The sequence below is a fragment of the Alosa pseudoharengus genome, unplaced genomic scaffold (genome assembly GCF_046254945.1).
Source record: "Alosa pseudoharengus isolate Yale_2024_CS ecotype anadromous, Long Island Sound unplaced genomic scaffold, YU_APseudo_1.1 YU_APseudo_1.1_scf_12, whole genome shotgun sequence".
Lineage (NCBI taxonomy): Eukaryota > Metazoa > Chordata > Actinopteri > Clupeiformes > Clupeidae > Alosa > Alosa pseudoharengus.
In genome coordinates, this window is record NW_027468587.1 from 5,676,349 (window position 1) to 5,748,437 (window position 72,089).

Here is a 72,089-nt window from a genome sequence, read left to right on the forward strand (position 1 = left end):
TGACATGGACCAACATTCGGAAAAAAGTTGGTCATCCTAGGCCCTACGGTTCTCAATATATTATATTATATTTATATTCACAGAACCAGCTAACCAGTATGCCACGGCTGCCCCTTAAATGCAGTTGGAATATCAAGACAAACTGGGACTGACAGTCAGTAACATTGGTGTGCATACACAAATCCTCCTCACCCCATTCACCTTCACTCCCTTCATTACATAGGGTACAGAGCTATCTCAGTTCCATAGCAAAAATATCTATGGAGCGTGTTTTTTTAGCTAGACCTATTTTTTTAGCAACGCAATGCAACTTCAAGAATTGCCAACCTGGAGATATCTTGCAAGAATCGTGAAACATTACCTTGTCAGTTACATGTAGATATAGCTCTTTGGGGATAGTTGTTGCCTTTTGTTAGTTTTTAGCCTCAACAAAATCATTTTCATTGTGTACAGGGGGAACAAGCCATGAGAATAGACTATTTACAAAGGCAAAGTATAATATATTGCGACTCAAGCTCTAGAGTTGCCAAAATACCTGAAACTGCATAGTAAACCTTTGAAATTAAGCAGAGATGGTAAAAGTACACACTTTCCATACTCAAGTAGAAGTACAGATACGTCTGTAAAAAAAAAAAAATTGAGTAGCGATTCAGCTTATTTACTCAAATAAAAGTAACAATGTGCAGACTCTATGTGCAGACTCTCAATATGCTAACTGTAGCCTTTAATAATATTCAAATCTTATTCAATGTTCCCTGCTGTCTACTACCAAGTCAAGGCTGAATTTGCAGAGAAACAAACATTCTGGGGTACCCTATTCAGTCAAATGGTGATAGTAAACTTCATAGCAAGAGTGTCTGAAATCAATCCGTTTGAATGCTACACACCTTCATCTGTACCAAAAGTTTGTGTTTAAGTTTGTGAGCTGGAATTTTTGAAATTGAGAACCTGCCATGGCTATGTGGAACTCAGCTGAGGTTGTTCACCACAGTGAGGTTGATTTAAGGTGATTTTAACTTGTCATGGTACTGTATACAAAGTCTGGTGATGCAACAATACTAAAGTTGTTCTATAGTACAGTTACAGGCAAAGTGACCTGCAAAGGCCTTTGGAGCATACAATAATTGCTCCAGTTTTTTCCATAAAGCTTTTGAAGAGCTTTTGTTTTCTATCCTCAGAAACCAGTTAAGCGAGCTATTCATTCTATTGCAAATGAATGCTTTATCAAATAGCCCCCGTCCTTTGTAGTTGATTTTAAGAATAAAAGGTCTCCTGTATACACCACACCCATGGCATACGGCTGTATGTTTCTCTGTGATGGTTAAACCGATACTCCCAACCTTTGGGTCACAATGTTGACAGACTGGGTTTCCACTTTATGCCAAGAGAACATAACACAGTGTGTCCAACCAGTTCACAGACTTTAGAGGTCACAGGCTAGAGACAGCACATGGTCAGCTCCTGTGTCCAATGACTGGCTGTTTTGTGGGCTAAAAATGACCCCTGTTGTAACAACAGTTGCTCCTTCACAGAATGAATGTAAAACATGTTGGGGATTGATTTCTTTGTTTAGAGTGGATTAACAAATGTTTGCAACAGTAGGGGTGCTTTCAGAGAACTGAATACAATACTGGTGGTGACTGGTCTATTTGCTTTGTGTGAATTACAGTTTTTCCCAGTCGCTTTGGTGCTTTTTGCAGATCAGAATGAAAATTCTCATAACTATTAGTTCAACCTCCACAACATTTAGTAATTTGTGCACATCATAGTAGCAAATTCTCCTTCCTCTGAACAAATTGCAAATGCTTTTGGACATGTATCAGTTGCTTTCATACAATTCTCTGCTGTTTTTTAACATTACCATTTGCTTATGTCATGTCAGTCAAAATGAACTATACTTATGGATACTGAATAGTCGTTCCCTATAAAACTAATAGTCTTCATTTCATTGCTTGAGTCATTACATACAAAATTGTTGAACTAGTTATCAAATTCTGTCACAATGCTGTAGAATTGCAAAGAGCATACAGTAAAAATTTACGTATTCAGTACTCACTTACTCCACTAACTATACAGCAATGTGTAACTTTACTGTAGTTTTCAAATGGCTGTATAGTGCTGTCTTGAGCATGTTCAGGTAGTGTCACCGAGTTCTGCCCTTTTTTTGCATTGGAAAACACTGAGAGAATTGTCATAATGAAAACATGACAAAGCCATTTGACTATCTTGTTCATAAACGATGGTGTCAAGACTTCTCATTTTGATGACACTGACAGTTTCATTGACATGAATATGTGCTTTTGAGGAATGGACTATCCATTTTGAGCAAGTGACGTGCTTTTGCAGGTCATCCACTAGGTTTTGCAGTTTGCACTGATTGTTTTGAGAAATGCACTAACTGCTGTGCAAATGTTAATAGTGATGTGAGAATAGCACCAAAGCGACTGAGAAAAACTGTAGTAAACAACGTGTGATTGAATCAAGAGCAAGTGTTGGGAAATATACCATGTAACAGGAGGAAGTCTGCATCACTTCTCAATGTAGAATGAAGCTGACGGGAGTGGAAAATGTGAATATTTTTTTGAAGTAGTGATAAATAAATAAAAAAACATTGTTCAAAGTAAGTATGGGGATAGGGAGGCACAAGTAAGGTAAGTGAAACATATTTGTCATAGTGGAAGTTCATTTTCAATAAAAGGTTTCTTTATCATTATTATAAAAGAGTTTAGGGGTTTAAGAGTCCACCAAGGTTATATGCCCTGTCTGGCAATGTTAACAAAATAATTTAGCTTTTTATCTGATCTGCTCTCAAATGCAATGGGTTCTTGGACCAACTCCAAAGCCACTCGACACACTTTCATGACAATGCAGCCCTTTTTTGCATATTATGCAGTACATTTTTGCATATTAAAAACAGCGCAGTCCTGTAGCTCTCTATTTCAGCCCTGTTCCGCTGAACTCAAAATTGAAAGAAACTCTTTGTTATGCCCTAAACACATATATTGTAATTGTATAAGGGCCTGCGGTTAACCCTTTATGTAAAGAACAGAACTCCAGTTTGTTTATGGTTTCAAAGGCCAGGTTTATCCTGTATGGTTTCCATGGATAACCTGAACAACAATGCCTGGAAGAGGTGACAGACCTCATGCAGAGAGGCTGTAATGTGTTTCGGACAAACACCCCCCTAATGGGTCATTTGTCTTGGTGTGGACACACTGAGGTGTGCTCAAGTCGATACTGTGGCTTTGTGGAATCCCAGTGGTGATTATCGAGGAGTGGTGTAACCGAATTGCACTCACCCCTTCACTGAACTCACACACTCAAATGCCATGGGGCAATTCCATGGAAAATTTACTTTTTGTCACATCCATAATGCCAGTGAAATGCCTATGTACATTTTTCAGCCAAAAATAGCAAATGTTCAAATTTCATGTAATCATTCACATCATACCATACCATCACATTTTATTGGCGTTATGGATGTTACAAAAAACATAATTTTCCATGGAATTGCCCCATGACTTTGCACTCACCCCTTCACTGAACTCACACACTCAAATCCCATGACTTTTCAGAACTACATACACAGCCATGCCATTACAGTACTTTATTTTTTCAGGTGCAACATAGTAGCTCCTCATCAACTCTTACTGCACCTTTTTCCAGCATGTAATTCACGTCAGGAGCCTGATTGATTGATTGATTGAAAATCTTTATTGACATGATGTAATGTATTTTGTACAAAGGATGATTCTTATATAAATAAATAAATAAATAAATAAATAAATAAATAAATAAAATGACTTTGTACACTTATCAGTCAAAAGGATAAACACAATAAAGCCACAGCCACAGGCCTGATCACTAGATCAGTCATCCAAACACTTCTTCCAACACTTGCCTACCAAAACAGCTTTGGTCAGAGATAGTTTTTTCCATACATACACCAAAATCTGAAATGAGATCCTCGGCCTATCACATCAGAATCCTACCATCTTTCACACATTTCAAAAAGGTGTACAAACACCATCTCTTTGGCCGCTACACCTGTGGCTACTGGCTTATTTTCATCACTGGTCTGATGCCCTCAGATCCTGTCTATTTATTGTAGTTGTATGTACTGTTTATGCCTATCGTGTTGTCTTTTTTCCTGTTTGACATCCTCAAACTATGTCTTGTCCTGTTTGTTTTGTTGATATGTTCTGTAACCATAGACTGTATAAAATCAGTTTGTAATGTGTATGTAGTGTGATGTTATATTTGTCCTTTATGTGCTGCAGAACAGGAACCTGCTATAAACAATTTTTGTTTTGTTTAACTATAACTACATTGTTACTTTTAATCATTCCTTGTATAATAAATTAAATTAAATCATTAAAAATATAATATAAATAAATACATTAATGAGCTATTAGCCTAACAAATAGCACAGCTATGCACAATATTTAGAAACTGGAGCCAAATGTGATGGGTTCAGAGGAAACTGCACATATAAAATAGTGAGATGCTGCCATACTGGAATAAATGAATTCAATGTAAACAACAAAAAGGAAAGCTTCTTATCACAGATTGAGTGTCTCTATCACACTACACCTGAGCAAGAAACCATCCCAAAATTCTGCTGCAAGCACTTACTTTACATATTAGTTATCCTTACCCTATACTGTATGTAGCCAAGAATATTTTATTTTTGTAAATAAAGGGGGGGGGGGCATCTCAGTGGCTGTGGATATCTATTTCCAGTGTAATAAAGCCAGTATTAAAACTTAGGTGTTCAGTCTTGAGAAAGCTTCAGTTCCCAAATGTCTGACCCAAAAGGAGATATGCTTGTTATGTGTCCATCTCAGTGGTTAAAGTAACACTAAGGGTCACTTGTCTGTTAATCTCTTGGTCCTTTTAAGTCATGAAGTGTCAACTCTTTCCTTTGACCTCTCTACCACCTCCTCACATCCTCAGCATTCCAGGTGTCACTATGGGTCAACGATAGGTCACTAATTGGTTATTTGACTCGTGACAACCCCCTCACTTTAGGTTGCCAAAGAGAGGAGAAATCCATAACATGCCTGTCTGATAATTAGAGTTCTAACATGTTCTAGAGATCAGTTCAGCAGTGCTAATACTGTTGCACAGAAGGGACCCAAAGAGGGAAAAATGACAATTATTGACATGGGAAACCCATTGCAATTAGCACAGTATATACTCAGAAAAAGAAGAGGAAGCTTTCTTTTTCTTCTGCTATTGACTCTGTTAAAGGGTAGGTGTGGATTTTACAGTAAGGATGGATTTTAATCTCTTTTTTAGCAGAAATTCAGCCAAGCTGCTCTTTATTTCACAGAGGATGCATGAATAGAGAAAAGGTCCATTTGAGATTAGAACGTAAAGGATGTACTGAGGCTCCTTTGATGTAGGCTGTGACACAGCAACAGTGACTGTGAGAAATGCATTTCAGTCAGTGATTTGCTTTCTCATCAAATGTCACGTTTGTTTGCAAATCATCCTCTGCACTTCACTGATGTATCACCATTTTTTGTAAATATCATATAATAAGTGCCATTCCTATAATCTATATACCTTTCATTTCATGGGTGTAGGCTACCTGTTATCATTGGATTTCAGATCAGGACCTCCATTGATGATAAAAACCCATTGCTGCTTGTTTGCATCAGTTAAGACTTTACTAAAAGCACTAAAGAGATCTGGCCCACCCGCCCAGACAAATGTGTTGAGTGAACTTTGTGTGTGTTCGGTGCATGTGGTGCTTGTGAAATTACATTTTCACCAAATTAAATACATTCCACTGGAGGGTCAACAATGTCAAGGTACTGCATACATTTATGAAGACTTCAATGCCGCAGTGCTGGTCATTTTTTTCAGGACTGAGCGGCATTGAGGTGATAGCCTCAGCGAACCCGGCACATGTCGGAGAGAACGTGACCTTCCAGGTGATTCCTCCGACGGCCCTGCTGAGTGGCAGCTGGGCGCTGGGTGACCGCGTGCTGGTGGTAACGTGGCTCGGGGAGCAGCAGGCAGTGTTTCCGGGTCACGAGGGCAGAGCCAGGGTCAACATCAGCTCTGGCGACCTGCACCTGAGCTCCATTAGAGTGGAGGACTCTGGTGTCTATGTTCTCCAGAGCAACGACCAGCCACTCCGCGCCAACACCAGCCTGACTGTGCTCGGTATGATGTTATGATTATGCTCATAAAATGGTCTACGGGGAACCTGTGAGAATCTTTAATAGAGCAGTGATTGGCAGTTCTTTAGAACTTTCTTGTAATGTACCAGGTTTTGTGGACTTGAGGGTTTAGCTAGACCAGATTTTCAAGATTGAGAGAGTGGTTTATCTCAGCTGCAAACGTGTCACAGTTTTTACTTACATTAAGTTGACAGTTTTCATGCAATAAGGAAGAATCAGTATTGATGAAGAGCATTGCATATTATACATACATGTCAGTTGAACTGCAAAACCTTTTTTATACCATACCAATGTACAAAATGAAGTCTGCCATTGCATTATAATATTGTTCAGTATTGGTCAGTTACTAGTTAAAGTATGTGTTTAAATCTTTTAGCATTAACAATCACACAACGATGGACTAAATTAACCCATGTTCACCGACAGTTTCTGTGGATGGAAACAAAATGCGCATATCTGGCATCTTTCATCTTTATTTGTATATTTCTCTGTCTGTTTTGTAAATATGTGTCATTCATCTTTGATCATACTGTATTTGTATAGTCTTCTTAATTTGTATATTGTTTGGAATTTGTTTATGGATGCTGGCCTAGTCTATTCCTGTCTCTTATCACCAGAGCCCATCGCCAACGTAACCCTCACTGTCAGTAACACAGAGCTGGTGGAGTTCACCAGTGCGGTCCGTCTCGCCTGCCTCGCTTCCGGCTCCTCTGTGTCCTTCCAGTGGCTCAACGGAAGTTCAGAGGTCATGCGGAGGGTGGGGGTTCTCCTGGAGGATGGCAACCGCACACTCACCATTCAAAATGTCACTCGGTACGATGTTGGCCCATTCAGTTGCCAAGTGGACAATGCACTTGGTAGTGCCGAAAGCCACCATATCCCCCTCGTGATCAGTTGAGTACACAAATATGTAAGCCATCAGCTGTTTCTTTAAAAAGAAAAATAGGGGGGCAGCCGTGTCCTACTGGTTAGAGCTTCCGGCTTGTAACCGAAGGGTTGCCGGTTAGATCCCCGACCAGTAGGAAAAATGTGGGTGGGGGAAGTGGTTGAGCACTGCTCTCCCATGCCCACATCCACGGCTGAAGTGCCCTTGAGCAAGACACCTAACCCCTCACTACTCCCCGAGCGCCGCTGTAGCAGGCAGCTCACTGCTCTGGGTTAGTGTGTGCTTCACCTCACTGTGTGTTGTGTTTGTGTTACTAATTCACGGATTGGGATAAATGCCAAGACCAAATGTCCCTCATGGGATCAAACGAGTATATATACTATACTTGAATATATATTTGTATTTTTTTAAACTACTAAAAGTAGTTTTTTTAAACTACTAAAAGATAAAAAATTATACAGTATTTGTAGTATTTCCTACCAAGAATAATAAGCTGAGATACAGATTGCATAACTGTATGTGTTACCTGATAGGCATAGTATCATTTTAAAAAGCAAGAATGCATGCCCTCAGTGACCGTTGTTTAAATATGGATGATCTATGAAGATATAAATAAGTTATCTGACTTCAGCCACAACAGGCCTCCTTTTTCAAAAGACCCTGAACCATGTGCTCCTCTGCAGATGGACCAGAGGACATGAGGCTGGCAGTGAGGGGCTCCTTGCTGGTTGGCTCCATCCTGACCCTGTTCTGCCAAGTCAGCTCCCAGCCACCAGCCCTCCTGGAGTGGCTGGTGGATGGGGAGTCACTGAAGGCGACAGGCCAGGAGACGCTGGAGCTGGGCAGGGTTGAGGAGAGACACAGCGGGCTCTACTCCTGCAGGGCCTTTAACAACATGACCCTGAGGTGGACAAGTGTCACCAAACACCTCGTCATCAGCAGTAGGTGTTTCGGTTTACATACGAATACAGATATTTTAATATTTTGCATGATCTTATCAAGAGATTCGTTGTTTCTCATTGGGATGTACCTGTTTATTCATGTTGAATGTTTTTAGCAATGCATATACAGCAGACATTTGCATTACAGAGTTAGGGATCATAGCCTTAGCATTAGCTTTGTGGTTGCACCAACAGACCTGGGTACATGTTTCTCAAAAGTATGATTGAAAAACTACTATTGTTAGGGGATAGAGAGACTATCATTTTAAACACTGTTGTTCTCTCCATGGTTACCAAGGTGGTTCCTCAATGATGTTACACAGTCCTGTTTATGTAAAGTGTGGCGTTTTGTCATATACAGTACAAGGAATACGATTGTGAGAGGAATCCTCCAATTGAATCCTTCAGTCTAGTAATCCCTCCATCAGTGAAACAATCCCTCTACCTGATATCTAGCACAGAGATCTAGTAAGTGTTGTATGTCTGTCTTTGCCATGCAAACTTAGAAGCTGTTTTTCTTCATCTCCATTTTGTTTTTACTGTACCTGCAGTGCCAGCTCCTCCTCTGTCGAAAGCTCAGCCGTTGAAGATCTTAACCCGGTCTTGGTTATTTGTTTTGGCTGTGGCCCTGTGGTCCCATGTGTCTTGCTGAGTATTCACAGTGGCACAGGTAACGTGAGCTTTGATATTGACATTTGTAAGCCACCCTGGTTTGCACATGCATGTCTAAATCAACTTTTTGTTGTGGTTTCGGTACTTCACTGAGTACTGATACTTACAATTGCGCAAGTTTATAAAAAAAAATACTGTTGCTATCAGAATTTAAATATTGTTTTTTGACTAATCATCTATGGCCTGTCTAGGTCATTCTTGCTGTGCTTGTCCCACCCTAGAGTGATGTCTCAGACTTCAAGATTATGAGGCCACATTTCTAAATTCCTTGAAAAAAATGGAGCAATCGCCGATTATTTCACCTGTCATCCATACCCATTGTATTGTTACAGTATTTTATGATACATGTTGGTAAAACCTCAATGGTTTCAGGTTTTCAAGATTATATTCCATGTTTGGTCCAAAACCATGTGTGTAAACTATATAAAATATGATACACTTCAGTGAAAGACACTGTAATATAATGATATACTTTCAATTTGATGTACTGTAACTTTTGTGCAGTTTTATTTCCAGTTACTTTTTGTCTCCCTCACTTGGTGAGTTGTCTCAGTGTATTTCATGAATAATAAATCATTTATGGAGTGCTTTTTGATTGATTGCATCAAAGTAGCTAAGACGAACCCTACGGTACTGTGATTTACTAATTACAAAAGTTCAAAACAAATGAAGAACAAATCAGATCATAAACAGTCTGTACAACAAGTCTATCAAAATCTTACGATTCGATGTTGTCCTTGCACTGTCTGAATGAGTTTATTAATTTGTGATGTGCTGAGTCATTTCAGCAATGAAGGAGTTATTTCCAGGGAGACATGTCTGTGTATAAGTGAGCACTAAATATTTCTCAGTAGGATTTAAAATTAAATCCACATATTCATTAACTTATTTTGGGTCCCCCAGCTACGTGTTTGTCCAGCACTTACTCACACCTCTGATTTCACCATAGTTCAGAACTGTGATACAGCCATATGTCAACAAGTGGCCTGAAATACAATGAAGGACAGCCTTAGCACACAAGACAACAAAGAGCATAGATAGATAGATAGATAGATACTTTATTGATCCCCAAGGGGAAATTCAAGGTCTCAGTAGCATACAGACATCACTAACAGCAGAAAAAAGTAATTAAAAGTATATAATATAAAAAACACAGCTAAGCAATAAGGACAGTAGAAGATAAAGAATATACTAAAATACTAATTATACTAAATAACACAAAATCTAAATCAAGTCTAAAAACAGTATCCACATAGTGGGTGATTAATCAGGAAGCGCTTGCAATGACTGAGGCAGGGACTGCGCCTGTGATTCTCTGTGCATAGTAAGGTAAGGTAACTTGAGTCTCGCCAGATGTATTTAGTTCCGCCTAGCTCCACTCACATCCACCTGGGATCGGTTCCGTTGAGAGTGATTTCGGCACCAGATTGTATGGTAGAGCCAATCAGGATGCAGGGCGGGAGTTTCATAGATGTGACGTAGCGTAGAAGCGACTGTGAGACTGTTCTCAGCGTCACGGGTTGGCTTTGATGTGAGTGGTTGAAGTAGCACGTCAATAGATGACGGACAAGTGGCTTATCCAATCATATGCAAGCATTTTTTGATTAGCCCCAGCCTTCTGAAGCACCACTCCAATGGATTGATCCCAGATGGATGAGTGGAGCTAGGCGGAACGAAATATTATATTGTAATATATAAGACAGCTAGTAATTACACGTTGACGTTACATCTAGTTATTAATTCACAGGACATTCAATCATTTTACTAACACGGCAGTTATGAAGAATTATGTTTATGTAACTTACTCATGTCGAAACTATGTACATTTCCAACCTAATTCGTTTGCAATACCCCATGTGTTGTACACATTTAGCATGTATCTACACTTACCATATTATCCCATGCAAAACAGTTAGCTTGCTAGCTAGCTAACTGTGGAACTGTATAACATAGCCAATTATCTCACCTAGTTGTAGGAAATAGGCTACGTTCACATTACAAGTGATAGAATGAATGTGTGACTTATGTTTAGTTGATGTTATGACATGTATGCTTGCTGAACTTAATTATAGTCAGCCACGGGCAGTTTGACTGTGCCTATCGATACATTTGTGACACTCCTGTTAGTAAACTGGAAAGAGCAAAACATAGGAACATGGTCACTTTAATCCCATAAACACACAGATAACTCTTACACCAACTGCTTTGTAATAGTGCTGTGGAGTGGATGACACTCATTGTCCAAAATGTTGATCAGTTTGTTCAGGGTCCTTTTATCAGATATTGAAGTTATGCACTGCAGTCTGAAGTGTTGAGTTGAGGGTGATTGAGTTTGCACCATTGCACGAAGTCCTCCACCAGGCTCCTGTACTCCTCCTCTTGCTCGTCCCTGATACACCAAACAATAATATGCAGTATCGTCAGAAAACTTGTATGCATGCATGTGGCATGACTCGGTGTTGTAGCAGAAGTCAGATGAACAGGGTGTACAGGGTGAACAGGACTGGAGAGAGCACGGTTCCCTGTGGAGCTCCGGTGCTGCTGATCACAGTGTCAGAGAGACAGTTCTTCAGTCTGACGAAATTGTGGTCGCTCGGTCAGGTAATCTGTAATCCAGGTTACCAGGTGAGTGTCCACACCCATCTGCAAGAGCTTGTCTCCCAGTCTGAGGGGTTGTATGGTGTTAAAATCACTTGAGAAATCAAAGAACATGATTCTCACAGCACTTTTCCCCTTGTCTAGGTGAGAATGTGTCCTGTGTAGAAGATAAGTGATGGCATCGTCCACGCCCACTTTCTCCTGGTATGAAAACTGTAACGGGTCTAGTGCATGGCGTACTTGGGGTCTGAGCATACCTAAGACCAGTCGCTCCATTGTCTTCATCACATGTGATGTTAGAGTGACAGTCCTGTAGTCATTAAGCTCACTTGGGTGTGGCTTCTTAGGGACGGGGGTGAGACATTATGTCTTCCACAGTGTTGGAACTTGTCCGAGACGGAGACTCAAGTTGAAGATGTGCTTCAGTGGTTCCCCCAGTTCAGCAGCAGAGGCCTTGAGCAGCCTTGGACACAGTCTGTCAGGCCCGGCTGCCTTCCTAGGACGCCTTGCGCAACGCAGTTCGACCCAAAGACTGTGCCCGATGAGTGCCCATAAAACGTTGGTATATGGCCGCCGAGTGGAGGGACTTGCCTAAAAGGACTTTGACTGAAGTCATTGTCACCTCATTGTTCGTGGTCACCATGTGGGGGAGGGGTGCAATATCCAGTGATGGTGGGGGTGCGATAGCCTGTGATGGTGGGGGCGAGTGTTGCACTGGTAGTGAGGGGGTATGGGGGTGGGGGCTGGGGGATGACCACCTCCTTGATGTTCCCGTCAAGGCTGCCATGGTCGTGGACACCTCAACAGGCAAAGGCAAGGAGGCATCAGGCGGGGGCAGGGTGTGGGGTGATGGGGGCTCAGGTCGTTGGATGTCACCGGGATGCAGAGCTGGAGAGACTGGGAGACTGGGAGGTGGGGGTAGGGCAGGCACGCAAACAAGAGCATGGGATCTTCAGCTGACTCACAGCCGACATTCAAATGAGAGAGCTATTATCGCAATAAGCAAATGTGAGGTCAGTTCAATTGAAAAACATTTATGCTCTCTGATTGGCTGGCGCACACGCGTGGAAACTAAGCCCATTGGTCAGCCTTCAGCATTCCCAGCGTGATTGAGGTTTACTGTAAACCTCTGATGATGAACACCCAGGCAAGGCCACCATTTGGAGAGGTTGAGCTTATTGAATAATTAGAGGCAGAGGCCAGGTGTGCAGGTGTGCTCATGAGTGGACATAGGCGGGGAGGGCGGGGTTTTCTTTTCTCGCTTTTTAAGCATTAAGTAACACGGTGTGTCTGTCCCACAGTTAGTCCAGCATAAATGTTTGTTCAGAGAGAGAGAGAGAATATTCCCATGATTGAAGCCTTTATTTTAATATTCTGCAAGAAAGAAAGGCATCCATTTTCAGCATAGGACAAGCACTGGACACTTTTTCCGATCAGTCACATGAAGATGGAATATATGGTGCCCTTTGTACTATTCTTACATCTCTGCCTTGGGCAAGGTAATATGAGTTACATATTTTTATTAGGGCTGTCAATCAATTAATCGAATGAATTACATACTCTGTAATTAATTTATCTAAATTAATCACATATATAATTTTTTGCTGTGAAAGTATTTTAAATATTTAAATTCAAATGAATCATTGAATAATCAGCATTAGTGACATTAAAGTTCAAAAGCTCTTTTATTATTATTTTCAATATACTGTTCAAATAATGGCCATAGTAATCTATGATATGACCTAATATGCTGAGGAAATAAATTCAAAAGTGCTTCGGGAAGAAGTTTTTTTTTTCACATACAAGCCATTTCAGGCCACAGATATAACCTGAGGAAATTAACACTCTCCTCAATGCCAACACAATTTCATTGCATTGATGTGCAACTTTAAAGTTGACGAACTCCGGTGATATGCAAATTCCTTGCTGCAGACATTGCAGAGGACTTTATTTTAATCAACACTTTATTTTTTATCAACGCCATCAGGCCGTTTTTTAAAAGTAAATGTTCCAATCAATGATCTAGGCAGCACATTTTCTTCTCTCTCCTTCATTTTACAGTCTAATGGTTACTGACTAGAACGGCTCGGGGTCAAAGGTTATACGGAATTGATTAATCTGCGCTATTCTTTTTAATCAGTTATTTTTTCAATTAATCAAATTAATTAATTGAAATTAATCAGTTATTTTGACAGCTCTAATTTTTATATTTTGTCCAATATTAAATCTCCATAACAATTACAGTTAAGTGTGTCAGGCCATATTAAGGTGTTAGCAAAAATATTTCTGTTTCCATGGACTTTGGGCATACACACCGATGGTCAGATGCATTTTTAAATATAGATTTAACTTGCACCTCTTAGTAAGTCAAGTCAAATAGATAGGGCTCCTGAAATGTAAACATCTAGGATAAGACTTCAAGACCTTTTATAATGTATATTTTACATATAAGTATAAGTATAAATACTCTTTTGATCCTGTGAGGGAAATTTGGTGTCTGCATTTATCCCAATCCGTGAATTAGTGAAACACACTCAGCACACAGTGAGATGAAGCACACACTAATCCCGGCGCAGTGAGCTGCCTGCAACAACAGCGGCGCTCGGGGAGCAGTGAGGGGTTAGGTGCCTTGCTCAAGGGCACTTCAGCCGTGCCTACTGGTCGGGGTTTGAACCTGCAACCCTCCAGTCACAAGTCCGAAGCACTATCCAGTAGGCCACGGCTGCCCCACATTAGCCCTATACTGTAGCCTGAATGGATCCCTTCTGTCTGAAGGGATTTGTTAAAAACATATTTGATTAGTGAGTATCATACCAAAGAAAAAATGTATTAGTTTTTTGAGATTTTATATTTGAGATTTTATATTTATATATGCAAATTATCATTTATTCAGAAAAATGTACCATAATTTGCATATATTACAAAAAAACAATCTGAAAATTGGATGAAGTCCGATTAACATTTTTCATTTTCATTTCATTTTCATTTTTCATTATGTTGAGACAATACAGAAAGACAAAATTAGAGACTGTGGCTATGTTTCTCTATCATTAGAAAATGCTATTTAGTCAGATGTTTCTGGTATAAAATATAGAAAATATCAGGCTATTGAAAATATATCAATATATTTTCCTATAATTCCCTAATCAAACACAAAATATGGATAGGAAGAAATCTGTAATGAATAGTCTATGTAGGTGTTGAAGTGGACGGAAACCTAATTTTGAGAAAACACCCTTTAAAGATTATAGTGAAAGGGAATACATTTTTCAGCGGAAACCACTATTAACAGACACGTCATTGATATTGAAATCAAGTCATTGATATTGATATTGAAATCAACTTATTTAAAGAAATAAAGAGCAGGAAATTAGACCATTATCAAAAGAGAAAATAACCATTGTTATCAACTGTGGCACGGCCGTAAAATCCACTTATAGATTTGATTCTGTGGTAACAAAAAAAAAAGTTCAATCCATGTTCTCATCCAAGTTTGCCGACATATTTGCACATATGCCTCTGCATTCTGGGCAAGCTACAGTAGGTAGCAGTCGAGGCCTTGACTATGGCTTGCAGAGCATTGTGCAACCAGACTTGCACTTGCAGCGCACAAGCTCGAACAAAGATTGAGGTGCAGGGGTCAGTATGCACAGGAACGAGACATGAGTGTTGGATCCTACGAAAAACATGACAAACATAGATTTTTTGATGACTCTAAATAGTATTTTTAGTGTTGGAATGATATAGCATCACTTCACTATCTGACAAAAGGACCCTGAACAAACAGATCAACATCTTGGACAATGAGTGTCACCCACTCCACAGCACTATTGTTAAGCAGAAGAGCCTGATCAGCTGGAGACTTCGCTCACTGCCCAACAGACAGACTGAGAAAGTAATTTGTCCCCAGGGCCATTGAACTGTTCAATGCTTCACTTAAGGGAAGAGGAGAGATAGACTTCTCTGCATAGTCTGTCTGCCTCTTCACCCCCTCCATGTTTGGATACTGTCTGTCCACTAGCCACTTTTACCACTGTCTTTCTGCCTCACTGTTTGCGTGCTATATTAGCACATATGCATAACCCCTCCCTCCATGCCACAGCCGAACTGTGGCCACACTATACCTTTTCTTAAAATAGTTAAATATATAGATATATAGATTTATTTCTGCATTGTTGCACTGTTGGACTTACTCATTTGCACTATCACCATGACCACTATCACCATTGCACTATCACCATGACACTCATTCACACCTTACCTTACCGCACAGAGAATCACAGGCTCAGTCCCTGCCTCAGTCATTGCAAGCGCCTCTGATTGATTTTTCTGCTGTTAAATAATGTGTATGTGTTGTCTGTATGCTGCTGAGACCTTGAATTTCCCCTGGGGATCAATAAAGTATCTATCTATCTAGAGTCCCTTCTTTAAAGCAACACCAAATAACTTTTCCTCTGTTGCACACACTATTTGTTTATCCAGCACCAGCTTTGCATATAACAATGTCCACAGACAAGGTAGAATATGTTGCATGATTTTATGAAAGTACGATGTAATGTTTTGGAAACATTATTTTAAGGTACAAAAAACTCTTTGGTGTTGCTTTAATTTTGTTGTTACATTTTGTTACATTTTTGCTGATGTGTCAAGAATGAAACAATACATTTTTAATCTGGCTTCATCCAATTTTCAGATTGTGTGTTTTGTAATAGGGCACCTAACTCCTCACTGCTCCCCGAGCGCCACCGTTGTAGCAGGCAGCTCACTGCGCCGGGATTAGTGTGTGCTTCACCTCACTGTGTGTACACTGTGTGCTGTTTGTGTTTCACTAATTCACCGATTGGGTTAAATGCAGAGACCAAATTTCCCTCACGGGATCAAAAAAGTATATATACTTATATACAATTTTTTGTCTTTTTGGGCTAGATTGACTGGCCTACTTTGGTCATTTGGGATTACTAAATTTTAGAAGAACACAGTCAACCCAGGAACCCTTATTTTCACTTCAATCATTAAAGCTTAACATTTTATCAAACACAGCTGGGGGTTTTAATGTTCTTGGAAAACCAAGGGGACACCCCTGTCAAGTTCATAATGGAAGCTACAGGGAATGCTACACTAATAGCAGCAGAATGCAAGGCCAATACTGTAATCGCAACTCAGCAAACATTGCTATCATTGTGTACATAACTGCAATGGCATTACAATCAAAAATATTTTTGACCTGTCATGGAAACTTTCCACCGTTAAGTCTCTCTTTTATGTCTTTAAGCTCTCACAGTGGTGGTGCCTCCAGACTCTCCAGCCGCCATAGAAGTTGGGCAAAATGTGACCCTGAAGGCCAATCCTAATGGTACTATAGAGGATGGAACATGGGTTTTTGAGACCACAACAATATTATTATGGTACCCTGGGAGAGAAAGACCTGATCCACAATATAAAAATAGGATATTTTTTAATGCAAGTGATGCTTCCCTGACTCTAACATCTCTCCAAGTTGACGATTCAGGACAGTATGCCTTAAATGGATTTAAAGCCGACGGGAATCAATTTCGACGGGAGTTTGTTTTATTCGTTCAAGGTGAGTCAACAAATGTTTCTCCCTTGTCTTCCCTGGGCTTGTCTCTGACTAACCTACAATCATTTAGCCCAACAATACAGCTATTGACACCATACCGGAGTTGAGACTTATTTCACTGTGTTTTCCGTTGAAGGTTGCACACATAGGCAGAAATGATGAAGCAGGTGTAGATATGTTTATGAACATGGTGACCTTATCAGTAAGCGTCAGTAAAGAAGGGAAAAATAATTACTATTGTTAACCAAGTAAAACCAATACATTTGGTCCATTTCAATATTAACTCTACAAAGTAAATGCCAAATAGTTTGACAGAACACAACTGACATAGTTTTTGTTTACATTCAGGAGCAACACATTTTTGTTCTATATTTTCCATTCTGCTCAGATTAATGTCTAATGAAGAAGTTTACAATGTAACAACATATAGTGACATAATCCCATGTGTTCATGTTCCCCCTATTGCCAGTGCCAATCTCACATGTGACCATGACGGTGTCTGACACCAATTTAATCGAGTTCAACGACACTGTCACTCTCAACTGTTCTGCCTCTGGAACCCCTCTCTGGTTCCAGTGGATCAACGGAACGTCTGTTGTGACAGCCAGCGACCGGGTCCAATTTAATAATGAGAGAAATGTTCTCACTATCAAACCTGTGACTAGATTTGATACAGGGCCATTCTCCTGTAATGGGTTCAACAACGTAAGCCAGGAGCATAGCTGGTCGGTCCACCTCAACATCAGCTGTGAGTATTGACTGACTATTGTGAATATTGTGTGGTTGATGTGATATTGCTTTGAGGTTTAATATCTCTCCCTAATGCCCCCTGTGGAGCCTTTCAGCCATTTGGCACAATCTCAGAGGCTTGTAGGAAAACAAATTACATCACAAATAAACTTCACACTGAGTCTTATTTCTTAAGTTTTTGATGTAGTGATGTAGACAGGCTAAAGTAAGTGCACAGCCTCCCCAAGAGAGATCAATGGCCTCATTCAAATATTATTTTGATTCAATGCAAATGTGAGGAAAGGTATTCAATGTCATGTGCAGTATGCAGTATTTGCTGCATGTGTGACAATGTGTGTCTCATAATACATTTTTTGCAAAGCATTAGGTCAGGACAGTAACAAAGTTATTTCTTAATGTTTAAACAAACTGTGTCATTGTTTTTCACGCTTAAAACGTATGTATGTCTTCATTGTTCTCAGATGGACCGAGTAACCTCATGTTGGAAGTGGCCCCAGACAAGATGGCATATGTCTCTGGGTCCAGTGTTACGCTCACTTGCACTGCTGAGTCCAAACCGGCAGCTTCATATATGTGGCTGTTTAATGATACACTGTTGAACAAAGTTGGTCGGCTTCTCGAACTCACCGATTTACAGATAAATAAAACTGGCCAGTACACATGTCTGGTCCACAACAGCTTAACTTCTAGATATGAAAAAATATCCAGATCTCTCACCATTGTTGGTAACGATCATCACGTCCACACTTGACCTAAATATATTTAATTATATTATCAAAACATGTAACATTATATTATGTAAAGTTGTATTATTTGTATTATTTAGTATATAATAATATTCATCACAGATTCTAAAATTATATTTTCAGGTTGTTTGGCACAGTGAATAATATGATGCACTAAAGATATGGAGATTTATGGACTAAATCAGTAACCAACCGATAATCTTATATTTATGGTGAATATCTCTTATAACATTTTTATTCTAGATCCAATATCAGCTGTGGTGGTAAATAAAGCTGGACCCCCCATACTGAACATGACATTTACACTGAGCTGTGATGTGACGGGGCCTGTGGACTCCATTCACTGGATGAAGAGCAATATTTACCTCCCTGCAGACAACAGGATCTCCACCTCTAACAATAATGCGACGTTAACTCTCACACCAGTGGAAATGTCAGATAACGGAACATACTCGTGCATGGCCTTCAATGTTGCGAGCAACAAAACAAGCAATGATTACACGCTGACGGTTAACTGTAAGTCTCAACCTGTCCCAAGCCGTGGGATGGTTTACTTATGTTTCACTATATTCTGTGCAGGGCCGGCGGAAGACAATCCTGCGCCCTGGACGAAGTAGGAATATGTTGCCCCCATGTTCATAGACTGTGTGCCACTTTCGACTGCTACCTTCGGAGAAGCCCCTGGCTGCAGCGTGCAGATCGGCGCTGGTTTCAATGTGGGGGAGCTCAACGTTGCTATACGTTCCAGCGCTATAGCCTATGGACCGCAAGGGGAAAAAAAATGTTGCGTGACAATTGCGATCAGGCCTCACGGGAAAAATGGTAGCCTACAATTAAGCAATTATGCTTTTCACGTAACATAAACATATTATTATTACAGGCTATTATGCAGAAATCGGACTACATATTTAATATGATGCCGTCTAGTTGTGCATTTAAACGTGACATTAGAACGCACTTCTAGAGCCGCTGTCTCATATCACCATACACTGTAAACCCCAACAGGTTCAATGAACTCAAAATATTTGATGAAACTGATTACCTCAAAATATTTAGCTATGTTAAAAAATATTTTAAGTAATTTCTACTTAAAATGAGACTTTTTTTAATGCTCAAAATCTTTAAGGACAAGGATAAAATTAAAAAGAATAATGTGAGAAATAGATATTTTAAGTTATTGTTACATTAGTCAGACAAGCTCTTAAGACTCCAAATCTTTGAGAAAATGAACAACATTAAAACAAATAATTTCAACAAACAAACATTTTAAGTAATTACTACTCTAAACTAGAAGTTATTCACACTCATTTTTTTAGGAAGTTGATGAACTGAAACATAATAATTTGACAAACAAACATTTTAAGTAATCGCTACTTAAATTGTTGATAAGTTCAATGAACCTGATAATTTTGAAACCATTGTTAAAACTAACAAAATTGACACTGGAAATGGAGTTGATTTTTTTAAGTTATCACTCCTAATAATATATTCATGTTATCACCATGACTCATTCAGTTTCTCAAACCTAAACATTGTCACTTCAGTCTCTTATATTTTTAAGTCGACTTCACTCTATTGAAACACATTTTTTGACTGTTTAGGTTTACTATTTACCTCAAAATCAAAAATATTTTATTTGTATGATTCAAATAAAAAACTACTCAAAAGACAATTTCAATGCAGATTCCATTTATTTAAGAATTCCATTAGAATTCTAACAGAACAACATCCCCAGCAATGCGGTTAATACAGAACATCAAAGAAATAACAAACTTTTACCACTTCAACAAAGGTAATAATACTCAAATAACAAAATAATAGGCCAACATAAATAAAAGCGAAAAAGCTCCATTGCTTGCTTGAGTATTAACATGCTGGCAATATCAACCATGACATTTGGAAAACAGAATGCTTACTCATCCATCATCAGCAATTTATTTTTAAGGCTAAGCAGCAGTCTAGGAGGTAACCGCTTCAGGTCTTCCAAACCCATTATATTTTTTTGAATGAAATTAAATGTGTAGGACAATTGCTTTGGATAATCGAGATGAAGTGCATAAATTAAGCCAAATAGCCAAATTATGTCTCTGTCAACTCTGCTATATCACACACAACAATATCTCCGTCAAGAACTATAGAATGGATAGCAGGACCAAACTTCACAAGGGAGTCTGTATCACCCGAGACAGTGAGAATAGCTGAGAAGTCTGGCAGGTCAATTTCTTCTGCCTGAAGAACATGACAGTAATTAGTTAATGAGTAGAGTAGTCAATGAAAAACACTACGTGTGTATTTAATATAATATGAAATACCAGTGAATGAAAAGTTAATGTAAAATTCCCAAATATGACATTCTTGGTGAATTACTGTAGTATGATTTAATTGCTATTCTGGTGGCTAGGAAGATGGTTGTGGTTGTTGTCTTTTGGCTGCAAGGTAGTATCAGAGAGGGCTGAATAGAAATAGAGATATATAGAGAAGACAAAGTAAAAAAAGAAGAGAGTGAAAAAGGACACACTATTTAATCAAAAACTTACATTCCAGGTCTTAAAAAATCCATCTTCCCACAGGAAGATGGGAAGGGCCTGCAGAGTAATTTTCCTTCTGCTGTTGACATTGACGTCTTCCTAGAAAGACAGAGGGATTTTGGCCAAAGTGGAAGACACAAATCAGCAGAATATTAATCCTATGCATATATTAAATAAGACTATAGTACAGGTGACATGTAAATACAAGATTAACTCCTTCACGCTCCTGATATGCAACCTCCTGGTCTGTCTTTCTATGAAATCGTGAGAGATGAATGTTCAGTGCATTAATAGACTGGAATGAGCAAATGCATGAGTGGTGTATGCATGGTAATGGGCTGACCCTTGAAAACTGACTGTGATTTAACTAAGTAACTGAGCCTGTGTCTCGGAAGAGGCGTCACATGACCTGCATAGCCAACACATTTTGAAAATGCCACATAAAATAAGTCTAAGGTGTCATCCCTTCTTTGATACAAAAACATCACTCAACCCTAGCCTTTGTGTATCCCTGTGGAGAGATGCAAAGGGATAACATTAGGCTAGGCTATTCTCATTCTCATAAATAAATGCTTACAAAATATCCCTATAACTTATAATAATATAGGCTACACGTTGGCTACATTGTGACACTAGTAAATGGAGGACAAATAAGTTATCACTTACCATGGTGTGATGGTGGTTCCTTGCACAGAACTGAAAACATGTCACACAGCCATCTGGTCCTGAGGGGAAAAATATTATGAACAGTATTATTTCACTTTTATGAACAAAAGTCAGTCAGACAGTCTCTTCTTCTTCTGTATAGGCAGGCCTATCAGAGTCGGATGTTGCCATTGATCATGCTTAGGCTATTGTCATTAAGTTCGGAGCTACAACTTGGCTTCCTATCCGTGTTAACAAAACTGGAATTGACGTTAATATAAGACATATGCTATTGCAGGGTTATTCTTCAACTATGGCGCTCTTTGACCTGGTAATTTTCAGAAAATGTAACATCTTTCAGTAAAAATCTTTTTGCATGGTTTAATTATCTACTCTTTCTAGAAACTTGCCCTAATAGTGGCTGTAAAGATTTCACTTGAATAATATATATTTTTGACATTTTATTCCAAAAGTCTAACTGTCATTTCCAGTATAAGTAAGTATATATACTCTTTTGATCCCGTGAGGGAAATTTGGTCTTTGCATTTATCCCAATCCGTGAATTAGTGAAACACACTCAGTACACAGTGAACACACACTGAGGTGAAGCACACACTAATCCCAATGCAGTGAGCTGCCTGCTACAGCCACGCTCGGGGAGCAGTGAGGGGTTAGGTGCCTTGCTCAAGGGCACTTCAGCCGTTCCTACCGGTCGGGGTTCGAACCAGCAACCCTCCGGTTACAAGTCCGAAGCCCTAACCAGTAGGCCACAACTGCCCAATCACATGTTTCCAAAACACAACAAAACGTGTGTTTTCAAGCAAAAATAACATCTACTGTTCCAAATGTATTTTATTAAATATTACACATATCAGCCAAAATATTCAATTTATTAATTTTCCAGAAATGTTGTATGTTGTATTATTTTTACATGTTTAACTTAAAATATGTGTTGTGCTTGGAAATGACAAAGTGTGGTGGAGATGACATGACATACATAGACAAATTTAAGATTTAAAAGCATTAAGATTTTTAAAAAAAAATGCGTCCCTGCCAAATGTTATGTTATTATGATGTTTTTTTCTACTAGATTCTTTAGTAGGCCTACTATGAAGCAAATAAACTGTGTTTTTAGGGCAATGCCATTTCCACCACCAAAAACCAAAGTAGCCTAAATATGTTTTAGTTTTTCTTATTTCTTCCAAGGACAAGAAAAGTATCATAGTTGAAGAATTACCCTGCAGTGTTACTTTGCATTACATCTAGCAGCTAATGCAAACCATATAGCTTATGGCACCTTATGCTACTAATAAAATGTTTAAAAGTGCGCTGCCTGTTTGTGCGTGTCATGTGTTTTATTTCCAACTTATGAAACGTTGCTTTGGTGTCTAACCTGCGCGGCCAAAGTAGGCCACACCAGAAACGGTTGATAAAAGGATCTTTGGTAATGCTAAACCATACTGTTTGTCTGTCCAGTTTCCACTAAAGTAGTGCAACAACAGGCTGGCTGGCTGGCTGACAGCTCAGACAACAAACTTTAGTTAACTCGCTATAAAACATGCAGCTAGCCCGCAAAAGGTCTCTCTTACATAGCCTACACTTTAGCTGAGGTCTGCCCGCTGGAAGACGGTAGGCTACACAAATAAATAAACAAAGTAGGCTACACCTCCATTTAGGCGCGTTCTTACCTTTGTGTAGTAGCAGTCTGATGATGATTGATGGATCATCTCATTGATTGCTTGCAGCTTGCCTGCCTACATCCGGGTGCGCAGCAGTCCTTGCAAACAATTAGTCTTAGGCCTACGATGTCAAAGTGTATCAATTTACTAACTGCTAGGGATGGGCAAAGCGAGCCTTTATGAAACACTGAAACGTTCCAAGCAATTGTGCCGAATTGTTCCGAAGCTTTGAAACAATTCCGACACCTTAGAGCTGTTTAGGGTGAAACAAATCTGTCAAATACTTCGTATTGGAAATGTAGTCTTTAAAGTTCGTGGCTCGCTGTGTTACCTGTGTTCAGTCTTTGTGAAAAGCTAAGCAGCATACCCTTGGTCAATTACTGGATGGGAGACCACATGAAGTCACAATAAAGAGAATCTTATTGCTGCAACTATGTGTTCTCTAAATCACTTTCTTCTTATAAAAACTCTCGATTTTTGAGAGTTTAGTTGAAACTGTGTGGTTAATGGTGAAGTAAGAAAACATAAACAGATAGGCCTACGATCTGAAACAATACCTTACAAATCAAACGGGGATCGAACCACATTTGAGCAGCCTGGTCTACCGTGCAAAAACACCCTCACTAACCACTACACCATCATGGTTATTGCTTAATAGAAAGCTACACTGTTAATTGAACGCGCTGGCACGCCTGCCGACACCGGTGAAACGTACCGAAGGTTCACTTAACTTTGGTCACATGATATGGGGATTTTGAACGATGTTTCGAAGCAGTGGTCACATGATATGGCTGTTTTGAACCACGTTTCGAAACACTTGTGCTTCGAAGCCTCGACACTGATTCGAGACGTCAGTTTCGAAAGTCACACCCCTACTAACTGCCACAATCGATCGTAGACTAGTTAATTCACCATTCATTGGGATTTCTGATTTTTTTTATTGGTTTATGTTGGTTTGTGTAGGTTATTAGGTTATTTGCCATGTTGATATGAACCTAACCAATGAAGTTGCACGTCTTTATTACGTCAGACGTAATTTCAATCCACTCTTGAAAAAAATGAGTTTGGGGGTCAGTTCTACTCATATACTAAGAGTTAATCTTGTCAAAATAATCAATAACTGGGAAACTAGTCGAGTGAACTTAAAACTTTTGTGGTGCCTGAACAATATGGCAGCTTTGAGTACAGCTCAGCAATTTTATTGAGTTTACAACACTGTTGGGGAATACAGTGTAGGACCATCTTATTTCGGGGAAATGAGCTCATTGTTCCCCTGATTCAGTGACATGGTGAGGTTCAGATTTTACCATATTACATTGTCGTCCCCCTGCTACATCCCACTGCTAGCAACCTGACGATTCAGGCTGAATATCAGCACCCATACACGGGAGAAAAGTTTTTCAACCTGTGCACATTTCTGTACTCTGCATGCTTTGAACGTCTCGTTCATGACTGTTGTTTAAACGATATCATCGATACCGATATACAAATCGTCTGTCATTATTTGTGTTTTCAATGTTGTAGCCTATAAGTCGCCACGCTTCCGCCAGCCCTGATTCTGTGATGATCTGATTATTTAGCTTTAAATGTCGTTACAAAAGGGGCCTATGTCATTGGTAAATCAGATTACACTAAATACAAACAAATGTTATAGATTTTATGAACTCAATGCATGTCAGTTATTTGCTATTTGTCTCCTGTATGCCACAGATGGACCTAGGATGCCCGTCATTTTGGGACCCTCCATTATAGCAACAGCATCCAACTTGATGCTTAGTTGCTCTGCTGCATCTTGGCCACCCAGTAATTTCACCTGGTACTTTAATGGCCTGCTGGTGAAAGAAGGCCCAGACTACAAAGTGGACAACCTTAGCTTGAGCAACAGTGGAAACTACACCTGTTCAGCTCATAATGACATCACAAATATCACTAAGATAGTCACTAAAGAAGTCAAAGTCATCGGTAAGATCTCTTTTTTCTCTCTAATGTCAGACAGCCTTCTAGTGGTTATCATGACACCCTCATATTAGTCATGGTTTATGACAAACAAAGACTACTGTACATGTCCTGCTGATGAAAATAAAAATGCTTCCAGTAAACGGTCACAGTTTTGTTATATGAAAACTCTTTGACACCTTTGCTCGGGAATCATGTGTTTAGTATGGCAAGCGATTTTAACATTTCCCGCTAGACTGGATATGTATTGCAGATATCTGTAATTCAGTTTTGCCTAGTCAAAACGAACATTTTAGATATCCGCAATTGAATTCTTCCTATCCATAATTGTCATTTCAGATATCCACAAAGACATTCTTCCTAGGACAAATGACTATGGCAAGCGATTTTATCATTTACCCGCTAAGTTTGACTATCTGAAATTAACTTTGTAGATATCAACAACGTCTTTCTGACTAGTCGCAATTACATTTTGGATAGGCAAAACTGAATTACAGATATCTGTCATCACGTCATTGAAAAAAACATTCAACTCGTCACACATCTTAAATGGCAATTGCAGATATCTTTAATTCCGTTTTGACTAGGCAGAATGAAAGGTGAAGATATCTCAAACGTCATTGACTAGTGCAAATTATTGTGCAAGACGTTGCTCTAGTTCCATAGCAGAGCCCATCTACTTATTAGACATTCTCTGTCAGCTAATTTCCCCTCCCCAACATAATCGAAGAAAAAGTGGGCTTATTTCCTTATTTCTATGAATGGAAGAAGAATAAGCAGGCTGTAATGTCTTGTTGACATCTAAAATAACTAAAACTAAGGGACACCGTGCAGGTTTATTAGACTCTCACGTTATCAACTGGCTTGATCTCTGTTTCGTAGCCTACATAAATTAGTAGGCCTAGGCTACTAAATGCACCAGCACCATCTACAGTGTTGGCTGTAATCGAAAAAATCAAAGCAACATTGAATCATCAATTCTTGCTGCCAGCTCCTGTCTTGCATAGGCTGCAGCATTAAAAAGACGATTAAAAACTCCTTCGCCCTCTGGCTGCTCTGACATGGTGCTAATTAGTGCTAATTACAAAGTTAACAGTTAACAGGTGCTATGTGATTTGATAATTTGAACAACAACACGCTCTTCTCCCGCCTAAAGTGGGATGCGGACCTAATTTGCATAGCAATACAGATATCTCTAACGTCATTTCGCCTAGTCAAAACTCTAATTCAAGATATCTATAATTACATTTTGACTAGGCAGAATGAAAGTTATAGATATCTCCAATTTCAGATATCTCTAATCAAAACTCATTCAAGATATCTATAACTTGATAATAGATATCTACAATCAAATTATGACTATCCCTAACTCCAGTTTGAGATATCTACAACGTCATTTTGACTAGTCAAAATTCCATTTACAGATATCTACAATGTCATTTCGCCTAGTCAAAACTTAATTCAAGATATCTGAAAAGGAACATGTAGATATCTTGAATTTAAGTGAATTAAAGATATCTTTAACTGGAGTTATGACTAGTCAGAATGAAATTGTAGATATCTCTAACAGGAATTACAGATATCTACAATTCAATTGCAGATATCCGTAATTCACATAGTGCATATCTGCAAATGAATTGTAGATATCCGTAATGATAAACCATATAGAAATGAATGGCAAATGTGGCGTCATTTGTCCTAGGAAGAATGTCTTTGTGGATATCTGAAATGACAATTATGGATAGGAAGAATTCAATTGTGGATATCTAAAATGTTCGTTTTGACTAGGCAAAACTGAATTACAGATATCTGCAATACATATCCAGTCTAGCGGGAAAATGTTAAAATGACGCCACATTTGCCATTCATTTCTATGGGGTTTATCATTACGGATATCTACAATTCAGTTGCAGATATCCACTATGTGAATTACGGATATCTGCAATTGAATTGTAGATATCTGCAATTCCAGTTAGAGATATCTACAATTTGATTCTGACTATAGTCATAACTCCAGTTGAAGATATCTTTAATTGACTTCAATTCAAGATATCTACATGTTCCTTTTCAGATATCTTGAATTAAGTTTTGACTAGGCGAAATGACATTGTAGATATCTGTAAATGGAATTTTGACTAGTCAAAATGACGTTGTAGATATCTCAAACTGGAGTAAGGGATAGTCATAATTTGATTGTAGATACACTCTAAAAAATGCTGGGTTATTTTTTCAACCCAAACGCTGGGTTGAGGCTGTTGGGTCGTTTTGTTTGGTTGTTTTTACTCATATTGGGTCATTTCTGTAACCCAGCTAGCTGGGTTGATAGTTTATCACTGCTGGGTTGATAGTTTAGGGCTGTGCTCCCCCCTGTCCCCCACCTGACGTGGAGTACACTACCCAGCACCAGGGTGACTTCAACTGCATAGTTATTTGAAGGTTGAGAGAAAAAAATCGGCAGGCAGGCATATTCTTTCAACCGTCCAGTCCAGCAGCTGTCAACATGCAATGGAAATCAGGTGATTTCGGAAGGTATGTATCTGCTTTTATTTATTTATTTTTATCCAGACGGATTTTAAAAGTCCACCCAGAGACATACCCTTCGTGATATCAAGGAATATTCTGCCTGCCATTTCGTTCAGCTTCAAGCAGGTTAGCAGGTGTCATTCATTCCAGCTAATATTAGCTACTGTTAATGTTAAATCTACACAAAGACAGACTCATAAAACATATTTCTGTATTCACTGGGTAGGAACTGCTGAACAGAAACAAAACAAACTTTTACAACAAACTACAATTAGCATACCAGCAGCTGGTAGGTAACGTTAGCAGACTTGGAAACTTTATGCTAATTAAATATGCTTCGTGGCTAACGTTTGTCAACTAACGTTAGCTAACACAGTCGAAGTAGTCTCTTCACAACACACGTAACTTACGATAATAATCATGCCAAACAACATCTTATTAAATCATTCAGGGTAGCCTCATATTATAGCCATGTAACTTACTGGGTGGTTCTTGGTGGTAACATTAACTTGGATTCACTAAGAATGTGTTAACATAGCGTTAGCACTGCTGACTGTCAGCCTAATGTTAGGCTAACGTTAATGGTAATGTTACCTGCTAGTGTTATCAAGCTCGTCTGACATAAACGCACGTTTTGTATTACCGGTATTATGTTTAAAACAACTCCATAATATAAGGTGGTCATGGTTTCCGAGTGTGTTGCACTAATAATTTGTCTCCTGGTGGATTTTTATGTCTGTCAACATCATTCACTGGTAATGGTTCATGCACGTCTTGATATAAAGTTTTGTAGGCTAACCATGATTAAAATGCAATCTTTTTTTCTTTGATTGACAGGACTGACCCCCAAAACGGACTTTGGAATCTGCCTGCCTTCATGGAAGTATCACATGCATTTTATACTAGGCTATCTATTCAAAAATAAAGAAAACTATCAAATAAATAATTATGTTTAACTGTTTTATTTCATTGCATGGCTTTTGATGGACATTTAATATAGACTGTCTATATCAGGCCTAAAGCTGTTAACAGAAGGTGTGACTTTCAAGTAAGTAAATACAAACTTTTAGTTATTACAAGTTTGTACAAGCAGAGTATTTGAAAAATCAACCAGTAGTTTTGGGGGGATTTGGTTACATAACCCAAACGTTACGTAACTTTAACTAAACAGTTGTGTCAACATAACCCAACATATTAGTTAAATGTCAACCCAGTTGTTGGGTTAAATTTAGTAACCCAATTTGCTTGGTTAAGATAACCCAATGCTGTGTTGGACCACATTTTACTCAGCGGCTGGGTTGAAAACAACCCAGTTTGGGTTGTTTTCAACCCAGCATTTTTTAGAGTGTATCTATTATCAAGTTATAGATATCTTGAATGAGTTTTGATTAGAGATATCTGAAATTGGAGATATCTAGGCCTATAACTTTCATTCTGCCTAGTCAAAATGTAATTATAGATATCTTGAATTAGAGTTTTGACTAGGCAAAATGACGTTAGAGATATGTAGGCTATTGCTATGCAAATTAGGCCCGCATCCCACTTTAGGCGGGAAAAGAGCGTGTTGTTGTTCAAATCATCAAATCACATAGCACCTGTTAACTGTTAACTTTGTAATTAGCACTAATTAGCACCATGTCAGAGCAGCCAGAGGGCGAAGGAGTTTTTAATCGTCTTTTTAATGCTGCAGCCTATACAAGACAGGAGCTGGCAGCAAGAATTGATGATTCAATGTTGCTTTGATTTTTTCGATTACAGCCAACACCATTATGAATGGAATTTCCTGTAGATGGTGCTGGTGCATTTAGTAGCCTACTAATTTATGTAGGCTACGACATTACAGCATGCTTATTCTTCTTCCATTCATAGAAATAAGGAAATAAGCCCACTTTTTCTTCGATTATGTTGGGGAGGGGAAATTAGCTGACAGAATGTCTAAGTAGATGGGCTCTAGAAATCTAGACGGGCTCTGCTACGGAACTAAAGAGCAACGTCTTGCACAATCATTTGCACTAGTCATAATGACGTTTGAGATATCTTCACCTTTCATTCTGCCTAGTCAAAACTGAATTAAAGATATCTGCAATTGCCATTTAAGATGTGTGACGAGTTGAATGTTGTTTTCAATGACGTGATGACAGATATCTATGGCAAGCGATTTTAACATTTTCCCGCTAGACTGGATATGTATTGCAGATATCTGTAATTCAGTTTTGCCTAGTCAAAACGAAAATTTTAGATATCCGCAACTGAATTCTTCCTATCCATAATCGTCATTTCAGATATCCACAAAGACATTCTTCCTAGGACAAATGACGCCACATGTGCCATTCATTTCTATGGGGTTTATCATTACGGATATCTACAATTCAGTTGCAGATATCCACTATGTGAATTACGGATATCTGCAATTGAATTGTAGATATCTGTAATTCCAGTTAGAGATATCTACAATTTGATTCTGACTAGTCATAACTCCAGTTGAAGATATCTTTAATTCACTTCAATTCAAGATATCTACATGTTCCTTTTCAGATATCTTGAATTAAGTTTTGACTAGGCGAAATGACATTGTAGATATCTGTAAATGGAATTTTGACTAGTCAAAATGACGTTGTAGATATCTCAAACTGGAGTTAGGGATAGTCATAATTTGATTGTAGATATCTATTATCAAGTTATAGATATCTTGAATGAGTTTTGATTAGAGATATCTGAAATTGGAGATATCTATAACTTTCATTCTGCCTAGTCAAAATGTAATTATAGATATCTTGAATTAGAGTTTTGACTAGGCGAAATGACGTTAGAGATATCTGTATTGCTATGCAAATTAGGCCCGCATCCCACTTTAGGCGGGAGAAGAGCGTGTTGTTGTTCAAATCATCAAATCACATAGCACCTGTTAACTGTTAACTTTGTAATTAGCACCATGTCAGAGCAGCCAGAGGGCGAAGGAGTTTTTAATTGTCTTTTTAATGCTGCAGCCTATGCAAGACAGGAGCTGGCAGCAAGAATTGATGATTCAATGTTGCTTTGATTTTTTCGATTACAGCCAACACCATTATGAATGGAATTTCCTGTAGCTGGTGCTGGTGAATTTAGTAGCCTATGCCTACTAATTAATGTAGGCTACGACATTACAGCCTGCTTATTCTTCTTCCATTCATAGAAATAAGGAAATAAGCCCACTTTTTCTTCGATTATGTTGGGGAGGGGAAATTAGCTGACAATGTCTAAGTAGATGGACTAGCCTAGAAATCTAGACGGGCTCTGCTACGGAACTAAAGAGCAACGTCTTGCACAATAATTTGCACTAGTCATAATGACGTTTGAGATATCTTCACCTTTCATTCTGCCTAGTCAAAACAGAATTAAAGATATCTGCAATTGCCATTTAAGATGTGTGACGAGTTGAATGTTGTTTTCAATGACGTGAGGACAGATATCTGTAATTCAGTTTTGCCTAGTCAAAACTAAATTACAGATATCTCTATCTGACGTTTCGACTAGTCACAATTACGTTACAGATATCTTGAATGACAATTCCAACTATCCAAAATGTAATTGCGACTAGTCAGAAAGACGTTGTTGATATCTACAATGTTAATTCCAGATAGTCAAATTTAGCGGGTAAATGATAAAATCGCTTGCCATAGATATCTGTATTCAGTTTTGCCTAGTCAAAACTAAATTACAGATATCTCTATCTGACGTTTCGACTAGTCACTATTACGTTACAGATATCTTGAATGACAATTCCAACTATCCAAAATGTAATTGCGACTAGTCAGAAAGACGTTGTTGATATCTACAATGTTAATTCCAGATAGTCAAACTTAGTGGGTAAATGATAAAATCGCTTGCCATAGTTTAGTAATAGCGCCTCTCGGCACAGACCATGAGGACGAAACTGTGTGGTTTCGCTATCAACTATTCCCTCGCTGTATTTGCAGACCTCATAAGCAGTGCCACCATCAAAATCACCGGAAACCCCCCTGTCGACCACAAGCGTTTCATGCTGACCTGCGAGGCCATTGGCGCTGTCTATGACCGCTACTGGATGACGGACGGCATGGCCCTCAACCTGAACATGAGCCGCATGTCCCTCTCTGAGGACAACAGCACACTGACCTTCAACCCTGTGCTGACGTCAGATAATGGAAGCTACACGTGTATGGCCTCCAACCCTCTGAGCAGAGCTACTAGCCCCATGTTTTCCCTCAAAGTCAACTGTGAGTTTACAGATAAACCCTATTTTCTTTTTCAGTTAAGAAGCTTACAATATCCATAATGTGATGTTATATTGCATCCACATCCTAAAACTCTTTTTTTTTTATCCTTATTCCAATCGTTTAATTTGTTTAGCTGATTTAACTGATTTAATTCAGTGTAATATACATGCTCCTCAGCTGCTCTATCAGTGACTGCACTGATAGTGAATCAAAAGTGCAGCTAATGTGTTCAGAACAAGGAGAATATGGAATATAAGTATGCAAAGTAGGGGTGACTAATTTCTAGTCAAAGACAGGTATGAGCTTAGTGTGATGGTGGTGATGACATTAATGCGTTGTTGTGTTTCGCAGATGGACCTAAGACGCCTGTAATCACTGGCCCAATGCAGCCTGTGAAGGCTGGCTCCAATGTTACCCTCAACTGTAACGCAGCCTCCGAGCCACCCAGCAACTATACCTGGCACTTCAAGAACAGGATGGAAAGTGGCTCGATGTATGTGATAAATGAAGCCACATCGTCCGACAGTGGAAATTACACATGTGTTGCCAAGAATGACGTCACCAAACAGAATAGCAGCTCTTTCAAAGAGCTAGTGGTTATTGGTGAGTGATGATATGCCTGTATTTCCTCTTTTCTTTTGATTGAAGAAGGGGTATAATTTGGGTCATCCGTGGCCCACTGGTTAGTACTCTGGACTTTGAGCCCCGACCAGTGGGCCGCGGCTGAAGTGCCCTTGAGCAAGGCACCTAACCCCTCACTGCTCCCCGAGCGCCGCCGTTGTAGCAGGCAGCTCACTGCGCCGGGATTAGTGTGTGCTTCACCTCACTGTGTGTACACTGTGTGCTGTTTGTGTTTCACTAATTCACCGATTGGGTTAAATGCAGAGACCAAATTTCCCTCACGGGATCAAAAAAGTATATATACTTATACTATATACTGAATTACACTGACATGACACAAATTCTTTAATGCAAATGTAATTCTTCATTGCAATTGCAATTGATACTTCATTAAATTGGTCCCCTGTAAGCAGATGCTTAGACAAACAAAAAAACAAATATGTGAACCAAAAGCATGTTTTTGTTTGTTTCTTTGCTTCCTCAGATCCAATCTCAGCAGTCATGATAATGGAAGGCGAGCCCCCCATACTCAACATGACATTTACCCTGAGCTGTAATGTGACTGGGCCCGTGGACTTCATTCACTGGATGATTAACAGCAGCTCTTACCTGCAATCAAACGACAGGATCTACTTCTCTAATGGCAACAGGACATTAACTTTCAAACCTGTTGATCACTCTGATAACGGGGGTTACCAGTGTGTTGCCATGAATGCTGTGAGCAAACAAAACAGCTCTGAGTACATGCTGATGGTTAACTGTAAGTTTACCCCCACTGACTTGTTTTGTGCCTGTTTGTGCAGCTCAACTGTAACTGTACTTTATGAGTAAAGAATTTAGTGTTACTTTTTGACTATTGCAGTATGCATTTTGAACATGACACTAAAGAGCACACACATCACAAGCAATGTACAATAAGTGCAGACACTGCATGAAGTATAATACATTTAGACAAACATTAGACAGAACAACAGACAGACATAAACAGCGGAAAGTCAGAGAGGAACAGACTTGTCACAACGTATAACAAACTTGTTTATGGACATGCAGTTATAAGAATGCTTTTGTATAAAAAATTAGATGTGGTTCCTTTTGATTTTGCTCTGATTTTGCTTTTGATTGTCTCCCATATTCGTTTAAATGTTAGAATAAGCAAATCCATACCTCATTTGGTAACCAATAGATAATCAACAAACCAAGAGACTGATGTTATTATTACAGGGTACCGGTACCTTTATTAGCACTAACATTTTATTCTTGTTTGGGTAGTTGTTGGGTTACACACACAGAAATTCTCATTCATGTGTAACACCTCAGAAGATCCTGAAATAGTTTCAAATATGTGTGTAGACATGGAACCCAGACGTCCAGACACTGTTTTGAGATTAAATCATTGAAATTCATGTGCACAGTTCACCCATGCATATTTCATACATAATTTAATTGCATCTTTGTTTCTTCAGATGGGCCTGATAACGTGAGTATATCTGGGCCATCCATCCTAGCCACAGGATCCAATGCAACCTTCACCTGCGATGCCTCCTCTTGGCCTCCCAGTAGCATCAGTTGGTTCTACAATGGGTCTCAGGTGGGAATGAGCTCCGTGTCTAAAAAATACTCACTCAGCCCTGCTGATAGTGGGGAGTACATCTGCACTGCACACAACAACAAGACTGACCTCTCCAGCTCTGCCGCTAAGCTGCTGACAGTCATTGGTGAGTCTCTCGTCTCATATAACACATCACCGGGGAAACGCAGAGAACTCAAATAGGCTACTCAAATAAAGTATGTCATACATTGATATTTTAGTTAAGTAAGATACCCATATAAAGATTGTGTGTGTGTGTGTGTGTGTGTGTGTGTGTGTGTGTGTGTGTGTGTGACAGACCATGAGGGTGAAACTGTGTGTTTTCGCTATCAACTATTCCCTCGCTGTATTTGCAGACCTCATAAGCAGTGCCACCATCAAAATCACCGGAAACCCCCCTGTCGACCACAAGCGTTTCATGCTGACCTGCGAGGCCATTGGCGCTGTCTATGACCGCTACTGGATGACGGACGGCATGGCCCTCAACCTGAACATGAGCCGCATGTCCCTCTCTGAGGACAACAGCACACTGACCTTCAACCCTGTGCTGACGTCAGATAATGGAAACTACATGTGCATGGCCTCCAACCCTCTGAACAGCGCTACTAGCCCCATGTTTTCCCTCAAAGTCAACTGTGAGTTTACAGATAAACCCTATTTTCTTTTTCAGTTAAGAAGCTTAGAATATCCATGATGTGATGTTATATTGGATCCACATGCTAAAACTTTTTTTTTATCCTTAGTCCAATCGTTTAATTTGTTTAGCTGATTTAACTGATTTAATTCAGTGTAATATACATGCTGCTCAACAGTTCTATCAGTGACTGCACTGACAGTGAGTCAAAAGTGCAACTAATGTGTTCAGAACAAGGAGAATATGGAATATAAGTATGCAAAGTAGGGGTGACTAATTTCTGGTCAAAGACAGGTATGAGCTTACTGTGATAGTGGTGATGACATTAATGCGTTGTTGTGTTTCACAGATGGACCTAAGATGCCTGTAATCACTGGCCCAATGCAGCCTGTCAAGGCTGGATACAATGTGACCCTCAACTGTAACGCAGCCTCCGAGCCACCCAGCAACTATACCTGGCACTTCAAGAACAGGATGGAAAGTGGCTCGATGTATGTGATAAATGAAGCCACATCATCCGACAGTGGAAATTACACCTGTGTTGCCAAGAATGACGTCACCAAACAGAATAGCAGCACTTTCAAAGAGCTAGTGGTTATTGGTGAGTGATGATATGCCTGTATCTCCTCTTTTCTTTTGACTGAAGAAGAGGTAGAATTACACTGACATGACACAAATTCTTTAATGGAAATGAAATTCTTCATTGCAATTGCAATCAATTGCAATGGATTCTTCATTAAATTGGTCCCCTCTAAGCAGATGCTTAAACTCAGATCGACAGCTGACTAGTTTCTCAGCTGAAATATCACAAGTGTTAAGCAAAAGAAAGTCAAACAGCAACCCCAACCAGTGTCTTGTTTCTAACGGAATAACATGGGATGCTTCAAAACAGAGCACTTTCAGCAGCCCCCAAAACAGTTGTCCAAAAAAACAAATATGTGAACCAAAAGCATGTTTTTGTTTGTTTCTTTGCTTCCTCAGATCCAATCTCAGCAGTCATGATGATGGAAGGCGAGCCCCCCATACTCAACATGACATTCACCCTGAGCTGTAATGTGACTGGGCCCGTGGACTTCATTCACTGGATGATTAACAGCAGCTCCTACCTGCAATCAAACGACAGGATCTACTTCTCTAATGAGAGAAAGACATTAACTTTCAAACATGTTGATCACTCTGATAACGGGGATTACCAGTGTGTTGCCATGAATGCTGTGAGCAAACTAAACAGCTCTGAGTACATGCTGATGGTTAATTGTAAGTTTACCCCCACTGAATTGTTTTGTGCCTGTTTGTGCAAAATGATTCAAGCACTTTGTATGTTGACCTCAACAACACTCATCTGGTTTCTGCATGGGAATCAAATACATGGCTCACTTAATGTAAGAGGTAAAATACACTTGTGGTGTGTATATGTTTAAAAAAGTGTGTAAAAAGACCATTAACCTTATTTCAAACTTCCCACACAGATGGACCATGGGATACTGTTATCACTGGGCCACAGGTAGCAGAGCCTGGATCAGACGTGACATTTCACTGTTCTGCTACCTCCTCGCCCCCTAGTGCCTACAGCTGGTACTACAATGGATCAATGATTGGAGAGGGTGCTCAGCTGGAGCTGCCTAACCTTACCTTCAATGAGAGTGGAGAGTACACCTGCAAGGCTCATAACAATAAAACAAGCATGGACAGCTCTGCCTCCATAAACCTACGGGTGATCCGTGAGTATCAAATTACAATTTATTCACTTCGTTGGAATATTCCAGTATCTATATCCTCCCAAAGTGATGATGTAAAAAAAAATGTACTCAATTTAAAAAAGTTATATACCAGACTTTCATGAGAAGATTATATTTCCTAACTATTCCTGCTCACCATACACATGTGACCTCTGGTGACTACAGGTTGTAACCTTTTGCCAAGATCGCTAGCATGATCTAGATAGACTGAGGTATTCATGCTTCCACTCATTTCATTTGCCATTGTTTTCAGAAGTCACGGCAGCACACAGAACACTCAAATCCCAAAACAAAAATGCTGTTTTTTTAAAATTATTTTAGTTTCTCCAGTCTGTCCCAGGAGGAACCTGATGTGTGCACCGTTCTTTATTTAAAATGTCTCTAATATATCTAATACCTCATTTCTGTGCAGCCCCTCTGACAGTAGTTACAATTGAGACTGATGGTCAGCTACCGATACTTGGCAGTTCATTCAAGTGTAACTGCAGTGCTAACGGTGAGACCACCTCCATTTACTGGATGAAGAATGGGATGTACCTGAGCTGGAATGGCACAGTGTCCTTCTCTGAAGACAATGTCACCATGACCATAGCCTCTGTGATGCATGATGACAATGGAGATTATCAGTGCACAGCCATCAATGATGTCAGTGAGAAAACCAGCCAAATGTACAACCTCAGATTGAACTGTGAGTGGAGTATAAGGCTCATTTGACTTTTCTCAAATTGTAAATACTCTATAGATCCTCTATTGTGTTCAGTAACATTACCCTTGTCCTTTTTTTCTTATTGAAACACTTTACCAGGCCTATTCCCTTTGATGTACAATACTCTTATCTTAATAAAATCAATACCGTAAGCCTACACACATATTCGGATCTGACGTCTCCAACATTCCCTATGAACTGGGGAAATCCTGTGTGAAACAGTGTACAATTACACAATGTCCTGTTCTGCTTATTTGACAGTTGGGCCGAATAATGTCAGCATCTCTGGACCTAAGCTTGCAGAGACAGGAGAGAACGTGACGTTCAACTGCTCTGCCACCTCATGGCCCCCAAGTGGCTTCAGCTGGTACTTCAGTGGCTCTTGGGTGGCTGACGGCTCCAGCTACACAACTGAGCCACTGGCCTTAAAAGGCAGGTGGAACTATACCTGCATGGCACACAACAACGTCACAGGACTTTACAGCTCTGCCTCAATGGAGTTAATGGTCTTAGGTGAGTATGTGTTATGGTATTTGGAAGACTGTGTTCCGTTTCAGTGCAATGTGTCTCAATTCAGATGTGTTGTGGTGGGAGTGCTTCTGTGCTGTGATCGATCAGGTCCTCAATCATTTTCAAGTTCTCGTATCTAAAAATGTTGTGTATCAAATTGATGACACGTGGGGAATTTGATGACAAATCAGCAGGTTAATATCAAACTACACAGAGCATTCTGTCTGCCTTGTACTTATTTATACACTATAACCAGACTAATAATTTGACTAGACTGGACAAAGAAATCGATTTCACATATGTCATTGCTTTAAATGTTGTCACAGATGCCATAAACTCTATTGTGGTGAAGCCAAAGCCAGTCATTCCCATGGATTCTGAAAACTTCTTGCTCTACTGTGACATTGCTGGGCCACACGACAGTATCAAGTGGATTAGGGACAGTCAACCCTTGATATACAACAACACCGTTACCATCTCCAAAAACAGCACCACTGTATCTTTCAAACCCCTCAGGACAGCTAACGATGGGCTGTACCAGTGTGTGGCAGAAAACATTGTGAAACAGCATTTCAGTGAACCCTACAACCTCCGTGCCAGTTGTGAGTGATTCTGCTGATCACTTCCGATTCCCCTCTATATTATGAGTGATTTTGCTGATCACTTCCGATTCTCCTCTATATTATGAGTGATTCTGCTGATCACTTCTGATTCCCCTCTATTATCCACTCATTCCTTCCACTGCATACCTAAATCCAGATGAAGACTGGCCTTAGCAAGTCAATTCAGATCAGTCCTATACTCTCTCATTTCTACTGGGCTCAGTTGACGTATTTACTGTTTCTTGTTTCAGATGGCCCAAGTGACGTCCTCATCACCTCCACTCAGAACCCCTTCACTCTCACCTGTCAGGCTGATTCTCAGCCGCCCAGTGAATACGAGTGGATCATTAATAATGAGCTAAAAGGAAACACCAGTTCAATAGAGATGACGCTCTTCACCGCACTTGCACTTGACACAATTATGTGCAAGGCCAAGAACCCACGGACCAATGAGACTGTTACAGCCACCTTTATAATTCCAGGTAAGCATTACCAGGGTTGAAAATAAGATTTTTTTGGAGGGGCTATGGTTGGCTCTACCATGGAGATTAAGACTAGATTAAGATAACAAACTAACCAATGCACCATGTTGCCCCCCCCCCCCCCCCCCCCCCCCCGACCCCCTTCTCTCTCAGATGTGAGTGCTGCTGCTCCTCCTTCTCAGTCTCGGGTTGACCTGATCCTCACAGTCCTGCTGGCTCTTTCCCTCTGCCTGCTTGGGAACAGGTTTTATTAAACCCTTCCATTTAAAACTCTCATCTGCTCTTCCCACTGTCTAGCTACATTGTATTCTTCTTATGTCAGATTGGACATTGATGAGGCAACCCAGCTGTGCCTGGTCATCTAGTGTATTTATTAGCACATACTGCCTCACAGTTCAGTCCGTAAGATATAGCCTAGTTGTGTTGCTAATGTGTGCTTATAACATGTAACAGAAACAATTGTGTAAAATTGAAATATTAGGCATTTGAATGCTGTAAAAATCAAGAATATATGTCATTCAATATATATATATATTTTAATGCAGTTTCAAAAGTGACATTTTGCATGTGACATTATTTATACTTATTTATGAAGGGTTACCTGTTCTCATATCATGATGCACTTTTTGTTGAAAGAACTATGCCTTAGACCTTTCAATACCTTTCGTTCTTTATAAATGCATATATATTTTAATCTGAGCTGCTTCTGTCCATTTTGTTTGTGAAATAACACATGGTCACTTAGCAACAGAATCCCAGTCACATTAAATGGGAATACCAAAGACAGGGCCATCAGGTTTCAGTTTAGGGCATTTAGCCACATGTCGAATCCCTTTCCTCAGGCACTCCTTGATCTCTGACTTTTTGAGAGGTCCTGTTAGAGTAAGAAAATATTGTATGAAAGATCACTGATGTATCACCATTTTGTGTAAATATCATATAATAAGTGCCATTCATATAATCTATATACCTTTCATTTCATGGGTGTAGGCTACCTCTGTTATCATTTGATTTCAGATCAGGACCTCCGTTGATGATAAAAAACCCATTGCTGCTTGTTTGCATGAGTTAAGACTTTACTAAAAGCACTGAAGAGATCTGGCCCACCCGCCCAGACAAATGTGTTGAGAGAACTTTGTGTGTGTTTGGTGCATGTGGTGCTTGAGAAATTACATTGCATAGCCAGGGTCAACATCAGCTCTGGCGACCTGCACCTGAGCTCCATTACAGTGGAGGACTCTGGTGTCTATGTTCTCCAGAGCAACAACCCGCCACTCCGCACCAACACAGCCTGACTGTGCTCGGTATGATTTTATGATTATGCTCATAAAATGGTCTACGGGGAACCTGTGAGAACCTTTAATAGAGCAGTGATTGGCAGTTCTTTAGAACTTTCTTGTAATGTACCAGGTTTTGTGGACTTCAAGATTGAGAGAGTGGTTTATCTCAGCTGCAAACGTGTCACAGTTTTCACTTACATTAAGTTGACAGTTTTTATGCAATAAGGAAGAATCATTATTGATGAAGAGCATTGAATATTATACATACATGTCAGTTGAACTGTAAAACCTTTTTTATACCATACCAATGTACAAAATGAAGTCTGCCATTGCATTATAATATTGTTCAGTATTGGTCAGGTACTAGTTTAAGTATGTGTTTAAATCTTTTAGCATTAACATCACACAACGATGGACTACATTAACCCATGTTCACTGTAGTAATGTGTCCAAGCGGATGGTGAGACTCAGGCAATGAAATTCAAGTTGACGTAATTTCCTTTTTTTTTATTATTAATATTACACTACCGGCATGTTTAGGCAACAGACAAAACAAACACTGATACAAAAAGGAAACCAAACACCGGGATAATACCCACTAGGTTCTATTAGGGATGGGTCGCTCGACACACAGTCCCGACACACGTCTCGAGCTTGCGAAACACTAGTGCTTCGAAACACCGCTTCGGAGCCTATCTTAAAATGAGGTTGTCACGTGACCTATTGAAACGAAGCTTCGTTACCTCACTGACACGTCATGCAGGTCTCAAAACACAGCACAGACTCACCCAAATAGGTAAACTGTTAATGCATTAAACAATACATCATGTCTAACATAAGTCTGTGTATCCCCCATCTTCATGCTCTGGCCAGTATATATCAGGCTCTTACGGGCACATCTGTTTCACATGAATGTAACTTTAGCCAGTATGCTAGGCTATATGTAGCCTACATTAGTAGCCTAAACAACGTCAAGAATAGTGCCTATGAAGGAGCTTTTAGCTCGGTTGACTGCACGCTCGACTCCCGATCCGGGATAGTAGCCTACTGTTTGCGGGTGCGGGCAGATACTAAAGTTCATATTTTTAAACGTACATTTTCCAAAGCTGGTGATGTCTTCAGTAAAAAGAGCCGATTAAGCGCCAGCACTGCAGAATAAATCATATTCTGAAATAAAAACATTTGTATTTGAGTATTCGTGCATTTCTGCAAATTCATGCATGTCTGTAATGTTGGTGTAGGGATTTTTATTGACCACCAGATGGCGTTGTGGAGTAGTGTGTCAAAAGCTTCGAGGCATCAAACCAGTTTGGCTGTAGAAGCGCCACTGTTTCAAAAGCCTCGCTCGGCACATCCCTAGTGACACACTACTCCACAACGCCATCTGGTGGTCAATAAAAATCCCTACACCAACATTACAGACATGCATGAATTTGCAGAAATGCACGAATACTCAAATACAAATGTTTTTATTTCAGAATATGATTTATTCTGCAGTGCTGGCGCTTAATCGGCTCTTTTTACTGAAGACATCACCAGCTTTGGAAAATGTACGTTTAAAAATATGAACTTTAGTATCTGCCCGCACCCGCAAACAGTAGGCTACTATCCTGGATCGGGAGTCGAGCGTGCAGTCAACCGAGCTAAAAGCTCCTTCATAGGCACTATTCTTGACGTTGTTTAGGCTACTAATGTAGGCTACATATAGCCTAGCATACTGGCTAAAGTTACATTCATGTGAAACAGATGTGCCCGTAAGAGCCTGATATATACTGGCCAGAGCATGAAGATGGGGGATACACAGACTTATGTTAGACATGATGTATTGTTTAATGCATTAACAGTTTACCTATTTGGGTGAGTCTGTGCTGTGTTTTGAGACCTGCATGACGTGTCAGTGAGGTAACGAAGCTTCGTTTCAATAGGTCACGTGACAACCTCATTTTAAGATAGGCTCCGAAGCGGTGTTTCGAAGCACTAGTGTTTCGCAAGCTCGAGACGTGTGTCGGGACTGTGTGTCGAGCGACCCATCCCTACTCGGCACATCCCTATGTTCTATGCCTACCTCAGAGGCCTTTCAGCAGGACCTCTCACTACTGAGGAGGAATCTTCACTCCTGACTGCGCTATGCAGACACCATTTAAAACACTGGACTAAACCATGCATAGCAACAAATCAATTAATTCAAATTCACCACATTTTGGTTAACACATGACATAGGCAATACACATTACTAACAATCGTTCATGTTATTTCCATACAATGCCATAATAAACCTCACTAAGCACCAAATAATATTACCACTCTAAACACACCTGCGCCAAGAGCTCCCATGTCTGGGCGCGAAAGATGCGCAGAAAAGTGTCCCTTGCCCAATACTCCAGTTTGCTCCCCTGCACCCGGAAAGCAACTGAAGCACCGAGAACAGGCAAGTACATACACACAATCATACATACACTCGGACAAAGCACTTCCATCTCCCAGCTAGCAAGCATTGATGTTATAATGCGCGCTTTTAGAGAACGCTTACATTACTGATAAATAGATACGCTTCAACCTCTACCGCATATCGCGGCTTTGATTCCCTGTATGTTTAACTTAAAACCAATTTCTAGTGTTACCTTAACCCCCGTCTTGCCACGCCTCAGGTCTGTACCATTCACAACATGTTATTAAACAAATCAACATCGCAACATGATTTAATAGCGCCGTCTTTGTGCAAATGTTTGTAAAGTCATTGTTCCCGTTGCGGCGGGAAAACCGCCTTTGCCAGTGGCAGACGCACTGCGCTCTGTCACATTCACCGACAGTTTCTGTGGATGGAAACAAAATGTGCATAACTGGCATCTTTCATCTTTATTTGTATATTTCTCTGTCTGTTTTGTAAATATGTGTCATTCATCTTTGATCATACTGTATTTGTATAGTCTTCTTAATTTGTATATTGTTTGGAATTTGTTTGTGGATGACGGGCTAGTCTATTCCTGTCTCTTATCACCAGAGCCCATCGCCAACGTAACCCTCACTGTCAGTAACACAGAGCTGGTGGAGTTCACCTGTGCGGTCCGTTTTGGGTGCCTCGCCTCCGGCTCCTCTGTGTCCTTCCAGTGGCTCAACGGAAGTTCAGAGGTCGTGCGTGTTATGTCACCTGATGCAGACTCGATGAGTGAAACAGAATTAGGCAACACTTGAATTATACTTGAGTTGGAGCTTTACTTAAACGTGTCAACGTCTCCATACCAGTGAACATTCTCCTAAGATCCAAGACCTGAAGGGGGCAGTAACAACTCTTCTAGTTATTTACTTACTAACACAACATCCCCCTTTTAAGTTCTGTAATTAACATTTATCCCCATAATGTCAACTTATCTGTTTTTAACTGTCCATTGACTATCAAACTCAATTGTTCCAACTTATTAAAACATGAAATCTTAAAACATTAAATCTTTCCTGTCTTCTTTTCCTGGTAACTAGGCCTAAGGTTTCTCAATAAAAATAATGCAAAGTTCTTTTGTGTCTGACACCCAGACATGATCTCCTGTATTGAGCAGAGGCAGAAGGTAAGTCTTGAGAGAGAGGGGTCGCTCGATAAGCCATAAGGGCTAAATATGGCTCAGACTCTTTCTGTAGCAGCCATTTGACTGTTCTGACTGCTCGTTCAGCCTCTCCGTTACTCTGGGGAAACCTTGGGCTTGATGTGATATGTTCAAATGTCAATTTTCTTGCAAACTGTCTGAAAAGGTCTGAAGAAAACTGGGGCCCATTGTCACTTCTTACTGTAGAAGGAATCCCATGTCGCGCAAAGATTGATTTGAGATGGTCAATAACGGCTGCTGATGTTGGACAGTTTAGCTACTTCCACATAGCGGGAAAAATAATCAAATAAATCTGTTCCTACGTCCCATGGTCTCTCTGGGAAATCAGAGAATCAGTGGCTCTTTATGGCGGACTCTTTCTCTGGCACAGGTGTCACATGATTCAACCAGGTTCTTGAGCTGAGTGCTGAGTCCTGGCCACCAGACCGATTGTCTGGCTCTCTCGCGACATTTAACAATGCCGAGATGGCCCACATGCAGTTTCTCCAGTATCTCAGGCTGTAGTGTTTTGGGTATAACCAGTCTCTTGTTTCTGAGAAGCAGGCCTTTTTCTACAGTTAGCTCTCGGGTTAGCAAACGGGGCATACTGATGACATCTCCCGTCCAAAATAAACTTGTCTGGCCAGTCTTCATGGCAGTTCCTCTTTACCTCTCTCAGTATCTCGTCTCTGTCTTGGTGTTCTTTTATTTCCTGCAGCCTCTTCTCTGTGGCAGGCAAGCTGTTCATAAACATGTTCACGTACAAGTTGAGATCTGTTTCTAGGTGAAAGTCAGTCATTCCTTTCTGAGGTGCTCTCGACAGGACATCTGCAGTGGCCATGTTTTTCCCCAGTACATGAGAGATTGTATAGAACTGAGTGTGAGTGGGTGTGTGAGTGTGTCCTTGTGTTTATGTGTTTGGAATTATGTTTAGTTTACTCTTTATTATTTTTGTACTGTTTGTCATTATTGTAAGGACCCCCTCGAAAATGAGATGATAAATCTCAAGGGGCTATCCTTGAAATAAAGAATAAAGAATACCATATCGCATTAACCTCATTTGTAGTCTTTGGATTCGTGGAGGTAGTTCGTCCAAGTCTTTTGAACGTAACAGGGGTACAAGTGGCTTGTGATCCGTTTCAATGTGGTCTATGCCCACTAGAAAGTCAGAGAAGCGTTCGCATGCCCACGTAGTACTAGGGCCTCCTTCTCGATCTGGGCATATCTTCTTTCTGTGTCGCTAAGGGCATGTGAAGCATATGCCACTGGCTTCAGAGTGTGATCCCCTTGCTGTTGTAGTAGGACAGCTCCCAGTGCATATGAAGATGAATCGGCAGACACAACTGTATGTGCTTGTGTGCTGTACAATGCCATAACAGGTGTGGTGCTCTACTCATTCTTGATGCGGTCAAATGCCTGCTGCTGGACGTGCCCCCACGTCCACATGTTTCTTTCCCGCAGAAGATCCCGCAGTGGCTGTGTCTTCGCTGCCAACTGAGGTATGTATTTCCCGAGGTGATTCACCATACCTACAGTAGGAACCGTCTCACCCCACTGATATCTCTTGGTTCTTCCATAGCAGTCACAGCTTTCACTTTATTCGGATCTGCTCGGACTCCCTTGGCATCAATGATTTGACCTAGGAATTTCACTGAGTCTTTTGAGATTTTTCTGCTTTCAATGTGTCTCCGTTCTCCTCTAATCTTTTCAGCACTTTCCAAAGACGCTCATCATGACACGCCTGCAGGGGCGGATTAAGGTGGCTAGGAGCCCCAGTTACTGTGGGCCCCCCCAACGCCCAACCCCCATACACACCACCACCACCACACCCCACTGACTTCGCAACAATTCAATAAAAAAATACACAGCAGCAATTGAACCAACCAGAATACTCATTTACTTGCACAACACAACAGCAACAATTACAAACAAAAGAGGCCACAAATTAGACAGGTGCTAGCAAGTATGAACACCCCATGCTTGCACAGAGGCAACTGAACTACTCCACCAAATCAAATTAAATGTATATGAAAACGGGGCAACTCTGAGCAAATGCGCTTTTCCCGGGCCACACCACCTACTACCTGAGTCTTAAGCATTCCGATGTAAATAGAGTGGGGAGAGAGGAGATGAGAGGACAGGAGGGGAGACGAGGAGAGGAGAGGAGAGGAGGAGAGGGGAGGGAGGAGAAGAGAGGGGAGGGGAGCATCCACACAACGTCTAAGATAAGTCATCATTGCTTCTCTGTGGCACTCTGACCCTTCACGGTCTGACAAGCATGCGTTTTTCCAATCACTGTATCCCGACGTCAATGCACTTTGACTATTTCTCCCGAATAATTTGCAGGCAAAACAAAAGACTGTACCCTTTGAGGGAGAGTAGAGTAACCACTCCCTTTGCACAAGTTCACCATTGCCTAGTTTCTTCATGAATAAAGAATTTTGAAAAATACCTTTTCTGTTGCTTATGTTGCCTTTCTGATGCATCGACATTCGCGTCCTTATTACGGCATTTGTCTGGCCCCATTTTTATCCAGTATTTCCTCGTATTTTTATCAATTTCACCCCAACAACCAGGATCCGAATTCACATTAGCATCGACCTGGCTAGAAGGACGTTCTTGAGTCCCATCATCGGAGGCAGTAGGTGGGTGCGAGAGGTTAGCATTGGTAGAGCTTGAACATTCGGGAGTCCCTTCAAAAACAGTGGGTGACGTTAGATCCGAGAGGTTGCAGGACAACGTAGTGGTTGGAAGGCCATCATCATGGCTAATGTTAAAGTTGTCATTGACTGACACGCTGGTGGTGGCACATGATCTCCCAGTTGTTTGAAATGGTCCTTCCTCAGAGCTAGCTGCAGCCCCAGATAGCATAGTGGCGCTATCATCATCGTTATTGTTAACGTCTCTAATGGGTTCGACAGGCTTAAAAAATTCTGCTAATTTGGGGATTTTTTTCAGGAGAGTTTGATCGCCACTCTGGTACTTTCTTTCCGACATTTTGAACTGTAACGTGAATGAGGTTTGAAAACAAACTTGACCTTATGAACTCTGCCATGTTTACCCAATCAGCGTCTTACTACTACTTTAAATATTTATTTTGGACCAATGACGTTTAATGTCAAATTTGAATATATATATATTTTTTATGGCCAATAGGGGGCCCTCTGACACGTGGGGCCCCTAGTCTGCAGCCATATCTAGCCTATGCATTGATCCGGGCCTGCACGCCTGTGTCTCTGCGTACACCAAAACATCATCCATCTGGCATACTACGCCCTCCAAGCCTCCCAGTATACGGGACATCCTTCGCTGGAAGTGCTCTGGTGCCGATGAAATGCCAAAACACAGGCGGTTGAAACAGTACCGCCCAAATGGCGTAATGCACGTGGTCATTATAGTCTGGAGTCTTCAGAGAGGGGGATCTGCCAAAATCCGGAAATAGCATCCATCTTTGAAAAGACTTTGGCTCCCTCTAGCTGACCTAAGGTGTGTTATACCGAAGGCAGCATATACTTTTCTCTCTGCACTGACTGATTCAGCTTCGTCAAGTCTACACAAATGCGGACCTCACTGTTTGGCTTTGGGATCGGTACCATGCCAGCACACCAGTCAGTAGGTTGTTCAACTTTGGAAATAACACCTAGATCTTCCATGCGTTTCAACTCCTGTTTGACCTTAGACATGAGTGGCAGTGGTATGCGTCTTGGGGTTGAAAGGGAGTATGGCTTTGCATCTGGTTTGAGCTTAATCTTGTATTCCCCAGTTTTCCCAGACCGCTGAACACAGCTCACAGTCACAGTCTCTGGGCAGAAGCTTGCAGTGCGGTCTAATAATACTGACTTCAACTAGAGGTCTGCGCGGGACTGATTTTTCAGTCCCGCGCCCGCCCGCTCCCGCAATATTCTGTCCCGCTCCCGCATTAATGTGTCATTTTTAGTCCCGCTCCCGCCCGCATCTGTAACATGATGTCCTGCTCCCGCCCGCTAAAGCCCGCATCTGTAACATGATGTCCCGCTCCCGCCCGCTAAAGCTCGCATCTGTAACATGATGTCCCGCATGCAGGAGAGATTTCAGTTTTTCATTTTTCAGTTTTTCATTTCTGTCTCACGGAAGGAGCACACACACCTGAGAAAGACTCCAGATGTCAGTTTCTTGGTTCTTGGTTCTGAATGTAGACTAACAACTGAAGTAGGCCTCGTCTGACGAGGCTGAAGTTAGCACCACTTTCAGATCGCGGGGGAGTTAAGTTTCGATTCCACCTTAAATATTTCAATTTTCTACCACAAGGGGCCAGTGTTGACCGCAAATCCGCGATAACACAGGCATGTGCCTGTTGCAGATGAACAGGCATTGTTCACAGACGTTCAAAAGCCTGTATCTTTTTTCTGTTGACTCCATTGCCGAATGTTTTGATAAATGTTGCCTTTTGTGTTCTATTAAATAATTTGGTAATTTAGAAGGGGGTATGTAGAGGGTGGCAGATTATGTCGTTTTTTTCTTTATTTTCTGTGCTGGATCTTTTGATACATGTTGTGTTATGTTTTCTATTAAATCATTTTGTACATATTGCAGTGGGGGGGGGGGGGGGGGGGTTCTTCTGTAGTTGGTAGCAGATTTGACGTTTTTCTACAGTAAATGTATACCCTACGGCCTACATGTCATTTTGCATCGGATTTTTTAACACATTCTATAACTACACTCTCTCCTCTTTCCAATTACACCCCACTTGTGAAATTCTATGGTGGAAAATGGCATTTTTAGCCCCTCTGAAAATATAGTATGTATTTTGTGAAATTGCAGAATTTCAGCACTAGAACAGCGACAGATATCTCAGGAAGGATTTTGCAAGGGATCTTTCACCACATTCTGAAACTACACTCTCCTCTTTCCAATGACACCCCACTTGTGAAATTCTATGGTGGAAAATGGCCTTTTTTGCCCTTTGAAAATATAGTATGTATTTGTGAAATTGCTGAATTTCAGCACTTGAACAGCGACAGATATCCCATGAAGGATTTTGCAAGGGGTCTTTCACCACATTCTGAAACTACACTCTCTCCTCTTTCCAATGACACCCCACTTCTGAAATTCTATGGTGAAAAATGGCCCTTGAAAATAAAATGTATTTGAGAAATTGATGATTTTCAGCACTAGATTTGGTCCCTATCACTTAAAAGTCATTCGCCACATTTCTGTCATTTTTGGGGCCATTAGTGTTTCTACCTTGTCTTGTTGGGGGCCAAGCATTGAAGCTGCGTAGGGACCCTATAGGGCTAGTAGGATTTGTTATTATGCTTCTTTCTAGTGCCATAGGAGTCCATGGCAGCACATACAAATGTACATAGTAAAATACTCAAACTTTGCACACTTATTCTACTCAGGCCACTGACCAATTTCACCAAGTTACAGCCCCCAAAACCTCAAATATCTAGGACCACCAACTGGTCAAAATCCATCAATGTTTTAACAGCATTAAGGCAAATAGCTCTGCAATGCTTTGATCTATCAAGCTCAAACTTGATGAATTGTGCATTAATGCAAAAGGTAAGGCCCCACCCATCAATTTACAAGACTGTATCATGTGCACTGTGGCGCCACCAACACAGACCAAGGTGAAAACTTTCCAAAAGCTTCACAGCTCTTGAATTTTGACCATTTCTCTCTAAATTTGCAGCTCTGCAGCTATATTTGGGGGCCAAGCAGTAGAGCAGGACAGGGGCGGAGCCAGACATTGTAAACATTCGGGGCTTAGCCCATTTAAATTTTTTTTTAAATAACCCCCTAAATAATGACTTCTAGTGAATTTTGTGTAAACTAATGGACACATTGAGACTTAAAAAATGTGAAACTAACATTTAACAGATTCAAGGTATCTGACTGGCACAACACTGTGTAAAATTATAGTTTTGGGTCTTTCAAGAGGCAATATCTGTTCATATCTGTTTAGCATGTACTTAGTTAATTAAGCGTTTCTTATGGTTTGTATATTATAGTATTTGTTTATTTTCATTAGGCTATTGTTTGATATGACATTATTGTTTATTATTGCTATTCTCCTTCTTCCTCTTCCCTGATCTCATCTGTGTGACAAATATATAGAATATCTTATACTATAATATACATAATATTATGATATAATTACAGTATGGCCAGTCATCATGATACAAGGGTATTTTAGAAGGAATGCATTATCATCTTGACATAGGCGTTTCTAAATTATATTAATTTTGTAATTTAGCAAGATTATTCATAGGTTTCATCAGGCCCCTTTACACAGGTGCATAAAATCAAGCACCTAGATTATGAATGCAGACTGCATGGTGCTTGATTAACACACTTATGGAAAGGGCCCTTTCCTTTCAATATATCATTGTAATGTTTTTTTTTTTTAGTTAATAATTAGTTAGGCAGCCAAAACAACATAACATGACTTTTATATTTATGTGGACTCTTGGATTATAAGATCTGTGGTGGTGGATAGGATATCAACAAGGTTTTAAGGTAGGCTAACAGTTAACATTATTTTGTGCAACATATGACACTGAAAAGTTGACATGGGCAGATAACTGTTAATGGGTTTTTCTGACATTTCAAAACAGTGTAGGCTAATTTATTACAAGACGAGGATCACTTTGTTTTGGGAGCTGGAATTTCTTATTCTGCAGTAGGCTTAGCTAGCCTATGAGAGTATTGAATTTGCCTTTTCCGCCGACGAACGAGGACATTTAACGTTAACGTTAAAAGCATTTAGTGCTAGGGAGCTAGCCAAGTAGCCTAACGTTAGCCTGCCTAACTGACTGAAAGCTCTTAACGTGAAATCACCAACCTGAAACAACACCATCCATCAGTTTACTGGGCGATGCTGTTGCTTGAACGGAGCTGGGTGGTCTTTTGAAAAACTTTCTAATATCCATAACGTTTCAACAACATGTAGGCCTACACAAAGTGTTTTATCACAGATTGTAAAAGTGACAGATTCTGACAGAGGCTTTTTGGAACACCGAAGCCATGACGTAGCGTTGTCAAGGCAGCATTTTCACTGGATCTAAACAAATCAATCTAACCATTGAAATCACCATAGCGGATAGCCCAGAGACGTGGCATAGATCGTGTAGCAAGTCAAATTATTTTTCAATATTGGGCTTTGAAAATAAGGGATATATTTCCTCAGTAATAGAGCATTTGGTGACATTTATAGAGAAACCGAGGGGGAGTTATATTGGAAATAAGAGTTGCCGGGAATTTATAACACTAAAAAAAGATTCGGGGCTTTTGAAAAAAGATTCGGGGCTTAAGCCCCGTAAGCCACCCCCTAGCTCCGCCACTGGAGCAGGAGCTGTCATGGCAACACACACACACCCACACTCACACTGATAAACCCCCTCCCCCTTACACCACATAACCTCTCATACCTAGTTTAGTTTTGATACGTTAAAGATTTGCTGAGATATGAGCTCATTTCCATAACTCTAGCACACCCATAGTGGTCACAAGTCAACATAATATTGTATGTACATCCTCAGGATTTGGTCCCTAGCTCTCACACCAAGTATATTTTAGCATACACAGCCCCATTCTCATCAATGGGACTGAGGTGGAGTGTGACACCAGCTTCGAGTATGATTCTATGTCTGCGTCTCGACCCTGTATAACATCTGTGCTGTTCTTCTGAACATGGATAATGTAAGGCGCCAGTGTTGATATCACTTGTTGTTTTGCGTCAACAGCCATTTGTGTCATTGATTAAGGTAGCCTGGATGATTCCTGACTTTGCCACTGTTACTGTATGAATATCTATGCTTTGCTGTACTTAAACCCTGTATGATTCTCATGGATTTCATGTTTCACTTTGGTATGTAATATTTTACCAACAGCATCCTGGTGACAACCAACCAACTAAGCCAGCAAAGACCAGCTAAAACGAGCTTCCAGCATAAGCTGGTTTATAGCTGTTTTTTTTCCAGCAAAGTAATAGAGTACGGAAAGACCACACATGGAGTAGCAATGCATATAATAACATTTATTAAATTAATAGAACTTAACAAAAGGGAGTGGAGTTGGATTTGGAAAATAAAAGTGTAAGCAATCAGTATAATGTGGTGCAGTGAATAATTTCAATTTCAATTTCAACTTCAATTTAATGTCACTTATAGAGCGCCAAAACATTACTCATGTCTCATGGCACTTAACAGAGTGTTAAACATTCAGAGAGTGCCCATGAGTAACAGGGACGAGGAAAAACTCCCTAGAATTGGAGATACATATAGGAAGAAACCTTGAGTGGATACAAGACTCAAGGGCCTGACCCATCTGCCTAGGGTCAGTTACAGGGCAGTAAGGTCTGTACTGTATACATAATAAATGAATAGGTTAGTTAGGTGTACAGAATAGAACACAACAACTTGAGGTATGTTACAAAGAGGTAAGATGGTTACATAACCAGTATGATGTATGCATGAATCCTATTTAGTGTCAGAAAATTCAAATAGTCCAATGTAGGGCATGTATTGTCCATAGGGATTAGGAATTGTCATATGTCAAGTACTGGGTAGCTAGGCTGCACGGACCAGGAATCCAGACAAGGGGACTGCAATAGGCAATGGTAGGTGTTACGGCCAGCTCGTTCCCAGACCGAAACATAAAGAGGGACACGGACAACAAGGTTCAAACCAAATATATTAATTTATTAAAGTAAAGCACAAGGTTACCAATAGCAAAATGTCTAGGGGGAAATGAATGGGAGTGGTGGTGTGCGTGTATAAGTGTATGGATGTATGGATGTATGGATGCAAAGAAGCTAGTGAAGTAGGACTAAAGACAAAGAAAGAGAAAGAGAGGTAGAGTTAGAAATGAGGGGAGAGAGCGAAGTGCAAGTGTGAGAGAATCAAAGTGAGTGCCTGCAAGAAGTAAGAAAAATGCCTAATCAGAAAGATAGGGAACCCCTTATATAGCCCCACCCTAACCATAGGTGTAATCAATGAGGGTATTAGCCCAACCAGGCCCAGCCCTGCCCGTGCACTGACAGGAGAAGGCCTGAAGGGACACAGGGTCATCACATAGGGCAGTCATAGGGATGGGACTTCAGGTGCGATGAGGGCCAAACACAAGGATGGCTGATGACTGGTAATAGTTTATCTCACAAGTGAGGTAAGAGGGAAGAAAGAGAGATAAATAGTAGGTATTACTATAAGTCATGATGGTTAGTATTAATAAGTATATCAATGGTATTATATAGTGTTATACTATAGAGACAAAAGGCAAGAGAGGGAGAGAAGAGTGAGTTGAACTTGCCTAGGAGAGAAGAGGGAGTTGAACGGCAAGACAAAGACAAGAGGTAAGAGGGGAAGTTGAGAGAGAGAAAGAAGCAGAGTTGTACGGCGTGACACATGAAAAGTCCATGACAGCGCTATGCTACAGCAGCATACCTAAGGCAGGGTGAAGGGTAGTCAGTTGCCACCATGACACACATGACTAGGGCACCAGTCACATGAGGACACAGCAGAGGTGGTCCATTCCAATAAAAACCCTGAAGTTCCACACTACACCATACCTAACTATGGGAGGCACTAAAGATGTATGTTTTAAGTCTAGACTTGAAAATAGGGAGGGTGTCTGCTAATCAAATTGATGGAGAGAGTTAATTCCAGAGGAGGGGTGCGCTGTAGCAGAAAGCTCTGCCTCTACTGTTGGGATTACAAGAAGTCCAGTATTCTGTGATCGTAGCAGTCTACAGTAGGTGGGTAATATGATACTAAAAGATCTTTAATATAGGTGCCCAGCCATTTATGGCTTTGTATGTTAGAAGTAATATTTTTAAGTCAATGAAACGTTTAACAGGTAGCCAGTGTAAAGATGCTAGGATGGGGCAAATGTGTTCATATTTTTTGTGAGTGCTTCAGTGTTGACTGACCAGTCCAGTGTATTGTACAGATGTATCCCCAGATACTTGTAAGTGCTTACCACCTCCACATTGAACCCCTCAATGGTAACTGGGAGCAGAGCGGACTTAGACCTCCGGACATTGCACAAAGTCCTTCACCAGGCTCCTGTATTCCTCCTCCTGCCCATCCCTGATACACCCCACAATTGCAGTATCGTCTGAAAATTTCTGCATGTGGCATGACTCTGTGTTGTAGCAGAAGTCAGATGTGTACAGGGTGAACAGGACTGAAGAGAGCACTGCTCCCTGTGGAGCTCCAGTGCTGTTGATCACGGTGTCGGAGAGGCAGTTCTTCAGTCTGACGAATTGTGGCCGCTCTATCAGGTAGTCTGCAATCCAGGATACCAGGTGAGCATCCACAATCATCTGCAGGAGTTTTTCACCCAGTCTGAGGGGCTGGATGATGTTAAAAGCACTGGAGAAGTCAAGGAACATGATACTCACAGCACTCTTCCCCTTGTCCAGAGGAGGGGGGATGAGGGGTATTTGGTGGCTGTAGACTGGTGGCTGGTGAACAGCGTTAGTGTAGTCGCATTGTTCATGATCACGTTGTGGGGGAGGGGTGCATCAGCCTTTAAAGGTTGAGGTGCATGTTGCACTGAGAGTGAGGGGTGAAGTGTGAACCGGCAGGCAAGCAAGTGTAGCGCCCTCAATTCAATGTGAGTGATTTAAAAAGAAAGATAACAGGTATGTGGTGTTTGTTCAAGAGTTTGGGTTGTATTTAGTTGTTCACTACATCAGCCGCGCCAGTAGGTGGCAGCAGAGCACTGTGGAATCAGTCTGTATTCACGAGAATCTCAGCAGGGAAGTAGAGTAACTGCGTCCTTTGTTGAAGCAAGCGTGAATGTTCGTTGTCATCCTACTGAGTGTATTTTGTATGTTTCTACAGGTGAGCTGGTGTTAAAAACAAACTCATATAACCTTATTAGCGTAAGTGACATGTAATGATACAGAAATGAGATTGTATCCGTTTCATATGTTTAATTTAGAAGTGAGATATGTGCCGTTTGCCATGCTAGCTGTCTAGCTTGTTTTGTGTCATGAATAGCCCGCGTATGGCTTCCCTCCATTACATGTATTAGTGACGCATTGGCTATTGGAGTTTTCGATGTAAGGGAAGTAGAGTAACTGCGTCCTTTGTTGAAGCAAGCGTTAATGTTAGTTGTCATCCTACTGAGTGTATTTTGTATGTTTCTACAGAAACAAAGATTCATTAAATATGTGGCATCAAGACCGTTGAGCCTTTGAGTCTTTGAGTCCGCAACATATTTTGGCGAGCCAGCCAGGAGAAGCTGTGTGAACGCCGTCGACGTCCAGCTTCAAAACAAGAGACGAACCTAGAAGGAGAAATAGAGAAAAAGATGGAAGAGTTACAGGATGAAGTGAGTCAAGCATTGCCTACACTTGGGAAGACAGACCTTATGTCGGTGTGTCAGCAACTAAAGTGCAAGGAGCCAGCAACAGGAGGATTCCAGAGTCTGTCAAGGCGTAGCCTCATTAGGCTAGCAGAGAACACTTTAGAGAACACTGAACAGGAGGAAGACCCTGAGTTGTTTCTGCAATATCTTAAAGATCTCCTGTCCTTCATTGAGCCTCTTAAAACTAAGGTTGGAGTATATCCAGTTCCATCACCTAAAGAAAATGCTGAGCTTGAACTATTAAAACAGAAATATGCTCAACTTCAAAAAGAACAGGCTGAGGCACTTCGACTGTTAGAGGAGGAGATTGGTGCAGCAGGAGACAGAGTAAAGGCCATTACCACTCGTGAGGAAAAAACATCAAATAAAGTTCCTGAGGTGACCCTGAGAAGGGAGTTCCGGATCTCTGGACAGATTGGGGAGGCAGGACAGAGGGACAAATTGTCTTACACCAGTCTCATGAACCGGGTAGACAGCACAAAGAAAAGGTCATTCTGAGGTAGAAATGATCGAAGCTGTCATTCGAGCCGTCAGTCCAGGGCTACCTCTCAGAGATTTGTTGGAAGTTAAGAGAGGTCTCACACTTCCCACCTTAAAGACCATATTACGTGGTCACTTTAAAGTAGACTCATCCTCTGATCTCCTGCATAGGCTAATGACACTGTCACAGGACCCAAAAGAGTCAGCACAGAATTTCCTTTTTCGAGCCATCGAGCTTAGAGAGAAACTGTACAAGCTGGGTGAGGAGGATGAAGGGGAAAAGTTGAGCTCAGATCTGATCCAAAGACGATTCCTACGGTCATTGGAGACTGGACTGATTAGTGATGCAGTGAAGTTTCAACTCAAGCCCTACCTATGTGATCATCAGGTAACAGATGATGTACTGATAGAGCGTGTCAATGAGGCTGCTAATTTAGAACAGGAAAGGCAGCAAAAGTTGAAAAAGATATTACTGCCCCGACCCACCATAATAAGCGATGTTCAAGTTGAGCTGCCATCAACCCTTCCTCAGTCTGTGTTGAGTGGCAAGGCAGAGGTACAACATGCTGCAGTTGACATGGTGGGTAAAGTAGAGGTCTTCAACAAGAAATGTCAGGCACGTTGCACAGGCCAAGACACAGGCTCAAGTAAGCAAATAGAGGACCTCAGAGCTGAAATAATGAAGATGAAAAAGGTGGTTCTAGAGACAGTGGGGGCAAGTAGACAACAGTTATCACCAGCTACATCCATGAACACCTTCCGTAACAGGCCATCTGGATGCAGAGCCTGTCAAGAGTCACAGATGGGTGAGTCATGTAACCACTGCTTCAGATGCGGTCAGGAGGGACACCTCTCCCGAGGCTGCAGACAGAAGAGAGAACAGGGAAACGGGAGGGGGCTGCAAGGTCGGGACCGCCAGTAGCCCCACATCAACGGTCCCCATGCAGTAATGCCACCAAGCCGACAACTCCGAGACAACCAGCCTACTGACAGAACTTACCGTGATCACCCTACCCATGTTTTATCCTCTAGAGCAACCTCCACAATGGAAAGCAGTCCTGTAAGCTATCTCCCCCCTCAGCGCAAGGCCAAGCTGTTAAATCTGATCGGTGAGAGATGTCTGATACAATGCCTATTAGATGATGTGGCTGTGGAGGCACTTTGGGACACCGGTGCACAAGCCAGTCTCATCAATGAGGAATGGAGAAAGACGCACCTACCCCATAGTGCAGTGCGCCCCATTGAAGAGTTGTTAGGCCCAGGTACTTTGATTGGCCTTGCGGCAAACCAAACAGAAATACCCTTTTTAGGCTGGATAGAGGTGGAATTCAAGTTAGCTCAAAGTCTAAATTCATCAGAACCACTATTAGCCCCCATGTTAGTCTCAAGTGACCCAAATGTTGCCGAACAGCCCATAATTGGGTTCAATGTCATTCAAGCCATAATAAGTGGGAGGGAGGGAAGACAGTCAATGCCACAAGTGATCCAAAGACTATGTCAGGCTTTCTCTGTCACTTGTAGGACAGCAAAGCTAATGAAGCTTATGAAGGATGATTCAGATTGTGAAATCGGAACAGTTCAATCTGGAAAGAAGATAATTCGTCTGGCAGCAGAAAAGGTGACCACTGTGCATGTAAGAGCTTGTACTGGAATACAGTTCAAAGGTCAAAGCCTGTTGTTTGTCCCCTGTGACCTCCTTGACCTACCTGAGGGCGTAACTGCAAAAGAAGGTTTGGTTACAGTGACAGGAAAGTCCATGCATGTGCCTGTTCCAATGATGAACACTAACAAATATGACATCACATTGAATCCACGCACAGTCCTTGGTCACCTGCAAACAATAAAAACAGCATACGCCATCAAGTCAAACATGTCAAGTCCTCCCTAACCAGAGAATGAATATAGGCCTCCAATCAACACAAATGGAACCACAGACAAGGGAATGAAAGGCAAACCAAGCCAGTGGGATCCACCGGTTAACCTGGACCACCTAGACAAGTCTCAACAAGAGAGGGTAAGACAGTTACTGCGAGAAGAGTGTCATGCTTTTGCATTTGATGATGATGACATTGGCTTTATCCCATCCTTGAAGTTACACATCACACTTCATGACACCACTCCTGTTAAGAAAACATACATGTCTGTGCCTAAACCACTACATCAAGAAGTAAAAGAATACATTCAAGACCTGCTAAACCGTGGCTGGATTACCCAGTCAAGATCACCTTATGCCTCGCCAATTGTTTGTGTCAGAAAGAAAGATGGCAGTCTGAGGCTATGTTGTGATTATAGAGAGTTAAATAGAAAATCAGTCCCTGATAGTCATCCAATTCCCAGAATACAAGACATGCTGGACACTCTTAGTGGTAGCTCTTGGTTCTCGGTCCTAGACCAGGGTAAGGCATACCATCAAGGCTCCCTAGATGAGCAAAGCCAGCCCTTGACAGCCTTTATAACACCTTGGGGTTTATATCATTGGATCCGTATCCCATTTGGGCTTAGCTCAGCTCCAGCTGAGTTCCAAAGAAATATGGAAGAGTGTCTGATTGGCCTCAGAGATGTTATGTGTCAGCCGTACCTGGACGATAACCTTGTACACAGCTCCAGTTTTGAAGGACACCTCCAGTGCATCCGAACAGTGTTACAGCGATATCAGAAACATGGTGTCAAATTGAGTCCACGCAAGTGTGAAGTGTTTAAAAGGAAGGTGCGCTTTCTGGGACGTATGGTCTCGGGTGATGGATATACTATGGACCCTGCTGAAATAGCCCCGGTACTCGCCTTAAAAGAAAAGACCCCTGCAACTGTGGGAGATTTGAGAAAATTGCTTGGATTTCTCTCCTACTACAGAGCATACATACCCAACTTTTCCAGATTGGCCAAACCTCTGTATGAACTGCTGCAAGCAAGAGCAGTGTCTGAATTTAGTTGACTTTGTACTCTGCACAATGACAATAAAGTTGAGTCCAATCTAATCTAATCTATCCCTAGTGACCAAACATCACCAACATTATTGTGTGGAGAATCCATGAACCAAGTCTGGTTTCGGTACGAGAAAGCATTGCCAAGATATGAGCTCATTTCCTGTAACTTTAGTACCTCCTAGTGGTCCAAGGTCACCAAATATATTGTGTGTCCTCGGGATGGGGTCCTAAGTCCATATACCAAGTTTTGTTTCGGTACGCGAAAGCATTGCTGATATATGAGCCTACATCCTGTGATTATAGCGCCCCCACAGTGTAAAAAGACTAAACATTTATTGTGTGTTCTTAGGATGGGAAAACATATAAACACAGTGGGTGCCTTGCAGCTTCGATGCTTGGCCCCCAATAATAGGAAAATGTACAAACACAATGGGTGCCTACACTGCTTGGTCCCGAATAATAGGAAAGCGTAAATATACAATTGGGCTTTGCTACTGGCCCCCAATAAGAAAAGGTAGAAACAGTAATGATGCTTCACAGCTTCACTGCTTGGCCCCCAAAATGACCGAAATGTGCCAAATGACTTGAGTGATAGGGAGAAAATGTAGTGTTGAAAGCCACAATCAGAATAATAGCTTGAGGATTTTGAAATTAAAAAAGCCTATTTTCTTGAATGGAATTGCTCATGGGGGATGTCATTCGAAGAGGACACACTCAACTATTCATATACGGTGGAATTGTTTGCAACAAATCAGTCTTGACCAATAGGGACCAATTTTAGTGTATAAAAACTGCAATGAGAGAAATAGGCCATTGGAGTTCTAATCGAAAACAAAGCCATTTTATGCGATGGGGGTTTCACATGGGGGTTGTCATTGGAAATAAGAGTGAGTGTAGTTTCGGAATGTGTTGAAACAGCCGATGCAAAGGGCATTATGGGATGTGTGTAGCTGTTCAAGTGCTAAAATTCTGCAATTTCACAAATACATATTATATGTTCTAAGGGGTGGAAAGGTCACATTTCCACAATAGAATTTCACAAGTGAGGTGTCATTGGAAAGAGGAGATGGTGTAGTTTCAGAATGTGGTGAAAGACCCCTTGCAAAATCCTTCTTGGGATGATGGTGGCTGTTCAAGTGCTGAAAATCTGCAATTTCACAAAATACATACTATATTTTCAGAGGGGCTAAATATGCCATTTTCTACCATAGAATTTCACAAGTGGGGTGTCATTGGAAAGAGGAGAGAGTGTAGTTTTAGAATGTGGTGAAAGATCCCTTGAATAAATCCTTCTTGAGATGATGGTGGCTGTTTTAGTGCTGAAATTCTGCAATTTCACAAAATACATACTATATTTTCAGAGGGGCTAAATATGCCATTTTCCACCATAGAATTTCACAAGTGGGGTGTCATTGGAAAGAAGAGAGAGTGTAGTTTCAGAATGTGGTGAAAGATCCCTTGCAAAATCCTTCGTGGGATATCTGTCGCTGTTCAAGTGCTGAAATTCTGCAATTTCACAAACTATATTTTCAGAGGGCAAAAAAGGCCATTTTCCACCATAGAATTTCACAAGTGGGGTGTCATTGGAAAGAGGAGAGAGTGTAGTTTCAGGATGTGGTGAAAGATCCCTTGGAAAATCATTCCTGAGATGAGTGTGGCTGTTCAAGTGCTGAAATTCTGCAATTTCACAAATACATACTATATTTTCAAAGGGCTAAAAACGGCATTTTCCACCATAGAATTTCACAAGTGGGGTGTCATTGGAAAGAGGAGAGTGTAGTTTCAGAATGTGTTGAAAGATCCCTTGCAAAATCATTCCTGAGATGAGTGTGGCTGTTCAAGTGCTGAAATTCTGCAATTTCACAAATACATACTACATTTTCAAAGGGCTAAAAACGCCATTTTCCACCATAGAATTTCACAAGTGGGGTGTCATTGGAAAGAGGAGAGATTGTAGTTATAGAATGTGTTGAAAAGTCCGATGCAAAATGACATGTAGGCCGTAGGGAATACATTTACTGTAGAAAAACGTCAAAATCTGCTACCAACTACATAACCCCCCCCTGCAATATGTACAAAATACTCGTCGAGCGACGAGTAAGAATGAACAGGTATGATAAGGGATCAGATTCCAAAAATAATTCCATGGAAATGCATGGATTCCAGTTGCTGCTACTGGAAGAAACTGTAATCCATGCATTTCCACAGAATTATTTTTGGAATCTGATCCCTTATCATACCTGTTCATTCTTACTCGTCGCTCGACTTATCGTGACTAAATTCAAGATGGCTGCAAACGCTAAACTTCGAGAAGATACTGTCTGTATAAATCGTCTTGTAAGTAAACTACCAGTGCTTTTTCAAAGTTCTCAATGTCTCATTTTAAATGTCAGGGCCCTTGGAAGTCTACCAATGAAGTGTGGAGATACATTGAGCCTCGTAAATGGTGTAAAACAGTGATTTATTTGCATGGCTATGCCGATGCCGAGGCACCACCATTGACCGCCTTGTTTGTAGCATCGGCTAACTAGCGCCAGATTTCGGAGTGCAGGGGACAAGCCGAGATGGGCTATGAGACATACGTTCACACTCGGTATCATGTTTCAAAACACTTTAGGTCAAAATCACACCGGAATTCTCCTTTAAAGTCAACATGTCGAGTTTAATCTCGCCATGGCAAAAATATTTTTTTTTCTTCATGTGTGGCCCTAATACTCCGTCGTATATGCCCTTAAGATGTATCGAGGCTATGTTATTTGATATTGTTTCATAGGGCTTTAGTGGTGGTGTTGAAGCCTATGATAGCCCAATGTTTTCCTGTCATGTGCTTTATTTGTGGCATTTTTTTATGTAATAAAGAGCACAAAAGAAATACCTGTTATGTCCTCCATAGTAGAACTTTATGTAGGCCTACACATTTAGGAACAGATATTGGGTTCTGCCGCTGAGCAACATAAAAGTAACATAAAAGTAACGAGTAACATAAAAAGTTACTTTCCATAGGGTAACTAAGTAAAGTAACGGGTTACTTTTTTAAGAAGTAACGAGCAGACACTACTTTTTAAAAGTAACTTCCCCAACACTGTCGATGAGTGAAACAGAAGTAGGGAACACTTGAATTATACTTGAGTTGGAGGCTTGGAGCTTTAAAAAGTGTCAACGTCTCCATACCAGTCAACATTCTCCTAAGGTCCTAGACCTATAAGGGGCAGTAATAACTCTTCTAGTTATTTAGTTACTAACACAACAATGGTGGGTGGGTGTTCTCCTGGAGGATGACAGCCGTACACTCACCATTCAAAATGTTACTCGGTACGATGTTGGCCCATTCAGTTGCCAAGTGGACAATGCACTTGGTAGTGCCAAAAGCCACCCTATCCCCCTCGTGATCAGTTGTGAGTTCACAAATATGTAAGCTATCAGCTGTTTCTTTAAAAAAAAAATAGGGGTCAGCCGTGGCATACTGGTTAGGGCTTCAGGCTTGTAACCGAAGGGTTGCCGATTAGATTCTCGACCAGTAGGAAAAATGTAGGTGGGGGAAGTGGTTGAGCACTGATCTCCCATGCCCACATCCACGGCTGAAGTGCCCATGAGCAAGACACCTAACCCCTCACTGCTCCCCGAGCGCCGCTGTAGCTTTTGACAGGATCAAAAGAGTATATATACTATACTTAAATATATATTTGTATTTTTTTATTCTTGGTACTAAGATAAAAATGATACAGAATTTGTAGTACTGTATTTCGTACCAAGAATAATAAGCTGAGATACAGATTGCATAATTGTATGTGTTACCCCATAGGCATAGTATAATTTCAAAAAGCAAGAATGCATGCCCTCAAGGATTATTGGTGCTTCACTCCCCTCCTTGAAGGACATTTACACCACCCACCTCACCCGCAAGGCGACCAAAATTGTGAGTGATGCAAGTCACCCCGCTCACAATCTGTTTGATCTACTGCCCTCTGGGAAGCCTGCGCTCCCGCACGACCAGACTCACCAACAGCTTCATACACCAAGCTGTTAGGATGCTGAACTCTCTCCCCCCTCTCCCCCCTCCACCCTCAGCTACATAACATCCTGGACATTGGACCCACAATGGCCGCCTTGCACTACTCCACTTGCACACTTGTACACTTTGCACACTTTGCAACTTGTTGTTGTCCTGAAAACACAACACTTCTGCTGCTCTTACATAACTTGCACCACTATGCCACTTTCTTTCTTACTTAGGTCAAACAGAACTACCTCAGCCTTTTATTGGCCTGACTTTGCACTACTATTTTATTGACTGTCTATGCACAGTTTCAACCAAATTTTGCTGCTTTTATTTCTTCATTGTATGTGCCCTCTTATTTACTTATTTTTTGTTTACTTGAATGTTATGTTTGTCTGTGTACTTAAATTGGTAAAATATGTCTTGTCTTCACCGTGGGATAGTGAGGAACGTAATTTCGATCTCTTTGTATGTCTGGAGCATGTGAAGAAATTGACAATAAAGCTGACTTTGACTTTGACTTTGACTCAATGCCCGTTGTTTAGATATGGATAATACATGAAGATAAAAATAGTCTTCTTTTAGTCAGCAATTCTTACCATGTCATTCTCATATTACACTTATCGTGGGTAAGTATGACAGACGGTGTCATCATGACATGCATTAGTTATCTGACTTCAGCCTTGCTGGTTGGCTCCATCCTGACCCTGTTCTGCCAAGTCAGCTCCCAGCCACCAGCCCTCCTGGAGTGGCTGGTGGATGGGGAGTCACTGAAGGCGACAGGCCAGGAGACGCTGGAGCTGGGCAGGGTTGAGGAGAGACACAGCGGGCTCTACTCCTGCAGGGCCTTTAACAACATGACCCTGAGGTGGACAAGTGTCACCAAACACCTCGTTATCAGCAGTAGGTGTTTGGGTTTACATATGAATACAGGTATTTTAATATTTTGCATGATCTTATCAAGAAATTCGTTGTTTATTCCATCACTCATTGGGATGTACCTGTTTATTCATGTTGAATGTTGTCATAGCAATGCATATACAGCAGACATTTGCATTACAGGGTTAGGGATCATAGCCTTATTATTAGCTTTGTGGTTTCTGATCTTACACATCACACTTCACCAAGATGGTGGCCATTTCAGTAGATTTACTCACTAATATTGTTGTGGAAACACAATAAGCATGGAAACTAAATGCACACTTCCTGCAACTGCATTAGCCTACTTGAAAAGTTACTCCTCTAGTAAGTATTCACATGAAATAAAATAATAAAGCATTAGACCATTCAACAAAGCACACTGGGTAATAACAAATTCAACACATGAACTTGTTGCTATGGACTCGTCTCTAAGCTTCCTCAGTCATTGTAAAGCTGCCGAAGCTGAACATTATCCAAAACTCAATTTTTCAGACGAGCGTCAAGTGCCTTGTTTGAAATTGGAATACAATAAATATGCTGCCTGTGTCTTTTATTTTATTATTGGTTTACAAAAGTTGGGCTACATGAAGCAATGACTTCTGGGAATTTCAAAACCGAATGCGTCTACTTCCTTCAGCACGGGGAATTGCCGATCTAGCATGCCTTGATCCTCGGAATTTTCCCCTTATAAAAGCTAATAAACTGCCCCCAAATGCACTTCGAAACATAAGAGAATGTCTGCTTAAATTCAGTGAAGGTGTTGAAAATCTACAGTCGGAATTGACACATCTCGCCACGCACTGGGACAGCCTGAAAAAGTCTCCTCTAAACGAGTGTAGATGACCACTAGCAGTGTTTTATTATGATATACTTTTTGACTGATTTTATGTGACTTTTATTTTGACATCACGCTATCTGCATGATGAACTAATCTCTTACGCTCACACTCGTTCAAGGAAAAACACAAGAAGGCACGTTACAAGTCTAGAGCCAGAAATCGGAAAATATTACTATAACCTTTAACTAAAGTGTTCTTTGAAGTGTTATACCACTTTGCAGCATTCCTGGTCACCCTTTTGAGTCAATGCTTGATTTGCTTTGGCAGTAATAATTTAAGAACATTTATGAAGTTGCTAGCTAAGTAGTTAAGTTAATGTGGTAGCCTTCCCTGGATCACCACTCTTTAGCACCCCTTGATACGCGGAGCGAGGTATGTGGTTCATTGTAATGTACTGTACTATGTATTTCATATTAATTCATTTCATACGTTCATGTAAAATGTAATGAGATTCATTTCTTATAATGGTTGTTGCCTGCCAATGCTGTTATCAATGTGATGCTAGCTTGCTAAAGTGCATTTGTCAAAGGACTATTTTGTATCTGGCTAAATTGCCTTTGTTATTTTCCTTTCAAGTTTTTACGGTGTTGGTGCTATGCACACTCGTCTGAATTAAAATACACCCGTATGGAAACACTCCCAAGCCTGTTTATTCCAAGTTGAGGGGCTGCTACAGTAAAAACTCGTCGCTGGATGTGGAGTGAAAACTCAACTCGACGTTAGAAGGACTGCCATCCGCCACTCTGTGTACAAGACTGCCATCTTCTGTTCAAAGCCCTCACTTCAACCGGCACCCAGGCAAGATTCGTAAATGCTGATTGCTGCATAAAACCACAGGGACACTTTGATTGCGAACAGTGATATTTATGTAATGGACTTTAGTCACCTTTATAAACAATATACTGTAGCCTACATGTTTGATGCTCTGCTCTAATTAAATCATACATTTGTGAATTTAAAGATACAGAAAGTTAATTTAAAAAAAAAAAAAAAAAAAAAATTGAACTAATTGAATCTGTTAAATGTAAATTCATTCTCGGGTAAATCTGTATGTTAGCACTCATTGCTAAGCTGTTTGCGTATTAGCCTACATTTTGTTGATGATAATCGCCCAGTGCATGTTTGATATTAAGTATTTGTTGAGTTATTGAGCTATATTTCAGTAATTGAACTGTGGTTCAGTAGTTCAGTATAACCAAACAGCAACACAACCTTAACAAAATGTCACTTAGTGGAGAAGAAGTAGCTAGCACACATGACCCACCCATGAAAACAGATAACCCACAGCCAGTCAGGTCTAGTTCACGTGAAAGAACATTCACAGAAAAGGGATTAGAGATGCACAAACAGGAAGCCATTAAACACAAGAAAGAATTCATGAGAGCTTATGGCTCCTGGAAAGAGATGACAGGAAAGGTTAGGACCGCACTAAAATCATTCTGTTCTCAAGATGAACTAAATAAAATCAGAGAAGAAATCCAAATTCTACACAGTGCAGTAAGTGAATGTTATGAGCCCATTCACCGCAACCACAATGCCACTCCAGACATTGTACCGAAAATGGATGCTTGTATAGCACTCACTGCAGAGATCAGCGAAATAATAGAGAAGCGGCTAGAAACTGTAGAAGAGGTCTTCAATCCAGAACTTGAGAAAGTACGAGTGAGGATGGCACTTAAGAAGGATGAGTATGGATCTATCTTCGGACACACAAAGATAGATACTGTACTCTCTCTAGCAGAAAATTCAATCCACTCACAGGGCTCAAGCAAACATGTAGATGCGGGAGCAGAACTCGCAGCTCAACAAGAAAAGGTTAAAGCAGTGTATCAAATACAAGCTCAAGAAGAAGTTCTTAGCAAGTTAGAAGAAGAGAAGCAGCTAGTTCTTAAAAGGTTGGAAGAAGAAAGGCAAGTAGCTATTAAAAGGATAGAGGCAAACATGCGTCAGGAAAAGAAAAGACTACAGCAAATTCAAGCAGAGTCAGAAGTAAGAATAGCAGAGGCGAGAGTAAACGCATATGAGAGCCTTGAATATGACTCCAGAGACTGGCTAAAAGGGACTGATTACACAGTTGAATTCAAAGGCCAGCTTAATCCAAAGGCCAACGCATACCAGCCTCCACAAGCACACGCCAATGCGCTAGCATCTCCTGAGAAAGATGGCCTTACCCAAGCACTTATTAATTCACTCAGTATGAATCGCCTGCCTGCTCCTGAGCCACCAAAATTCTCTGGTGAAGCCCTAAAGTATGTAGACTGGAAGATGTCTTTCATGGCCCTCATAGACCGCCAGCCTCTCCCAGCTCATTAAAAAATGTTCTATTTAAAAAACTATCTGTGTGGAGAAGCACGTAAAGCTGTAGAGGGATTCTTCTATAGAAATTCAGAAGAAGCCTATCAAGGGGCCTTGAAGGTCCTGGAAGAAAGGTACGGAAACCACTTCATCATGCAAAAGGCCTTTAGAGACAAGCTCATGAAATGGCCCAAAGTTGGTACCAGTGATACTGCTGCACTTCGAGAGTTTGCTGACTTCCTGCAAGGATGCGTTGAAGCGATGCCTCATGTGAAAGGATTGGCCATCTTAGATGACTGTGAAGAGAATCACAAGTTGTTGAAGAAATTACCAGACTGGATCACACGAAGATGGAGCAGAGTCGTTACAGAAAGGTTGGACGAATCCGGGGATTACCCAAGCTTTTCCTGTTTCACAAGGTTCATTCAAAAGGAGGCTCGGATAGCCTGTAACCCTGTTGCCTCTCCACTTCTGATCAAGGCCACAGATGACAGGCAGCCCAAGAGAGCTAGAGCACTTCACACAAACACTAAAGGGAACAATCCCACAGAAAAGGTTGAGAAAGTGTTCAGCAACAAGTCAAAGCCACCTTGTCCTATCTGCAAGGATGAGACGCACAGCGTCGTAAAGTGCCCTACCTTTGCAGCAAAATCTCTGGAAGATAAGAAGGCCTTCATACGGGAAAACAATTTGTGCTACGGATGTTTGAGAAAGGGACACAACAGTAAGGATTGCAAAACACGGCACACCTGTGGCACATGCAGCAGACGTCACCCCACCTGCCTACATGAAGAGAGAGAGAACCGATCTGCGGAAGCAAAAGAGAAACAGTCCACTTCCACAGACAAAGGCACTAGTCAGGAGGAGATCAAAGTGACGTCCCATGCAGTTACGCAGCGCGTCTTTGCCACATCAAGCATCGTCCCTGTTTTCATGTCATCTGCAAATGAACCACAGAAAGAAGTCATAACGTATGCTCTTCTGGATACACAGAGTGATTCGACGTTCGTCTTGGAAGACCTACTCGAAGAGCTGAACGTGGAGACTAAACCAGTACAGCTCAAACTGAGCACCATGACGGCTGTTGACACACCCATAGCAAGTAAAAGTGTCTACGGTCTACAAGTTCGAGGACTACAGTCTGAAAAACAGATTCAGCTACGCCAAGCCTACACTCGTGGCTTCATCCCGGTCGACAAGTCCTACATCCCGACTTCCAAAACAGCTCTACTCTGGCCTCATCTAAAGCATCTAGCAAACAAACTTCCGCTGCTTAAGGACTGTGAGGTGGGACTGTTAATTGGAAGTGATTGCCCGTTGGCGTTAGCCCCCCTGGAAGTCGTCATAGGAGGCGAAAATGATCCATTCGCCCAGAGAACGGAACTCGGCTGGAGCATCGTAGGCTCATCCAATCCACATCTGGATCGCCAGGGAAACCAGAGGTTCGTCCATCGAGTAACAGTGAAGGAAATACCAGCGCCATCAACCACTGACGTGCTGAAGGTCTTGGAATCAGACTTCAATGAAAGGAAGTATACAGACAAAGACAAGTATGTGTCACAAGACGACGTTCGCTTCATTCAACTCCTAAGTGACAACATAACTCAAAGGAAAGATGGACACTATGAAATGCCCCTTCCTTTCAAGAGCACCGAGCCTCCTCTGCTACCAGACAACAAGAAGCTGGCTACAGTTCGACTGCAGCACCTAAAGAAAAGATTGAAAATTAATGAGCGGTATAAAGAACAGTACAAGGCCTTCATGAAAGATATGATAAAGAAAGGTGACGCAGAGCCAGCCTCTCCTGTGACGGGACAGCAGACGACGTGGTACATACCACACCATGGGGTGTTCCACCCCAAGAAGCCAGAGAAGCTAAGGGTCGTTTTTGACTGTTCAGCGAAGTTCCGTGGTGTCTCACTAAATGATACACTGCTAACAGGTCCTGACCTGATCAACTCTCTCCTTGGAGTGCTCTGTCGTTTCAGGAAAGAGGCTGTAGCAATCATATGCGACATCGAGAAAATGTTCCACCAGTTTTATGTTTCTCCTGAACTACGGAACTACTTACGGTTTCTCTGGTGGGAGGATGGAGACCTCGAAGCAGAGCCTCAAGAGTATCAAATGGCCGTTCACCTATTCGGCGCCGCTTCGTCACCTGGATGTGCCAACTTCGGTCTGAAGTACTTGGCACGTCAATACAAAGAAGAGTACCCATCAGCGTCAGCCTTCGTTGAAAGGAACTTCTACGTCGACGATGGACTCATCAGCGTCCCCTCCATAGAAGAAGCAAAGGAATTGATTGCTGAAGCACGAGCGTTGTGCAAGAGAGGAGGCCTGCGTCTACACAAGTTCAACTCAAACGAAAGGTCAGTTCTGGACTCTGTGGATCCAACTGAGAGAGCAGTTACATCTGAACCCCTCAATCTGGATCTAAATGCAGCTCCAGCAGAACGTGCTCTCGGTATCCAGTGGTCCCTTGAACATGACACCTTCAGCTTCAATGTAAACCCACAGACCAAACCCTCAACACGTCGCGGCATCTTATCCGTCATTGCTTCTTTGTACGATCCAGTCGGATTCGTGGCTCCGTTTATCCTAACCGGAAAGTGCATCCTCCAGGAGCTGTGCCGTCGAGGAATTGGATGGGATGACCCACTTCCCGAAGACTTAAGTCCACGGTGGGAGAGATGGAAGAGCGACCTACAAAGGCTGAAGGAAGTCTCAATACCGAGATGCTACCAACCACAAGGCTTCTGCAACACTGTCACGAGGGAACTACACCACTTCTCAGATGCCAGCAATATAGGATATGGCTCTTGTTCCTATCTGAGAAGCAAGAATGAAGATGGTGAAGTTCACTGCAGCCTTGTGATGGCAAAGGCTAGAGTTGCACCTACAAAACTCACAAGCATTCCAAGATTGGAACTTTCAGCAGCAGTGGTCGCTGCAAGATCAAGTGTCATGCTGAGAAACGAGCTTGAAATGCCGATCCATGCAGAATTTTTCTGGACTGACTCCCAAGTTGTCCTGGCTTATATCAACAATGAAGCAAGAAGGTTTCATGTCTTCGTTGCCAATCGTGTGCAAATGATCAGAGAACACACCAGCCCCAGCCAGTGGCACTACATAGACACAACAGAAAACCCTGCTGACCATGCGTCGAGAGGTCTCAATGCAGTCGACATCTCCTCAACAAACTGGCTACCAGGACCCAAATTCCTGTGGGAGCAAGAAATACATCCAGAGTCTCACCTTACTCCAGAGTTGCTTGTCGGTGATCCTGAGGTCAGGTCAATGCAGGCGTTTGCAACCAAAGTTGAACCTTCCAAGTCAGACATTCTTACCCGTCTAAATCGATTCTCCTCCTGGTCAAAACTCCTCAAAGTCATTGCAAGAATCAAGAGGTTGAATTCAAAGCAAGCACATCCTGGCAAACCTGTGAGTGTGGAAGAACGCGAGAGAGCTGCCGAATCAGTGATGAGGCTCGCACAAGAAGAAGCATTCTCCCAAGAGATGAAGATACTTCAGAGGGGGGAAAGTCTTCAAAACTCCAGCCGTCTGTTTCGCTTGGATCCCATCTTAGAAGGAGGAGCACTTCGTGTCGGTGGTAGACTAGATCAGTCATCCTTAAGCCTAGAAGTCAAACACCCCTTGATTCTACCCAAAGAAGGACATATTACCAAGCTGATCTTGACCCACTGCCACGAGAAGATCTGTCACCAAGGACGGAATCAAACACTAACAGAACTTCGAGCCAATGGGTTTTGGGTCATCGGTGGAAGTAAGTCAGTCGCTAAGCTGATACACAGATGTGTGAAGTGCAGAAGACTGAGACGGCCTGCAGAAGAACAACGCATGGCAGAGCTTCCTAAGGAACGTGTGGAAGTGTCTGCTCCCTTCACTTACTGTGGCATCGATTGCTTCGGCCCATTCATCACTAAGAAAGCCCGCAAAGAGCAAAAGCGCTATGGCTTGATCTTCACTTGCCTTGCCTCTCGATCTGTTCACATTGAAATGCTTGAGGACTTATCCACAGATGCATTTGTCAACGCCTTAAGATGCTTCATCAGTCTCAGAGGAGCCGTTCGTCAACTCCATTGCGATCAAGGAACGAATTTTGTGGGAGCTTAAAATGAGTTCAAAGAAGCACTGAAGCAATGCGACACCAAAACAATCGAGAGCTTCCTCGCAGAAAGGCAATGTGAGTTTATCTTTAATGCTCCCTCAGCAAGTCACGCTGGCGGCGTCTGGGAGCGCCAGATTCGGACTGTCCGTAATGTCCTAAATGCCACACTCTGTCAATACTCAGGCAGACTCGACGACTCTTCCCTTCGAACTCTGTTCTACGAAGCAATGGCCATTGTGAACAGCCGTCCGTTAACCGTAAACGGGGTAAATGATCCTACCTCGCTCGAGCCGTTAACTCCAAACCATCTCATATTGATGAAGTCCAAGATTGCCCTTCCACCGCCTGGCAAATTTGAGAAGGAGGATGTCTATGCAACTAAAAGGTGGCGAAGAGTCCAGTACCTCGTCGAACAGTTCTGGAGCCGGTGGAAGAGAGAATATCTCATGAACATCTCCACACGGCAAAAGTGGCACACGACTCGACGCAACCTTAAGGTAGATGACTTAGTCATTATAAAGGAAGACACCCCTAGAAATCAGTGGCATCTGGGACGAGTGGTTGAAACCACAAAGGAGAGCGATGGACTAGTGCGTCGCGTCAAGGTGTTAGTAGGAGAAAGGACGTCAGTGAAACAAGATCGCCCTACCAAACCTTTGATTATAGAAAGGCCCATTCAGAAACTAGTTCTCCTCCTCGAGAGTGAGTGATCAGTCTAGTTGTCTACACCTTTATTCCCCTTATGACATAGGCTACCTTCCCTTAGTTATTAAGTAGTACTCACCTGCACATATCTAGAAACACTGATGCAGACATAGGACTCAAGTATGAGCCGTTCAGCCAGGTTGATCCTTGTCTTCACTCTTCATAACATGAGTGGTGGGAGTGTAGATGACCACTAGCAGTGTTTTATTATGATATACTTTTTGACTGATTTTATGTGACTTTTATTTTGACATCACGCTATCTGCATGATGAACTAATCTCTTACGCTCACACTCGTTCAAGGAAAAACACAAGAAGGCACGTTACGGAAATCGGAAAATATTACTATAACCTTTAACTAAAGTGTTCTTTGAAGTGTTATACCACTTTGCCGCATTCCTGGTCACCCTTTTGAGTCAATGCTTGATTTGCTTTGGCAGTAATAATTTAAGAACATTTATGAAGTTGCTAGCTAAGTAGTTAAGTTAATGCGGTAGCCTTCCCTGGATCACCACTCTTTAGCACCCCTTGATACGCGGAGCGAGGTATGTGGTTCATTGTAATGTACTGTACTATGTATTTCATATTAATTCATTTCATACGTTCATGTAAAATGTAATGAGATTCATTTCTTATAATGGTTGTTGCCTGCCAATGCTGTTATCAATGTGATGCTAGCTTGCTAAAGTGCATTTGTCAAAGGTTATTTTGACTATTTTGGTGCTATGCACACTCGTCTGAATTAAAATACACCCGTATGGAAACACTCCCAAG

General features: G+C 41.2%; 2 protein-coding genes and 1 long non-coding RNA gene across 4 annotated transcripts; 2 read left to right on the forward strand and 1 right to left on the reverse strand.

Moving 5' to 3' along the window:
* Window positions 1-5,846: 5,846 nt before the first annotated feature.
* Window positions 5,847-8,402, forward strand: LOC143118584 (cell adhesion molecule CEACAM5-like). Its single transcript, XM_076279615.1, has 4 exons — window positions 5,847-6,177; window positions 6,812-7,051; window positions 7,764-8,021; window positions 8,383-8,402. The coding sequence occupies exons 1-4, from the start codon at window positions 5,847-5,849 to the stop codon at window positions 8,400-8,402; spliced, it is 849 nt and encodes a 282-aa protein (XP_076135730.1).
* Window positions 8,403-12,506: 4,104 nt separating this feature from the next.
* LOC143118765 (hemicentin-1-like) lies at window positions 12,507-39,087 on the forward strand. The gene is made up of 19 exons (XM_076279859.1): window positions 12,507-12,790; window positions 16,564-16,872; window positions 17,339-17,617; window positions 18,081-18,344; window positions 18,609-18,881; window positions 24,928-25,179; window positions 31,653-31,931; window positions 32,283-32,534; window positions 33,037-33,312; window positions 34,016-34,267; window positions 34,497-34,775; window positions 35,124-35,375; window positions 35,756-36,031; window positions 36,244-36,495; window positions 36,926-37,201; window positions 37,481-37,732; window positions 38,056-38,331; window positions 38,583-38,813; window positions 38,967-39,087. Exons 1-19 carry the CDS (start codon window positions 12,733-12,735, stop codon window positions 39,065-39,067), a joined length of 4,689 nt encoding a protein of 1,562 aa, XP_076135974.1. The 5' UTR covers window positions 12,507-12,732; the 3' UTR covers window positions 39,068-39,087.
* LOC143118766 (uncharacterized) lies at window positions 20,038-23,826 on the reverse strand. 2 transcript variants are annotated; one of them, XR_012986209.1, is made up of 4 exons: window positions 23,227-23,826; window positions 21,560-21,618; window positions 20,903-20,992; window positions 20,038-20,594 (listed from the first exon to the last, which is right to left on the reverse strand). It is a non-coding gene; the product is annotated as an uncharacterized LOC143118766 (long non-coding RNA). The 2 variants fall into 2 exon arrangements; XR_012986208.1 differs by lacking the exon at window positions 23,227-23,826 and having other exon boundaries at window positions 21,560-23,219.
* Window positions 39,088-72,089: the final 33,002 nt, after the last annotated feature.

What these genes read in the sequence shown, in the direction of transcription:
- LOC143118584 (XM_076279615.1), top strand. Translation starts at nt 5,847, where the DNA reads ATGCCGCAGTGCTGGTCATTTTTTTCAGGACTGAGCGGCATTGAGGTG. An exon ending in CACCAGCCTGACTGTGCTCG is followed by an intron (nt 6,178 to 6,811) that starts GTATGATGTTAT and finishes TCTTATCACCAG; the next exon opens with AGCCCATCGCCAACGTAACC. An exon ending in CAAACACCTCGTCATCAGCA is followed by an intron (nt 8,022 to 8,382) that starts GTAGGTGTTTCG and finishes TGTCATATACAG; the next exon opens with TACAAGGAATACGATTGTGA.
- LOC143118765 (XM_076279859.1), top strand. Translation starts at nt 12,733, where the DNA reads ATGAAGATGGAATATATGGTGCCCTTTGTACTATTCTTACATCTCTGC. An exon ending in ACATCTCTGCCTTGGGCAAG is followed by an intron (nt 12,791 to 16,563) that starts GTAATATGAGTT and finishes TATGTCTTTAAG; the next exon opens with CTCTCACAGTGGTGGTGCCT. An exon ending in GTTTTCCCTCAAAGTCAACT is followed by an intron (nt 34,776 to 35,123) that starts GTGAGTTTACAG and finishes TGTGTTTCACAG; the next exon opens with ATGGACCTAAGATGCCTGTA.